Here is a 59,972-nt window from a genome sequence, read left to right as displayed (position 1 = left end):
GCTTCCAATCAGTCGTCCTGTCAACAGCGGGCTGGGCAGTCTTTCTGCTCTCTGGCAACAGAGCAGATTGCTCTGTCAATCTGCTTTTGGCTGGGTCTACACGTGCCCTTTACTTTCAAAAGGGGGCATGTTAATTAGCAGGTTCGAAAGATGCTAATGAGGTGCTGCAATGAATATGCAGCACCTCATTAGCATAATGGCAGCCGCGGAGATTCGAAAGTGTGACTTTTCAAATCACGCGCCGCCCCTGGAGACGTGCCCTTCCAAAAGGACCTCCCCCAGTTTTTGAAAGCCCTTCTTCCTATCTGGTGATTAACTGTAGCTGGTGAGATCTCACTTCTTCATGGCATATAATGTATTATATCTTAGCACCTGATCCAGAGCTTGGTGAAGTCAGTGACTAGACTCCCATATATTTCTATAGGTTTGGGATCAGGCCCTTATTCTTCTCTTAATTCAGTCCATCCCATTGTCCCTCCCTTCCCATTTATCATCCCTAAGCATTTTCATTGACTTTCCTTGAACCTGTTCTCGATCTGTGGTTTTTGAGATGAAGTGACAAAAATAAGAATGTACCATTAATTTTTATAACTGCATCATAATATCTGTATTATTCTCTATTAGCCCAATCCAGTTCCCTTTGAAACGAGGGAAATCCCCTTGGATGAGTCACAAACCCCATTTTACTTGATCATGTAACTACTGTTGTGCATTAAGCTGACTTTTATGGAGCTGCCCATATTGATGCTTAGACTTTTTTTATTATGTTATCGTTAATTCAGAACTCATCACTGCATGAACATGTTGCTCTAGCAACAATGACTTCTGTCCACCTTGGTTAGGCTGAAAAGGCAAGGTAAAGTTGCAACTTAATTTTTAAAAATCTGATTACCGCCATTCCTTTTTTGTCTAAATTCCAGGAGAGCAGTAGGTGGGATTTTGCCTAAGGCAAACAGTAAGCATTTTTAAATTCAGCTCTTGAGAGGCAGAGGGCAGGGAACTCTGTGACAGTACTACTACTATTCAGATTTTAAACCATTTGGTGAAGGGTAGTGTTGAAAGAATCAGCCTCACACTTTGACAGCATTGGCAAGCTCAGTTTTAATTTCTCAAAGGTAAATTTTATAAATTGACCAAAATATTTGGTTTAAACTTTGTTACGTATTGTTATTGGCTGCAAAAGGGGATCTCAATTCATTGGTTTTGGTAGGCAGTCAGGTGTGAGAAGGTCTGTGATTTAAAATATTTGAACTGATGTAAATCTCCCGAGCACTGGAGTAAGAAAACTACAAAATGGAGGACAGTAAGACTAATTTGCTGACTGTCATGATGAAAGATGGCTTTGGAAGAGGAGAATAAAAACCGCATACTAACATGTTTTAAGTTTATTTTGCCAAGGCAATCTGTGTGAACTGAATGTTATATAAGAGAATGACGACAGTAGACAAAAGGAGGACTTAGAAATGGTGCCATCTGTTTATCCCAAAAACCAAAAAGAGCAAATGCCCATGGAAAGCTTGAATATTCACAAGAGAATGAAAGCTTTCTGAACCCTGGCTCTCACTTACATCACCAGCTGTTTCCAAACTTCTCCTGCAGCTACTTGGGTGTCTCTCTTAGTTTACTACTTTACGATAAGTTTTAAACATATACTTTTCAGGCTCAGATGCAAACTAAATTAAGTTAGGCATCCAATAGAAAATATATCTTTTGAATCTGTGGCACTGCTCTGAGGCAATTTGTTTATACACTTCAGCTTTTTAAGATAGCCAGTCCATTTTCATGTCATCAGGGATAAAAGAAGTACAATTTCATAATCAAAACCACAACTACAGAGGCTTACAGCTTGACCTTCCTTCACCATCGTTTTCACTCTGCTTATAAAAACAGTGTATATTTGCTATTGTTAATCCCTCTGAGCCAGATTCATTCCCGATGGAACTCCATTGACTCCAGTGAAGTTCTAGGAAGGCAGAGATTTTTCCCACAGAATGGAAGTCTATATAGCGTAAGCAAAACAACTACATGATCAACTAAAGTTACATCCACATACTGGATGCTGTGAGCTGAATTTGAGTTTGTTCAGGCTAAAATCCACCCCTTTATATGAGACAAGTTTCTGTATTTCTTGTGTCCTATTTGATGGTGAAAGTGGTGCTGGCCATCTGTACAAGAGGGATTTTTTTTCATTTGAGAGATTTAACTAAAATCATTTAACTTAAAATCAAAAGCTGCAGTCAAAATCCTTTCCAATGAGTACAGAGGCTGGTGTGTTATGTACCAAGCTAGTCCAGGTAGCAATACCATTTTTCACATTTATTTGCCCAGTTATAATAGAAACTGGACTCTAAATAAGAAGAGCAAATTATGCAATGTAAAGCTACCTTCAAGTTGGAAAATAGCAACTACGTAAAGCAACACTAACGACACACTGTACCATGCAGCACCCATGTAGCACTGTGGGCACCTGCATGGCCCTACAATACGCTAATATATTTATGGTTGACCTGGAAAAAACGATTCCTCAGCTCTTGCCCCCTATGGCCCCTCCTCTACTTAAGCTACATTGATGACATCTTTATGATTTGGACCCATTGTACAGATGCTCTAGAAGAATTTCACAGAGACTTTAACAACCTGCATCCCACCATCAATTTATGCCTCGATTACTCCATGCGAGGGATACATTTCCTGGACACTAGAGTACAAATCAAGGATGGCCTGATGGGTACCATGCTCTACTGGAAACCCACTGATCGCTATACTTATCTACACCCTTCTAGCTTCCATCCTGCACACATAACTAGATCCATTGTTTACAGTCAAGCCCTTAGATACAATCACATTTGCTCTGATCCTACTGACAGAGACCTAAAATTACAAGATCTCTACCTAATATTCATAAACCTAAATTACCCACCAGGGCTAAGTCTACACGTGAACGCTACATCGAAATAGCTTATTTCGATGTAGTGACATCGAAATAGGCTATTTAGATGAATAAGGTCTACACGTCCTCCAGGGCTGGCTACGTCGACGTTCAACATCGACGTTGCACAGCACCACATCGAAATAGGCGCTGCGAGGGAACGTCTACACACCACAGTAGCACACATTGAAATAAGGGTGCCAGGCACAGCTGCAGACAGGGTCACAGGGTGGACTCAACAGCAAGCCGCTCCCTTAAAGGGCCCCTCCCAGACACAGTTGCACTAAACAACACAAGATCCACAGAGCCAACAACTGGTTGCAGACCCTGTGCATGCAGCATGGATCCCCAGCTGCAGCAGCAGCAGCCAGAAGCCCTGGGCTAAGGGCTGCTGCACACGGTGACCATAGAGCCCCGCAGGGGCTGGAAAGAGAGCGTCTCTCAACCCCTCAGCTGATGGCTGCCATGGAGGACCCCGCAATTTCGATGTTGCGGGACGCGCAACGACTACACAGTCCCTACTTCGACGTTGAACGTCAAAGTAGGGTGCTATTCCTATCCCCTCTTGGGGTTAGCGGCTTCAACATCTCACCGCTTAACGTCGATGTTAACATCAAAATAGTGCCCAACACGTGTAGCCGTGACGGGCGCTATTTCGAAGTTAGTGCCGCTACTTCGAAGTAGCGTGCATGTGTAGACACGGCTCAGGAGAAATAAAAAAACAAATCATCAGGGCCAGAAGAATACCCAGAGACCAGCTACTCCAAGATAGGCCCAAAAAAGCCAAGAACAGACCACCACTGGTCATTACCTACAGCCCCCAGCTCAAACCACTGCAACGCATTATTAAGGACCTACTATCTATCCTTTACCAGGATGTCACAGTCCAGAAGGCCCTAGATGACAAGCCTGTTCTCTCCTACAGACAACCTCCCAACCTTCTGAGGATTCTCACCCACAGCCACAGTCTATACCACAGGAACACCGGTCCTGGGACTTTTACTTGCAACAAAGTCCGTTGCCAGCTTTGTCCATGTATCTGTTCTTGAGAGACCATAACTGGACCTAACCAAGTTGTTCACAGAATCACAGGCACATTCTCATGTTCCTCAGCTAACATCATATACGCCAATATGTGCCAACAATGCCCAGATGCTTTGTATATTGGACAGACTTCAAACTCTCTCAGACAAAGAATTAATGGGCATAAAACAGATATAAGAACACTCCTGATTCACAAACCGGTCAGTCAACATTTTAATGGCGTGGGCCATTCTGTTAATGACTTAAAAGTTTGCATTTTAATGGAGAGGAATTTTCACAACAGTCTGTAAAGAGAGGCTGCTGAACTCTCTTTTATATTCAAGTTTGACACATTAACACGTGGTTTGAACCGGGGTGCAAATTTTCTGGGCAATTATAGGGGCTCTTTTGCATACTTGGCTTAATCTAATTCTTGACTCCCCCCCCTTCTGCCCCTCTGCTCTCTGATTTGCTCACCTTGATAATTTTTTTCTGATTAGTCAACCTTGATTACATTTTTGGTTCTCTGTGCCTTAAATATTGAGCCTGTTCTGGTATGGCTGTGGTCTGAAGAAGTGGGTCTGTCCCACAAAAGCTCACCATCTAATAAATTATTTGTTAAAGTGCTACTTGACTGCTTTTTTGTTTTCATAGTATATAGACTAGCATGGCTCCCTCTCTGTTACTTTAGCATGTAGCTCGTTGTTCAGGACCAAGCAGCAATCACAGTTAGAGAACCCTACATCAGGACAGAGCAACTAAGGTCTAGAATAGAGGTGGCCAACCACTGAGCGACTAAGAATCAAAATAGTTGTGGAGAGAGTGCAAAGAGCCACGTATTACATATTCGTTTTAATCTAGATAGATACATTAATATGTGGCTCTTTCCACTCTCTCCAAAACTATTTAGCTTCTTAGTCTTTAATTGGTTGACCACCAGTAGATACCAATCTAATCTGTGGTGATTGACAGATAGATAAAAATGAATATAGAATACATGATTCAGGGTCCTCCACCAAAGCCAGGAACCCCTAGCCTCCCTGCTATAACCCAATCCCCGACCTCTCCTCCAGAGCCAGGCAGCCCCCCGCCCCCCTCCGCCCCCAACCCAATGCCTGAGTCTCACTGGAGCCACCACCACGTTTCTCCCTCCAGGCACTGTGCGGGGGTGGGGTGTGTGCAGAGCGGTGATAAACACTCCCCGTGCTAAGGTCTGAGAAGAAGCTGCATTTCATTGCTCAAAGAACTACGTGTGTCTCAAGAACCGCTTATTCGCCACCCCTGGTCTAGGACTGTTTGACTTTGCACAGTCCCATGGTAGTTTTTCAGTCTTGTAATCCTAGCATTGCTGCTCTGAGTCCTGGATACACAACCCCATGTTTCAAGTTTTTAGATTGGTGTGTAGTGAAGACATTGGATAGCAGTAGCTTAGAACTGTCTGTGCACTGGACCGCTTTAGCAGGCAGTTTGAGTGGATTGAAAAATCCTGCAGATTGCAAAAGTGTGTTAGAATTCCATTCCTCAGTGTGTTGGTTCAGTGGTGGGGTTCTTAGGCCCATGGGAGGTCAGTCCATCTCACTACTGGCTGCATCTACACTTGCATTCCTCTTTCAAAAGAGGTATGCAAATAAGGAAAGTTGAAAATGCAAATGAGATGCATTTTTGCATATTTGACACCTCATTTGCGTATTCTTATTTCAGAAGAGCTTCTTTCGAAAGAAGAAAACCAGTGTAGCTGCTGCTCTTTCAAAAGTAAGCCCCATCTTCAAAAGACTCCTTCTTCCCTTTATTTAATGGGAAGAAGGATTCTTTCGAAGATGGGGTTTACTGTTGAAAGAGTGGCATCTACACTGGTTTTCTTCTTTTGAAAGAAGCTCTTTTGAAACAAGAACATGCAAATGAGGTGTCAAATATGCAAATATGCACCTCATTTGCATTTTCACCCAGGCTGAGTCTACACCACAGTTCTGTTTCGAAAAAAACGTCTTTTGAAAGAGAACATCGAAAGATGCTCTTTTGAAACAGAGTGTCCACACACAACAGTGGGGATCAAAGGTTCAGTCCCTTCTTTCGAAAGGCCCCAGTACAATTTCGAAAGAGAGCATCCACACATCCCAGCTCACTCTTTCGAAAGAGCAGGGGCAGGAAGTACTATGGGCAGGGTCGCATGGCGGACGAGCCCTTCTGGGGCCGCCATCCGCCGTTTCCTTAAAGGGTGACCCCCCTCACCCCCCCAGACCTCAGCCTGCACTTGCTGATGGCCAGCAACCCTGTCCCCAGGCAGAGTGAGAGGCATCATAGGTGGCATCCCGGTCCCCCATGGACCCCAAGCAGTGCCCCCCCCATTGCAGCTGTGGCCAGCACCCTGGTCACAGTCCTGGCCACTGTGCTGCAGCGGCTCTGGGTGGCCACCATGGTAGCCACCCTTATGGACACCGTCCTCAGGGTGCAATGCCCCCAGCCAGTCCCCCTGGGTCATCTGCCACCTGTGGAGCTTCCCCACAAGCAGTGACTGGTGGGACTGGCTCATGCTAGAGGACTGGGGTGACGACCGGTGGCTACAGAAATTCAGGATGACAAAGGGGACATTCCTAGAGCTGTGCCACTGCCTCGCCCCAGCCCTCCAGCACCAAGACACACACCTGAGGCCGGCGCTCTCTCTGCACAAAAGGGTGGCCATCACCCCATGGAAGCTGGCCATCCCGGACAGTTACCAGTCCATCGGCCACCAGTTTGGGGTGGGCAAAGCCACCGTCGGGGCCATCCTCATCAAGATAATCTGTGCCCTGCTCACACCTAGAATGCTTGTGGGGAGAGGGGGGCAGCCTGGCAACAGGCACCGTTGGGAGAAGGGTGGGCACCTGGGGCCAGGGGCAGGGATGGGCATGGGGACAGGCATGGGCGGGCATCCTGGAGCCAGGGGCAGGGATGGGGACAGGCACGGGCGGGCAAGCCGCACCCCACCCCATGCTCATGAGTGTACCCCCATATGCCCTGCAGGTCATCCGGGCAATCAACAAGGTGCTCCTGAGGCAGCTGGTGCACTTCAGGGACCTGGACAACGCCATCCAGGGATTCCAGGAACTGGGCTTCCCCAACTGCTTCAGGGCCCTGGATAGCACCCACATCGCCATCCAGGCCCTGGAGCACAGCCGCAGGGCATACGTTAATTGCAAGGGCTACCAATTGGTGGTCCTGCAGGCCCTGGTCAACGCCAACAGCCAGTTTCAGGCCATCTACGTGGGCTGGTCCAGCCATGCCCATGACGCAAGGGTCTTCCATAACTCAGGGCTGGGATGTCGTATAGCCAAGGAGACCTTCATCCCTCGGCGGGAGCTCCCCACTGGGGACAATACAATGCCACCCTGAAGGTCTGGCTGATGCAGCCATACACCAGGCACACCCAGCTGAGCCAGGACCTTTTCAATGAGCAGCTGAAACGTGCCCAGAACACCGTCAAGCGAGCGTTCAGCTGCCCCAAGGGGCATTTTAGATGCCTCTACACCAGGCTGGAGGTGGGCCTCCCCAACGTCCCAGCAGTGGTTGGGGCCTGCTGCACCCTCCATAACCTGGCGGAGGCAAAATGCGAGCCCTGTATGCAGAGGTAGGTTGCTGAGGTGGGGCGCAGGTACAAACAGTGCCCTGCCACCCCATGCCACCAAGTCCAGCAGGACAGGGTGCATGTAAGGGAGGCCCTGCACCAGGCCTTTGTGGGGGGGGGGGCACAGTAACCCCACCCACCCACACACACACACACACACACACACCCCACCCGCACTCTGCAAGGGGGACACAGGGTAAACCATAAAAATAAACACTTACTATAACAAAAAAACCATGCCCCTCATTATTCAGGGGGAACTATTTACACGTTTCGGCGAGGGTGAACGGGGAGAACTATATACAGATGTGGGGAGAACTATTTACATGGGAGCAGGGAGGGTGGATGGGGGGGGCCGGAGTGGGGGGGCTTCACCCCTCCAGGGGGGGTCAAGGGCCTGGAGCCCCATCACCCCTTCCTCCGCAGGTCCAGGGGTCCTGCCAGGGCTAGGCTGGGGCCAGTGGCACAGGGCGGTAGGGGCACGGCTTGGGCGTGATCCCCATGCCTGCTCCGGGCTCAGCACGGGGAGGCTGAGGGCTTGGCTGAGGGGGTGTTGTGGGGGGGCAGGGGGATGGGGGATGGGGGGGACCATTGGGGGGGGATGCACGGACGAGGGGGGCATGGGGGACGGTAGCGGGGCAATGGGGGGGTGTGGGTGTGGGAGTGACCCGCGATGGAGCAGTGGCAGGGTCCAGGTGGCGGACCATGGCCTGGGTGAGGGCGTCCAAGTTGGGCCCCACCTGCTCCCATGCCTGACACTCCATGGCAAGCCAGTCCCGCACGACGCCCGTCAGCTCCCTTAGGGTGGACGTGTGGGCTGTGTCCCCTGCCTCCTCTTCCCCAGCCTGGTGGCACCAATGGAGGGACCGGTGACTGCCCCGTGCTGACCTGTCTGAGGCGTGGTCTGCTCCCCCTCACCCTCAGTGGTAGGGCTCCCTGGGCCCATCACAGGGCTGGTCTGGCTGCTGGAGCTGTGGAGAGAGGAACGGGCCAGTAATCCTGTTGAGGGACCCCCTGAACCCACCCCCCCCATCCTGCCCACCCCATCTTGGCAGTCCCGCAGGGATTGCATCCGGGGTTCCCAGTCTGGTTGTGGGAGTTCTGGCTCCTTGAGTCACTCTGCAGCCCAGCAGCCCATGGTGCTGTCTGGCCTGCTTGGTGCTGGGTACCACACATCAGCCCTGAGCAGCCAGGGCAGCGGGGCCATCTGGCCTGCCTGTGCCCGGGGGGTGATGTCCCTGTGGGTGGGCTGCGCACACCCTGGGCAGGACTGCGTGCCCCAGACCCCAAACCCACATCCACCAGCTTGCATGGTACATACCTGTGGGTCCCTCCAGGGAATTGGGCAAGGCGCAGTCGGAGGGGGCTGGGATGGATGGGCCCAAGGGGATGTCGATGATGAGGGCACCCTCGCTCAAGCCCTCATCATCGCTGGTGTCCTGGATCCTTTGGGGGCACCTGCGGGCAGCTGGTGGTCTGGGCAAGTCCTCCCCCTCAATCCCCATCCCCATCTCTGTCAGGGAGTTGGAGGTGTCGACGTACACAGCCGGGGTTCCCACCTCCTTGGACCCAAGGAGGCGGTTTAGGTCTTGATAGCAGGGGCAGCTGTTGGGCGCTGCCCCTGACCGCCCGGCCGTGTCCCAAGCCTGACATTAGGCCTGCCGGAGTTCCTTGACCTTGGACCTCACCTGGTCCAGGGTCTGGGTGGGGTGACCCCGACTGGTGAGGCCCTTGGCCAGGCGCTTGAAAGCGGGCGCGCTTTGGTGCCGGACTCCTGTCTGCTGCAGGACCTCCTCATCTTCCCACAAGGCGAGGAGGTCCTGAAGCTCAGCTTCTGTCCAGGAGGGGGCCCGACATTTGGGGGGCTGGCTCCCCTCCTGGGGGGAACTCTCCCTGGTCCCTGGACAGCCCCTGGGATAGGCGGGGGTCCCAGCTGCTGGCCATGGTGCCGGAGGTGCTGTGGCTCCCCCACCCCGCCCCCCGTGTGTCGTGGTTGGGAGCTGTGTGGGTGGCAGCGTGCACTCCCTGCACACGCTCAGCTTCCTGCCTGACGGCTTCTGGGAGCCTACGTGCTAAGAGGCAGCCGGATGCTGGAGCCATAGAGTTCTGCTTGTGCTGGGAGTGGCGCCGCTGCCTGCCAGCTGATCGCGGCCATGGAGGACCCGCTCTTTCAAAAGAGTGGGCTGTGGAGCATCTACACTTGCTTTCTTTCAAATTTGTCTTTCGAAGGAGGGCGCTTTTCCCATCCCGGGACCCGGAGGACAAACTTCGAAAGAACGGGGAGTTCTTTCGAAGTTACTTTCGAAAGAGCGCCATGTCTGTGTAGATGCTCCGTGGCTTCTTTCGAAAGTACTCAGTCTGCCGATCCTCAGTCTTTCGAATGTACTTGCTAGTGTAGACGCACCCACACTGTGTCCCCGGGCCTTGCCTATCATGTGGAATTAGAGGAACAGTTAGGCTTTGGCCACACTTGGCCAAATTGAAGAATACTAGTGAGGTGCTGAACTGAATATTCAGCACCTCATTAGCATTCGCATGCTGGCAGCTGTGGGGCTTTGAAAGTGCCACTTTCAAATGCGCGTGGCTCGGCACGGCTACAGGGGGGTCCTTTTCAAAAGGACCTCGCACGTTTCAAAATTCCCTTATTCCTCTCAGCTGAGAGGAATAATTGGCCCATCTGCTGAGGGGAATAAGGGGATTTCGAAATGTGCGGGGGTCCTTTTGAAAAGGACCCCTGTGTAGCTGCACCGAGCTGTGTACGTTTGAAAGTAGTGCTTTTGAAGTGCCACAGCTGGCAGCATGTGAATGCTAATGAGGCGCTGAATATTCAATTCAGCGCCTCATTAGTATGCTACGATTTGGCCATTAGCATGACCACTTCAAAGTTTTGGCTAAGTGTGGCCACAGCCTAAGAAGCTATAGGATTGGCTTCTATTCAGGGCCAAGCAGCAAAAGCAATAGGATAGCAGAACAGGGCACTGAGTTTATAGCTGATTGTTCAGGACCACCAGCAATCACAGTTAGAGAACCCTCCATCAGGGCAGGGCAACTAAGGTTTAGGACTCAGGGCCGTGTTCAGGGTAGGCAGCAAGGGGTTTGGTTACCCTGGCTCCAGTAGATGGTTGACGAGTGGCTTGACTTATTGGTCTCAAGATGGGAAGACAGCCAGCCCAGGGTTCTGGTGGCAAGGGATATGCAAGCCCACCTACTTCATTGTGCCCCAGCCCAGGGGTCTACCACTGGTAGCACTGTCTACCACAGAGTCAGTGGCGATCCTGCCTGCAAAATGCATACCTAGACTCAGGTGGTTTTGCAGCCAAACTAGGGTTGGCTACCCTGGGCTACTTCTAATTCATTTTGGGACTAAGGGAATTTTGGAGTCTGGAGCTTATTTCAAAGCGCCTGCATCTACATGGCCAGTTTGCATTTTGAAAGCTGCACTTTCGAAGAGCAACTGGACACCATTATGCTAATGCGATGCTGAATAGTCATATCAGCACCTCATTAAACAGTTCCGCTCCATGTCATTTACATGCCCCTTCTGAAAGGGAGGGGGCATGTGTAGACACAGCCATGGTGGACAAGCGTCTTCTATCAACATAGTACGGTGTAGAGACCACTGTAAGTCAATGCAAATTGTCTCTTCAAGGGTATTTTTTGCACGCCCCAAATGACATAAATTACATAGATTTAAGCCATAATGTAGACAAGCCCTGATATGTACAAGTGCCACAGAGAATGTATGTGCCTTTAATCCAGAGCTGAGATCTTGTTTGGTCTTACTAGCTCTATTAAAATGTTTCCACGCTTCTTTGCTGCATATTGGTTTCCTGGCCTTGCAGATTGTTAGAAAAAAGTTCCACTTCTCCATAATTCATATTGGCATCAGAATACTTACTCTACATTGATGGTCTTTCTACAGAAATTGTTTGAGTTCTGCCTCTAAAAACACAGAAAAGAAATGATACTGTGCTCCTCAGCAGCTTCTTATGTACTTTCTTAATGGGATAAATTCATCCTGGGAGTAATTCCATTAACTTCAATAGAATTACTTAAGTCTATTGACGTCAGTGGAGTTACTCTAGAGATGAATCTGGCCTGGTACTTGTAAGTAATTTTTATTTGGAAGGTAAAGCATTATCTGTCAAACTTTTGACAACATAGGGCTTCCCGAGGGCTTAAACAAAGAAATGTTCCACTTCCTCATTCTGAGGTTGAGAAGTACAGGTTTGAAGTATTTGCTGCTGTGGACAATTCTGGCATGCACAGATGAGCATTCTGGAATAATTTATTGACAGGAATAAAAATAAAAAGAGGGTGCCAAAATACTATGCTTGATGATTAATGGTGCTGAGAGGCTGTTGAGTAAAGATAACTTGAACGCTGCTTTGAGGCCATGTTTGGGCTTCCATGGATATGTGTGGAGAAACTCCTGTTGACATCATTGGTGCAAGATCATTCATTAAGTGCTCAGATCCAAAGATTATCACTTCCCTCACTCCTCTGCTCAAATTCAGAAGGAAAAGTGCCACTGTTGAGTAAGTAGAGAAGTAAGGGGAAATCCTGGCTTCTAATATTGGTTGCTGTTTCTGCTTGCTTCAAGGAGCAAAGTTGGTGGTGTTGCTGTAGTTCCCTTTTACTGGGATGAAAACTGCATGAATTACGGTGGGGAAAAATATGTCTGGCTCCTTTAATCAAAAATATGAAATTAACTGAGTCTAGTCCAAATGTTCGATGTTCTGTCAGTGGAAGTGAAGATACAACCTTGTAGCAATCTCTGATAGTTCCTAAAATCTCTTACAAATCCGGGCTAGATCAAGTTGCGTGTTACCATTTCCAGAAAGAAGAGGAGAGATGTTTCCACGGGTAGGCCTGCTTATATAGTTCACTCCACATACAATGAACTTTGGGTGGGTGGGGGAAGAAGTAGTATATGCATTTCACTGTAGCAATGTTACACTCTATTAGATATATGCAGTAACAATGATGTTTGTACTGAGCTTTTTATCTCCTTAAAGCAATCCATAAAATCCATAAATTCACTGAAGAATCCTCACAAGCCCCCTTGTCAAGTATAATCCATTTTATACATTGAAAACAGAGTCCTGGGCAGAGTTAAGGCCAAAATTTTCAGAAGCATCCACTGAATATGCAACAGAATCCATCATTCCAATCAAAGTAACTGTCTTGGATGTGGAGCATCTCTGAATATCTGCCTATCAATGTCCCAAATTAAGCATCCAAAACTAATGAACAGTTGGAAATTTTGTCCTATATAACTTGTCCAAACCACACAATGAGTCATTCATCCCAACCTCCTAGTACCATGCTCAGTCAAAGGCCATGTGGTCTCATATGCAATGTGGTAGAGTTAATTTTGCTGATTATGAACTTTGCATTTCTTGATCTTTTGTGTTAAAATTTCAACAGTAAAATATTGATATAACTTTTCTGTATTTAATTTCCTTGTTTAATAGAAAGGTAAGAAGAAAAACTTAAATTAGCTATGACTACTATGTAGAACTAGAAGTGACTATACCTGTATGCAGTGTATTTTACAAAAAAAGAGGTGCCAGTACTCAGCTGGTTCCCCAGCCAATCCCATGGCTGGGGCTGCTTGAAGTGCCAATATTCAGTACTAGCACAAAAACAGTGCTGACTATATGCCACAGGTTTCAAATTGTGCATATCAGTAGACATACAAATAGTTGGCCTGCAGACTATGAAACCTTATAGGCTTTTTTTCTTTTTTATTGCTACCCATACACTAAAATTTCATTTTTATGTCTGAAAAGAATTATTTTGGAAATAATTAGCTTTAGCATCATAGGCCTCTGTTCCTCACTGAGGACTGACCACATGTGATGTATGAAATGTTAAAATTAAGATTTTTTTGAAGTATTTTTTGTCATGGAGTTGATACACTCTATGCGGGTTTGGCAACCAAAAGGTGAACACAAAATCTACCTGAGAGTTTAACCTGCTGCAAGGGAGGAGGCAGGGTGGCTGCCAGCCAGTCATAGGGACTATGACCAGAAGCTCCTCTCAAAACTTGAGAAAGAGAGAGGCTGGAAGCCCATAGGAATAGACGGGAACTCAAAGAGGGTTAACGCTGGCTGTTTTGAGCAAAGGACGTGAGCTGGATGCCAGTGGACTGGATGGACCTGGGTTTCCCTTACTTCTTCCCCAGACTAATGAGAAGAGAAAATGGTGACGGACTAAGTGCATTAGTGCCTGAAGGTGAGAATCTGAGATTGGACTTTAAGGTCAACATTTTTAGTTTTTTTCAGTTAACTAAAAAAGGGGATAGACTGAGCAGGGACTTAGACAAGCAGCATGAGACCAAGTAAGACAATAAATAGACTGCCACGAGGCTAGAAGGAGTGGAGGGAGAGTTAAACTGAATGAACCTGTGCTGTACCATGCCTGGACACAGGGAGGTGCTTTAGAGACAAGGGCATGCTCCTATGTACCTGCAAAAATAAGCTGGAGTCATTTCAAAAGTATGTGCTATTATCAGATGCCTAATTTGAAAATGCTCAAAAGATTTTGTTCAAACAAAATTCATCTTTGTGGGCAGACTAAGCATGGAAACCTCCTCAAGACCTTGTGGCTTGTAATGCAAATTGGATTGTAAGTTGAATTGCAATGTTAGATGCATATTTTTGCTACTGCTAAAACTATCATATGGCAAGCAGCTTCTCTGTTGCAGATAATAAACATCAATTTAAATAATAATGTCCTTACAAAACCAGCCTTTGCAACTGTACCTTGCACAAATGTAGATTAAAACAAAAAAGGGGGAAATAAAGAATTTAAAGGAAAGTGACACTACGAAAACAGATGCAGTCCTCCCTTTTTTCTCTAAAGGTGCATGAAATGAAACTAACTGCCTCAGTGTCCATTAAACTGAAAATGGAAAGGACGTATAGAAGTATTCAGGTTTTAAAGAAAGGTAATAATTTCTTCTGCTTGAGTGTGGGAAATGCACTGTGATAATGTGGTCTGTTGGTGCCATCTATTGTGTATTTTTGAAAGCAGGAATATGTCAACTCTAAATTTTGTAGGGACTGACCATATTGCATCTTTAAAAAGTAGAAAGGCCCTTTGCACATTCCAGCACTACTTTCAAATTTGGGCTGAACTTTACAGAGACCTCTGCATCTTCCATTCCTTAGCAAATTTTCATCATGGTTACTTTAATAACACACAGCAACGAGGGCCTTATCTTGCTCAGTGCAGCACACATACTTGTGAAAGACCCTCCCTTGCAGAGTTTAAAAGTCTACGGAAACAGAGAAACATGGGAAATAATATAGGCAGAAGAAAGCCACATAGCACAGCTAGAGTAGGCTGAGTTCAAGTACCTGTTGTATTGAACAAAACGTTTCTTTTCATTATTTGTTCACATCACTTTTATTACAATTTATTCTTCAGCTACTGTTGCTGCCTGTAATGTTTTTCTCCCCTCATATTACCTATTTTGTAATTTAATCTTTTTTTACAGAATAATATTACTAAACACTCATCCTTATCATCATCAACAACCACGGTGTCCACGCCCGTTGATGTCTGATGCCTCCCACTATTTCCTTCCATCTCTACCTGTCCAGTGTGGAGTGGCTTAAGTTGCTGTAGACTAGCTCCACACCAATCTACTATAACATCTACCCATTCTCGGTGGGGTCTGCCTCTCCTGTTTGAACTGTCCATTATGCCAAATACCAGGGTCTTGATTTTTCATTCATCGTTCATTCTGCAAATATGCCCGAATAGCTGTAACTTCCACTGTATAACCTTCTGCAGTAGATTCTCTCTCAGCTGTATCTTCCTATATAAGTCCACTTTGGTTGGTCCTTCTCCATCCATCCTATTCTCAGGATCTTTCTATAACAACTTCTCTCAAATGCCAATATTCTCCTTGTCAAAACTTTCATTATCACACGTCTCACATCTGTACAACATGCTGCTGAATACATACATTTTCAAGATGCTCAGCTTCATTCCGAAGCTAATAGCTTTGTTTTTCCAGATCTTATCCATTGCCTTCAAACTTGCTCTTGCTACTCTAGTCACTATTTCCTTCTTACAGTCTAGATTGTATATTTTTTGCTCCCCAGATACATGAACTCCTCTACGTTTTCTAGTTCAATCCCATCTACACTGATCTTCCATCTTATTTCCTTATCTCCAAAACCATTATTTTTATTTTATTGATGTTCATAATCAGTCCATACTGCTTCCCTTCTTCATTTAACACCTGCACCATTTTCACTAGCTTCTTATCTTCCTCAACGATATCATCTGCAAACCTCAAGTTGTTAATTCTTATCCCATGCACAGATATTCCTTCTACCTCTTCCTTGATCTTGTCCATCGCTCTCTCTAGATGTGCGATGAAGATACTCAGCAATATCGGATGTCCTTGTCTCATACCTCTACTTGTTCTAAACCAACTTCCCAACTCTTCGCACGTTCTCACTGCTGCCTCTGCGTTGTCATTGATATCCTTCAACAACCAGATCAGTCTGCTATCCACTCCGTACGACTCCAACATCACCCAAGTCACTTTCTGATCTATACTGTCAAATGCCTTCTGAAAATTGATGAAGCAAGTATAGATGTTCTTGTTCTTTCACTGAGCTTTCTCCACTGCCAGTATCAGTGCCAATATCTGCTGTAGGGTAGTTCTATCTTTCCTGAACCCCGCCTGTTCATCCATTAGATGTTCTTCTATCTGCGATCTCAGTCTCTCTGTCTGTATCATCATCAGCACCTTGCCTAGATGATGTGTTAGTGCAATTGTTCCATAGTTCTTGCACTCCAATGTGCTTCCTTTCTTGTGTATTGTCACTAGCACGGATCTTGTCCGTTCCTTAAGTGCCTTCCCTTCTTTCCATGCTATGTTACATAGTCAGTGTATTTCCTGAATCATACTTTCTCAATCATATTTTATCATCTATCCCATGATTTTATTTCCAGAGCTCTTGTTGTTGTTTTAGTTGTTTCACTGCTCTTTCTACTCCCTCCTTCAAAATATCAGTCTCACTCTCAATGCTCAGCAGAGATACCTCCTTCAGTTCTTCAATCAGTCTCTCTGAGACACTCAGATCCAACTGTGCTTTGTATAGATCGGTTCAGTATCTCATCCATCGCTGCACAATCTTCTTGTTCATGAGCACCTGTTTGTTCTCATCTTTGATCACCATCTGCTTTGGCTGCCACTTCCTATTAATATTTCTAATAATCTTGTACACCTACCTGGTCTTTGACTCACTGTAATACCTCTGTATATCTTCACGCTGCTCCTCTAACCATTTTGCCTTATCTTGTCTGGCCGCTTTCCTTACTTGAAGAAGATACTGAAGAGACATGTGTTGATCATTGAAGGAGATTGGAACACGAAGGTTGGAACAGATAACAAAGGTTGAAAGAGAGTTATGGGAAGGTTTGGATATGGAAAAAGAGATGAACGCAGCGAGAAAATACCAGAGTTTGCTATGGAGCATGAGATGGTGATCTGCAACATGAGATTCCAAAAAAAGGCCTCTAGAAAGTGGACACAGAATAGCAGGGAGTCCAAGAACATGATAGAAATGATTTGGATAAGAAGATGGGTGACAGCAGTACAGCAGTGCCAAACTTTCCAAGGAGCTGATATAGACTTGGACCACAGTCTAGTGATTGCAAACATCGAGATGAAACTCAAGAGAAAGTGTAAGACAGTTTAAGAAAAGAAGAGACGTGGAAAAGCTAAGCAAGGAAGAAATAGGGAATGCGTACAGAGCAGCGCTCAAAGAGAAGGCTGAGTATATGGCCACAGAAAAAGACCTAGATAAGAGAGTCAAAGGGATAGACATGGTGATAGAAGAGGCCATTGAGCAGACTATTCCAGAAGAAGAGAAGATGAATAAGAAGTGGATTATACAGGAGACACTAAAGTTGGTCCAAGAGAAGAGAACGTTAAAGATCAGAAGGCATGTTTCCAAGAGGGTGGAACAGCAATATAGGGTGAAATGCAATGAGGTCAGGAAAGCAGTCAGACAGGATATGGCAAAATGGTTAGGGGAGAAGTGTGAAGATATAGAGAGGTATTATGACAAATGTAAATACTTGTGCTATGGGTTTTTTTCCATCTTGGCCATGCTTTGTCACCTAAGTGATTCATGGACTCCCAAGCTTTCCTGGCCACTGTTTCAGTTCATCAATCCCAGAACTCTGCTGTACTAAATGTCCTGGTGCCTCCCATTCAGAACGTTAAAGTGCATATATAACTGAATGTAGGGAAGGTGTTAGAGATATATTTAGCACAGCCTCTGGTCCTCTCCCCTTTCAGATCTCTTCTTAAAATGTATTTCTTCCATGAAGCCTAATAATGTTAATTTGGTGAACAAGTTTCAAAAGTAAAATTAATTAATAAATAAAGGCCACATCCTTTGCAGTCAGTAAGATATTGGAAGCACAGATCAGATAACTATAGCTGTGGCCACACTAGCAGCTCATTTCCAAATAATTTTCGAAATGAGGGGCAATTTCAAAATGAGCGGGAGAGTGACTACACAGAAATTATTCATTTTGAAATTAATTTCTAAATTCAAAGTCGTTCATTTCGAAATGGTTATTCCACTCCGGTGTTGGGAATAACACCTCCTTTCGATTTTAACTTGAAAATTAAATGTGTGTATCCGCTCCCTGGCTGCCATTTCGAAATGAAAAGTCAACCACAGAGCCAGCCCCTACCACCAGCAGCCAGAGCTCTATGGCTGTCAGCTGTGGGTGCCTTAAAGCTGCAGGGACACAGAAACCCCATGCAGGAAGCTGAGAGTGTGCTGGCAGCCACAGGAGCACGAGGTGGCCAGACAACACTCCCTGGCACCCCCAGAAAGTGACACCCCACTGTGGCTGGACCAATGGTCAGCAGCCAAGACCCCCAGGATCCTCGTGGAGCCAAGGGGTCCAGGAGGCGGGGCTCCCAGGGCTCTGGGCAGCCCCCAAAGAGTAGGGGGGGCCTCTGGCTGGAAGCTGAAGTCTGGGACCTGCTGGCTGTCTGTGGGGAGGAGGACAACCTGCTCAAGATGGAGGGGCGGAAGAGAAATGTGGATGCCTTCGCCTGCCTCGCCAGCAACCTCACCGCAATGGGCCACCCCCTCCGGACCCCAACCAGATCCTCTCCAAAGTGAAGGAGCTGTGGCAGGGTTATGCCTGAGCAAGGAACTCAGCCAGACAGTCAGGGGTAGCGCCAGCCACGTGCCCCTACTTCAGGGAGCTGGGACCCAGGGAGGCTGCACCACTCGAAGAGACCCTGGACATGGCAGAGTTGGAGGGCCAGGGCGAGGAGCCCCAGCCAGGACCCTTGATGCCCCCCCACCCCACTGCAGACCCTGAAGTACCTGCTGGCACCAGGGACAGCGACAGTGGGAGTGAGGGACCACTGTGCATGGCCGAGCCCTCCAAGGGCCCTAGCCAGGCTACCTCAACCCGGGCCTCCCCTGAACCACCCAAGGAACCCTCAGGTAGGACCAGGCGTGGGGTGCACTGGTCATGCAGAGGAGGGGGAGGTCCCTGACGCAGCCAGTACTGGCCTGGGCACATGGCCACGGGCCAGGGACCCAGGGATGGCCATAATCACTGCTGGGTGGGGCCCCCACGGGGCCATGGGCTGCCATGAGGGTCAGAAGCCTGGGAGGGCTGGGGCAGTCACTCTAATGGCCCCACGCTGGCAGACCCCACAGAAGACAGGCGACCCCAGAGCCCCTCACCACAAGCAGGGTGGGATGGTGGTGGGGACAAGGCCGCTGGCCCACGGTACCCAGGCTCATGACTGATGGGGCACCACCCTCTCACCTTATGTCTTCACAGCCTCAGCATCTGCCAGCCACCCCAACCCCCTGGATGTGCCTGGGAGCCCCACAGCAGCAGAGGAGGGTGAAGGGGCAACACCTCCGCAGACTGGGCGCTGTGGTGGGAGGAGCCACCACCACAGCTGGGCAGATGATCTGGCAGCAGCCCACATGGCTGCATGGTGGAAGCAGAACCACTTGCTGTGGGAATGGTTCTCCACGGAGTGGGAAGCCTGGGACCGGGTGGCCGGGTATCTCGACACCCTGACCCAGGCCATTGCCAACTGCCTGGCCCAGCCACCCGCTCCGTGGATGGCCTTTCCCACAGCACCCTGCTGAGCCCCAGCCCCGACTTCCTCCCCGGTGCCCTCCTCCTTCCCGCCACCTCCCTCTGCCCCCGCCTTCCCCTCTTCCCTGCCCCCCCCACCCCAGCCTCTCCGTCTTCCCCACCACCCCCGTCTTCCTCAGCTCCTCCCTGTTCCCCAGCCCCCGCACACTCCTTCTGCCCCTGCAGCCCTTGCAACTCTGCTGCCACCCAACATGACCCTGGCCAAGCGGCAAGAGCTGGCGCGCTGGCTGTGGCCAGGCGAGCCCTGCCTGTCTGTGGCTCCCCGCGTGCCTCCTCACGAGTCCGAGCCCTTAGCTACCCCAGTCCAGCCCAACCTCCCTGTTCCACCTGCCCCATCCCAGTCCCACCGTGGTCCCTGGACTCAGGGCAGTCGCAGCTCCAGGGGTCGTTGTGGCTCCCGACCAGCCACTCCGATGGAGGATTGAGGCCCCCCACCTCCCCATGTATATAGTTCACCCCCATCCCCCATGTAAATAGCTCCCCTGCCCCGTAAATAGTCACAATTCTTTCTGTTCCAAACATAGCACTTGAATTTATTTAACAGTGTATTTGTCCTGCCTCGAGTGGCGATGGCAAGGGCGGTGCTGGTGAGGCAGGTGTGAGAAACGGGGGGAGGGGGCGTTGCATAGAGTGAGCTGGGCCAGGTCATAGGGACCCCTGGGCAAAGGCCTCCCGGAGGGCCTCCCACACACTCACCCTGTCCCAGTTCACCAGGCGACACAGGACCGCATCTGGCTGCTCATAGTGCAGCACGGCCCCAGCTGCCCAGTGTGCCACAAAGAGCTCCTGCCTGCTCTCCATGAGGTTGTGCAGTGCACAGCAGGTGCCCACGACCGCGGGCACGCTGGGCAGGCCTACCTTCAGGCGCATCAGGAGGCACCTGAAACGTTCCTTCAGTCGGCCGAATGCTCACTCCACGGTGTTCTTGGCATGGTTGAGGTGGGCATTGAAGAGGTCCTGGCTCTCATTGGTGTGTCCCATGTAGGGGCACATTAGCCAGGGCTGGACTGGGTAGGCAGAATCGGCGATGATGCACAGGGGCATGGTCATGTCCCCCACCAGCAGCTCCCGGGGGGCGGGTATGTAGGAGCCCTCTGCCATCCTGCGGCTGAGCCACGAGTTCTGCAGGATGCGGGCATCATGGGTCCTGCCCAGCCAGCCCACACAGACATCGGTGAAACATTCTCGGGCATCCACAAGGGCCTGGAGGATGATAGAGTGGTAGCCCTTGCAGTTGATGTACCATCCCTGGCTGTGTGGTGGGGCCCGGATGGCGATGTGGGTCCAATGCACCGATGCAGTTGGGGAATCCCAGCTGTTAGAAGCCGGCCATGGCAGTGTCCACATCCCCATGGTGGATCAGGCGGTGCAGGAAGATCCTGTTGATGGCGGTGACAACCTGTAGGGTAGAGGACACAGGCGCCTGTGAGTGTGTGGTAGCATATGGGGGCCCCGCTCCCTGGGAACCCCCTCCGTGGGACCCCCCCCAGGGACCCCACTCCCCGGGGCCTCACACCTTGGGACCCCCCCTCCCCAGGAACCCACCGTGGGTGTGTGGCCCCAGGTGCCTTACCACAAGGAGGACGACCCCGATGGTGGCCTTCCCCACCCCGAATTGGTGGCCAACTGAGAGGTTGCTGTACAGGGTGGCCAGCTTCCACAGAGTGATGGCCACTCATTTCTCTAGGGGGAGCACGGGCCACATGCAGGTGCCCTGGTGGCAAAGTGCTGGTGCCAGCTAATGGCACAGCTCCACGAAGGTGGCCCGAGTCATCCAGAAGTTGTGGACCCACTGGTCATCATCCCACTCTCCTAGGACGATGTCGTCCCACCATTCCCCACTGGTGGGGTACCGCCAGAGGCGACGGCGGGGCTGGAACAGGGGGTGCTCCAGACACACCGTGGGGGGAGCCTGCAGGAAGTTGGCCACGTGTCGGGCAGCACGTAGCCTCATAGGGCATGCTGTCAGGGTGGCCATCAGGCTGGCCATGATGTCCAAGGTGTCCCCGTCAGTGAAGTGCTGCGGGCCCATGGCAGGCAGTGGTGTGGTGGCTGATCAAGGCTCTGCCGAGTGCTGTGCTGGAGGTTGTGTGCTGTAAGCAGCCAGGGTCCTCAGCATGTGCACGGGGGATGTGTTTGGGAGGGGCCCTTAAGGGGCTGGCTCGCCCATGATCCAGGAAGGGCTTGTCGGCAATTTGACCCTGCCCTCACCATTTCCTGCCCTGTTATTTCAAAATGAAGCTGTGGCTGTGTAGCTGCTCCATTTCGAAATGACAGGGAGTCATTTCAATGTTGCAGATTGCAATGTCGATCCGCATTTTGTGTGTAGTCGCTTCCATGGCACTTATTTCAAAATGGCTTATTTCGAAATAACGGATAGGGATAAGCCATTTCAAAATCACTGTCTAGTGCAGCCACAGCCTATGAGTTTTAACAAGGAATACACAAAGGCACCATGCCTGCAGTTCCATAGGTGGCTACTTTAGAGAACTAAATGTGACAGGAGTGAAATTTACACAGGTTGCTACTTTACATTGTGGATGAGAATTGCAAAAGTGCTCAGCACTGTCCTAAATCTTCTTCCACTGAGGTCAGTGTTAAGTCTGCCATTCAGCGTTAAACCCATGTTATGAGATTTTGCAAATCATCTTCTACATTTATTCTTTTTTGCATTGCAGTGGTGCCTAGGGAGCTAAACTCTGGAGCAGAAATCCGTTGTGCTAGGTGCTGTACAAACACCAACCATAAAGAGGGCTCCTGCTTTGAAGAGGTTATAAATTCAGTAGATCACAGATCTATGTGAGTTTTTCTATACATTAAAACCCTTGTCTCTGGTCTCCTCATCAAATAGTGTTTTGTTGCTCTTGCATGCCTTAGCACTGAGCCAGCAAAGTAAGTTTTTATGTTCTACTGTGTCAAGTCATTGTGAGGGCCAGCTAAACTATGTCCACTGTAGCTTCATACCTATTAATCCTCATTCACTGTTCTTCATACAGTTCAGTTAGGCTATGTCTAGATTACAGGGATTCATTGATAGAAGTTTTTGTCTGAAGATATCTTCCGACAAAACTTCTGTCGACAGATTGTGGCCAAACTGCTAGTGGCCAGTACCAGCTGCTTTGGGGCAAGGGTGGGAGAGGGAGGGAAAGGGATAATCTTTCTCTTTTGAAAGCCATACTCTAACCCCTAGAATTAGACATTTGCTTGATACGTGAAGCAGGCATGTCTCTCAACCACTTTGCATCAGCTTTTGTATAGTTCTTTATATATTCCTAAACCTTCTTTAAAGTTCTTGTCCTCAAACACTGCATGAAAAAGTTCTTCCTTTGTGTAACTACTTGGGAAGTTTTAATAAGGTTACAAATCATTTGACTATAAATATTAAAAACATAATCATTACAACAGTGAGGGGTTTTATTTACAGAAACATGATGCAGTAGTATAATCATATCTCTCTGTTTCACTGAGGCTAGGTCTACACTTGCCCCCAACTTAGAAAGGGGTATGTCAATCAGAGTGACAGGAGATTACTAATGAAGTGCTGTGGTGACTATGCAGCACTTCATTAGGCTAATTCTCCCTCCCGCCCCAGCAACTTCGAAGCTTCAGACTTCGAAGTACCGGCAAGCTGTGTAGCCATGGGCACTTTGAAGTGCCCACACTATTTTGAAGTCCCATTAAGCCTCAAAAGTGCCTGCGCTACTTCAAAGTGCACAGGGCTACATGTGTGCCAGAACTTCAGAGTTTGAAGCTTTGAAGTGGCCGTGCGGGAGAATTAGCCTAACGAAGTGCTGTGTATTCACCATAGCACTTTATTAGTAATCTCCCGTTGCCCTGATTAACATGCCCCCTTTGAAGCTGGGCAAGTGTAGGCAAGCTGTGAGTGTTATGTTTCATAGGGATACTCTTTCCTATATCAAGGATATGCTGTTTGTAGTTAATTTTGTTAAGTGGAGTGAAACTACTGACTCCACTCATTGTCATCACACTTTCACAATTATCGAACAGTATTCAGAAATACTGAGCAGGTGATGTTCTTTTTTAAGATGCATATACTCTGATTATTGAAAAAATTGTAACCAAATATCATCTGAGTATTTTCTGTATGTTTAACTGATGAATTGATCTTTTTCTGTAAAACAAAATCCCATATTTCCAAGATCTATGCCTTTAGTTTTGGACTAATATTCTTTTGCCAGTGGGCAAAAGTGTCTATCAGCTCCTAGCAAATGGGAGATTCATTTTGCGTTTCTTGGAGTGTGAGCATTTTCATTTGGGAGCTGAGGGGGACTGCCCGTGCATCGTTTGGTAATACACATCCAACAGTGCACAATACTTGCTTACAAATCACATTCCAAGTGTTCCTAATAACTGGATATGTCCATCCTTAGCTGTAAAATCTCTTTCAAAACAATTCCGGTTAATCTTCGAGTTAACCCTCTGATATCTGACCCTTGTAGCCTGTGGCATTTGAATATAAGGTCTAGAGGATCTCTAGCTTCTTTCAATATTAAATCAGTCTTCTGATAATCAGATTTCTTGAGCCTGTTATGAGGCCCAGTTAGAGGTAATTTGCTCTGGCCACTTTCACCTTCAGCAAATTGCTGAACTGCTAAAGCTGAATTATGAGAGCTTCTAAGTACGAGACTGGATTTCCTTCTTCAGCCTCTTCAGACAATCACTTAATTCTGATGCTGTTTCTCCTTGTTCTGGTTTCTGTCTCATCTAATGTGGGACACATTGCTCTTTCACTGCTCCTGTGGTGCGCTGCTGCCATGCGGCTCTGTGTCTGTCTCTGTCATGTTTCTCCTAGACCAGTTTGTAACACAGTGATTTACTCTTTTAAGTCAGTAACTGTCTTCTTTACTGCTATAATCATGGACATCATGGCTTAATTTCAATCTGCTGTGAAGAACCTTTCTTTGGTCAGGGTTGCACATCAGTGAGAAAAATCAGTCCAGGGTCACACACCAATTAGAAGCAAAAACTAAAACAAAAAAGCACCACACCTCACTGATCTGGATCCCAAGAAACAAAAAATAAAATAAAGTTAAAAAAATTAAACCTCAGTCGCCTGCCTCTGGAACTGCCAGTACTTGCACTGCAGCCAGTGGCAGGGGCTGGGGAGAGAGACATTCTCGCTGCAGGCCAGATTCACATAAGCCATGGGCGAGACCTGGCTTGCGAGCTGCAGATTCCCCTCCCTGAGTTCAGCAGTCAAGTCCCTGAAGTGCACTTTGGTGGCCAGTTCATTTTCTTTAGCCTCGTCACGCTTGCTTGTTTGGGCTGCCCATGTTTTCACAATGAGGTAGATTTTTAGAACTTTAGTATTTTTGAGATCCATTCCCTGAGCTTTGCTTTCTTGGCGCGTTTAGTAGGTTTTAAGGAGGCAATGGAGGCAGATTGTTTCACTGTTCCTGAACAGCTTAGGCTTCAGGCAGCCTTCTTTATTCAGCTCTCTGCTAGTTCCCAATATTTCCTTTTATCAAATTTGAGTTGGTCTTCTTTCAATTTAATCAAATTTCTCCTTAATATTGGTGGACATCAGAAAGCACGCCACTTTATTAAAGGGTGTATGAAAGTGTCTGTTTTACTTACTGTCGGGTTAGTGGTGTAGCTTGTAGCTGTGTTGGTTGCAGGATACGAGACACAATGTGGGTGCGATAATAGCTTTTATGAGACCAAGTTCTGTTGGTGAAAGAGATCAGCTTCTGACCTTTCACGGGCTATTACCTCATCCACTTTGTCTTCATGAATGACCTTGGTAACCTGGGTGACAGGATGCACATTCCATCTGACTCTCCTGGACAGGCTCCCCACATCATGGGTCAAGACACAGAGGTGCTATTTTGCTACTTCCCCTCCACTCCAGGCAGGTGGCTGCACAGCTGAACCAGCACAGAAGGAATGTGACCTGCTATTGGTATAAATCATTGGTGTAGACCTGCAGAAGATTACTTTCCCTGGAGCCAAGGAGAAAAGAGGAAAGGAATTGTGACTCAGTCCTAATTTCCCTTTGTGGCTTGCTCTTGTGTTGTCATAGCTGCTATTTGTCTTTCAAGTCAGGCATAAACGTACTATTAAGTCCTGTGTGCTTGATTAGGAATACTGTCCACAGAGACCCTTTGACATGATAATGCTTTGTTGATCACAGAGAGCCAGTGAAAATTATTTTGTAGTAGAAGGTAAAACTTTGTGATGTTTATTTGATAAAGAAGTGATGAAACCACTAGGGTGTGACATCAAGCATGTGAAAGGGGACTACGTACCAATATGGGCTGCCTGGGACCATGCAGAGTATTGAATATGGAACACTCTTCTTCTGGGACTGTCTCTTTTACTAGTTGCTGTTTAACTTTCTTATTTAACTTCCCACATTTTTGGTTCAATTTATGATTTGTGAGGGATTTCTATTATTTGGGCAGAATAAACTTGTATGCATTGCCATTTAATCATGCAAGTGGTGCGTCCTTCTTTACAGTTTTGTATCTTGGCCAAACTGGATAGTCTCTACATAAAAGAATAAATAGACCCAAATCAGATATCAGGAATGGCAGCATACAAAAACCTGTAGGAGAATACTTCAATCTCCCTGCACACTCAGTGACACATTTAAAAGTAGCCATCCTGCAATGAAAATACTTCAAAAACAGACAAAGTAGAAACAGCAGAGCTAAAATTCACGTGACACCATCAATCTAGGCTTGAACAAAGACTGGGAGTGGCTGGCTAACTACACAAGCTGTTTCTCCGCTCTTGGTGTTCAGACCTCCACTTCAGCTCCTCAAGTGGGCCACATCTTCCCCAACTGAATTGAGCTCATTAATTCTGGCCTTCCTCGTGATTGATAACTCCCTTCTTTTCATGTGCCTGTATATTTATACCTGCCATGGGAACTTTCACTCTATGCTTCTGACAAAGTGGGTCTTTGCCCATGAAAGACAACAGATCTGCTAGTCTATAAAGTGCTACAGGACTTCTTGTTGTTTTTGCGGCTACAGACTAACAGGGCTACCCCTCTGATACTTGAAACTAAAGAGTAAGCATCCCACACATGGTGAACATACCTTCTTTGACACTAATGAAATTCTCTTCATTAGAGTCATACTGAGTCTATGAATTCAGATTTTCTAACTTTTCCTACCAAACTATTTCTAAATCCTGTTTTTCTTTACTTTTTTTTAAAGTTCCCCTTTACTGAAGTTATTGTGAGGCCTACCTCCTTGTGAGCTATTAACATAAATGGTCTGTAACATTGTGTCCCCACAGGACACACATACATTCTCTTGCATTTACTGTCTGGACTAGATTTTAGGTTTTTAACAAGAGGGGTGATGGGTACCCTTTTAAATTCAAGGCAAACATATCCCTACAGACAGCAAAGCCACCTGAGCTGTCAAGCAGGAAAAAAAAAAGACATACTGCTTTGATCATGGGGAATCTTGAAAGGAAACTGCAGGGTTTTTTTCCTTCTTCAAATTATTAATAAAATGGAGACTCAGTTGAATTTGGCTTTAAGTTTAATATATTTATATATACACATATACATACCAAAGGATGCATTAGCAGCTGGCAAATCTTTGACATTACTCTTCACTGATAGTGTACATGACAGTTAATATAAAATAAACCCCTAATGACAAGCATCACAATTTTTGCAAATGACTGTGTTATACCATGGAAAGTAAAAATTTTGCTGACTTAGCCTTACAGCTCCGTGTTTAGTACCCTGTATGGTATCAATGACAGTTTTTCTTTTCTCTATAGTCTGTGAAGAATAATTTTGCCTCCAGATATTAGGAAATGTTAGGTTGTAATATGGCACATTTTTCAATTTCTACAACAAACTTCCATCCCAGATTCTTCAAATATAGTAATAGTTCCTTTAAAAAACAAATTACAAAAATATTTATAGTAAAAAATTTAGCAGCATAGCCCACAGCTTATCCCAATCTCAGAGGATTTCCAGTAATGATGTTCAGTTCTTTTATATAACTATGAGCAGATCTCCATCCCATGCCAGTTTGTGGTTTTTTTTTTTGATGACTCTAAAGTAGTCTCTCCTGTTGCTGTCACTGGTTAAAAGATATGTTGAAACACCTTATCCCCATGTTAGTCAAGCAGCACTGAGATGTCACACCATCCAATTTCCCTCTGACTATTTCTGAAAACCAATATTTTATTCTCTCTTCCTTTCCATTTTTCAGCTTTAAGCTACCCAGTAGCCAACATTAAAAGGCGTTTTTAGCCTTCTATAGGAAGAAATGGGCACGTTCCCATAAAACCCCCAAAACTGATGAGCAGAAAACTTTTTTCAAGCAATATTAACAGTCTGAACTTACATCTAGGATATTGTAATGTATCTATTACCTTAACAGTATAACTGCTGAACTCTAGTAACCATAAAACTGTATGTCTTGGAACAAAGATACCCATATCTGCTTACAACATTGTCTTCCTCCAATGCTGTGTCTTGAAACATGAAAGGGCACAGAGCTTGACCAAAAATTATTCAAAATGTAGGAGAAAAGCACAATTTAACATGTTAATTAAAATTAACCTGATTTAATTTTGTTATTTCCTTGACATTTTGCAAATAATATGCAAACTGTGCTTTCCTTTTCCTTTTAAGACTCGTGCCATTAGTCAGATTGCTTGTAATGGCAAAACCAACATGTGTTCAAAAGAAAAAATTTGTGGAGCCTCTGCTTTACGCTTTGACAGACTTTGAAGGTCTCCTCTTGGTCCCTTTTTCTAATATCAAATAGTATTAAAATTGCAAAATAGTGCAAGAATGTAGACTAAAGAGAGCCCATTCAAAGAAAAAACAAATTTAAAAATATTGGTAATATTAAAAAGGTGTCTATGGAGAGGATTATGCAGATTGCAGAGTTGATGCAGTGACTTCGTGGCATAGCAGCATTGAAATCCCATTTCACTGCAGCATTTTTAATAAAAAAATTCCTACAATGTTCTTGATTAAAAATATAATTTTGCTATTATCGAAAATCTTCGTGTATTTCTGTTGATATCCTTAAAGTTACCCCCTATAGGAAAGATAAAATAACATAATTAATTAATTACACTGTGGTATGCTAATCCAATACAAGGAAACAGAGCAACAGAATGGGGATTTTTTTAGCAAAAGGTAGGAAGCAATGACAATATTTGAATTTTGAAAGGGAAAAGAGCTTTGTTTAGAATTTGGTGTTTAAATTGTAATATACAGGTTGGTTTTCTGTCTCTGGTGGTTAAAAAGTGTCAGAGGGTGGAGTCTGAAATGGCAGTGTGTAAAGTATATGCAATTATGTAAGACATACCCATTCTCTGAGTGCCTAAATCTGGTATTTTTCACACTATGTTCATATAATGTTGTAGGATGTAAATTAGGATGAGATTTGCATTTTCTGTTTAATTATTTTAACAAAGTCATGTGTGTCCTTTGATTTTTGTAAAATATGTTTGGTTGAATATATAATACCACAACACTTTGTCTAGGGCTACACTGGGCTGTAGTGCCAGCAGCTTGATGCAAATAAGTGGTCTTGAAAATGCAAATAGATGCTCATCTGCATATTCACATGTCTAATTTGCACATTTGTGCAAGTTCGCCCTGCTGGCAGAGGTTGCTGCCAGCAGAAAACTAGCAGTGTAAATGTGGTTCAGGTGGCCAAATATCCCTTCGTTGGCAGCCCCTTATGCCTGGAAAAAAATCAGAGATAAGGAGCTGCCGACAAAAGGGGTTTTTGCTGGCAGAATCATGTCTACAATGCTTGTTTGCTGCTGGGAGCAGCCTCTGTCAGCAGGACATCTTGTGTGAATATGCAAATTAGTGGAACAATTATGCAAATGAGTATTTATTTGCATTTTCAAGACTGCTCATTTGCATCAAGCTGCCAGCACTACAGCCCAGTGCAGCCCTAGCCTCTGAGTTCCAGTAATCCCTTTGTGTATTTGGCTATTGCATTGTGTGAGAGTCTGGTCAAAACATGGGACCTGCTGATGGCAGAAAGGAGCAAGTATAGTGCTGTGTCTAAGAATGCATTATGCACATATGCTGTTCTCAGAGAACAGATCTACAGTTGATGGAATAGCAATAAATATCCAAGAGGCTCAGTGCTAAACAGTTAGCTCAGTTCTATCAAATGCAATCTATCCACATGAGGTTTTCACTTCAATACTTTTAAAATTGTTATGTTAAAAAGGAAAAATTAATGACAACTACATCCACAAATTACTGGACAGTACAAATCAAGTGTACAACTTAAAAAAAAAGGGAGGTGGGGGTGATGAACATGAAGTGAATTTTTACATAAAATCTCTCTTAAAAACATTAGGGGTGCATCTAAACTAGGAACTAACTACGAAGTTAGGCACTACATTAAGTAGCCAGCAGAGAGTCTACACACATTTTTCCCTTACTTTGAAGCTAACTTCGAAGTAAGGAGCCCAACTTTGAAGTCCTTACTCTGTTCCTGGGAATGGAGTAGTGCCCTACTTCAAAGTTAAACTTCGAAGTAGTGCGTTTGTAGACGTTCTACTTCAAAGTAGCTTACTTTAAAGTTGTACTTCAAAGTAAGCAAATTCAAAGTTATTTTCGTAGTGTAGACACAGCCAAAGAATATTAAAAGAAAACAAACCCCCAGTCAAAGAAAGTTACTTCATGTACAGAGTCCGATCCTGCAAAATACATAGCCACCTAAGTAAAGTTACCTATTTACCTAAGTAGCTCAGATTCAGGCATTTAATACTACATTTGATTTTGAATTATTCAAAAATTAAAGTTAATATGTTCCTGGTGGAAGACCAGAAATAAGCTGTGTATGTTGTTATAAAATCTATATCTGGACACCTTTGACCTTTCTGTCGTAAGTTAAAATTATTTTCCATAGTGTCTATCACTATGTTAAGTAATAATCCTTTTTAACTATTGTTTAGACTCATAAATACCAACCTGAAAATCTCTAATGAAGGTTAAGAAGAAGAAGATAAAACCAAAGGCCACTGTCCATTCGCAGATTGCACTCACAAAATGATAAATATAATCCTGATAGAAATGAGAAACAGAACACACTTCCATATGAAACACTGGAACAAAATTAACATGGAATGGTAGACAGAACTGGCAAACCAAACAAAATTAGAAATGTTCATTAATGTACATGTAGGGAATATAAAATATGTAAATGTTTGGGCTTGCTTAAATTTTTGGAATTGCCTTAATGTTTAGGAAGAGAAAAATATTTAATGTGATGTGCACCTTGGAAAGGTGTGGACTGTGTGAAAAAATAAATAACAGTTCCTTGGCTTAAATATCCCTTCTATCTTAGTAGTCTATTTGTGGCATGCAACCAGTTCTGTTTGAAACTCTGAGGATGTCATCTGCAGTAAAAACAAACTCCTGTATTCAATGCTTGAGTGTTTTTATTCCAAGATATATATATTAGTAGGACTAAGGTGCTGAGTGCTTTCTGTAAGGTGCTGAGAGCCCAAAACACCAGTAGACTTCAACGTGAGTTGAAGGCTCTCAGAAACATGCAAGACAACTCCTTAAAAAGCACTATAAGAGTGGAGGAAGGAAAACATATTTATGTATTCCCTGTACATGTAATTTGTACTGTTATGAAATGGTGAAAAGCATGACAAAACTCATGACTTCATAAGTGATGCATATGCAGTAAAAATAAGTGCCTTTTCTTGATGGTGTTATGCTTATAAATTCTACAATAAGTTGAAGGTTTCCAGAACTCTGTTATTGCATTCATATAGTCATTCAATTTCCAGTTAGATCAGTATCTCCCTATTAATTAAAAAAAACATTTAAAAATCAGCAAAGACAAAATTTTTCTCCTTTCCTTCCCTTTTCCCTGAAACATATTTCAAAGGTCTGATCCAGACTGACTATCAGAAGATGTGCCTTGTGCTTTGGCTTCTTAAAGCTAATACAGTACTAAAGTACTAAATACACTATAGGCTCTGCATAGTCTACCATTAAATAATGTGCACTGTGTAATAAAGTGAGAAAATTATGGGGAAAAATCTCAGCAGAAGGATATAAAATATGTTTACTTTGGCCATAATCATTTCAACCAAATGTTAAATATGAGGTAGACAGTGGCTCAAATTCAAGACACTCATTCAAAGCCAAGAAAATCAATAGAGTTGGGCCTCAAGCAAGTACATGTCATTTTAGCAATGGCCATCCTTACATGCCCATCCCCAGAATGTTTTATAGGAAAGCACTGATAGAATTTCTCATGCAATGGGACATAAATAAAATGAAAGGGGATTTTCTTCAAACTAAATATGCCATCTGCTTCAATAAAAGGACTCCATCCCCTAACACAATAAACACAGGAGCTTGACATTATTAAAAGTATCTAACTTGTATAGATTCATATTCTTGGATGCTTTTTCACTATTTTATCTAAGTGTGTTGCCCAGTTTACCCTTATTAAATTTCACTAATAAGATGCAGACACTATGTTATTTTGCTTCATTTGTGGAGAAAGCACTCCCTCCTGTGGTATAGCTTGTCCACAAATCCAGCTTTGAGATCTTTCCAAACATGCTCTAAGATCCTGATCCACAAACCACTGAAATTAATAGCAAGACTGCTATTGACTCCAATAGGCTTTGGATCGGATCCTAAATGCCTAATCACGGGCAAGGATTTTAATTAGGGAGGCTGAAAGCATCCAGTAAAATAAAGACAAGAGTTAAGCAGTCATCTATAATTCAGACCATAATCTCAGGCTGAAGATCAGATTGATATTTTTTAATTTAATTTTTTAGGACATGGTTGCATAAGGAAGTAAAAGTACTAAAACAATTGATTTCTAGAGAGGATTAATTATATGATTTCTCACTCAGTTTTGCATAATCAGATTGTCTGCAACTTCGGGCACCTATTTGAAATGGAAGTCTAATTTTTTTTGAGGGTTTCTCTTCACTAAGGCTGTGTCTACACTAACCAAAAACTTCGAAATGGCCATGCAAATGGCCATTTCGAAGTTTACTGATGAAGCGCTGAAATACATATTCAGCGCCTCATTAGCATGCAGGCGGCCGCAGCACTTCGAAATTGATGCGGCTCGTCCCGACGGGGCTCCTTTTCAAAAGGACCCCGGCCTACTTCGAAGTCTCCTTATTCCTATGAGCAGATGGGAATAAGAGGACTTCGAAGAAGGTGGGGTCCTTTTGAAAAGGAGCCCTGTCGGGACAAACCACGCGGCGGTGAGCTGCATCAATTTTGAAGTGCTGCGGCCGCCCGCATGCTAATGAAGCGCTGAATATGTATTTCTGCGCTTCATTAGTAAACTTCGAAATGGCCATTTGCATGGTCATTTTGAAGTTTTTGGCTAGTGTAGACATGGCCTAATTTTAAGAAACCCAGCTGTTAGGCAGAAGGACACACATTTGACAGCTTGTTTAAGGTCATGAACTATTTAAATTATTTGTGATCTTGTCCTTATATGTGTCTAAAAATAATGCAGCATCACATACCCAAGCTATAGGATGCAGAATTAAATTAGTTAGCTAAGAGGTTTTACCTTTTCACCTGGAATCCAGTCAATTTTTGTTATTGAAATTAATGATGCACATGCAATCACTGGGAAAAGTAATGTAAAGGAAACCATAAAAATTGCTTAACGAATAATAATGAAAGACATTTCTATTTTTAATGCATTTCCTGTCCCCATTCTCCACGCCTGAAGACATCAAACAACCAGCTACACTGCAGTATAAAAACGGAATATTAAAAAGCTAAGCAAACATAGTATGTTCTGACAAAGGCCACATAGTGATCAACATAAAAGACTCTCTGAATAAATAGGATTGCAAAGGAGGAAGGATAAGATGAGGAATTCTTATGGACTGGAGAAGAAAGCAAGAGTGGACCCTGGTGGTGTGGCCAAGACGTCTAATCATTTATGTGAACACTGCTTGTTATATACACTCCAACACAAAGCCCACTAACAGAGACGTTAGTCTTTATTCTAACAAAACAGCAGTCATGTAGCACTTTAAAGACTATTAAAATAATTTATTAGGTGATGAGCTTTCATGGGACAGACCCACTTCTTCAACAGAATGATTTTCATTGACTTCAGTGGACGTTAAGGCAGGCCCCTAATCTGTAGAGTGAAAATAGCTATATCTACACTACAAAGTTTTGTCTACAGAAGAGGCCTTCTCTCAACCAACCTAGGGACCATCCATGCTACAAATGCATTCTGTATAGACTCTGTTGAGAGAACACAACCTTTTTCCCAGCAGAGTTAGTTCTTGAAATTTTGAGGCACGGCACCTCTGTAGACAGATTCTGTAGACAGAAAAAATAGTGTAGATACTCGGGGAGACCCCTCTATTGACAGATGTTTCAGTTAACTGGGCGGCCCTGTTTGCAGAGCTTCTGGTTGGCTGTTCTGTCGACAGATGGCTGGGCAGTCTGGCCACTCTCTGTCGACAGAGGGTATCGACAGGGGAGCCCCTGTTAGGTGTGGACACGTTCTACAGACAGAGATTCTGTTGGCAAAACTCTGTCAACAGTGACTTCTGTAGACTGAACTTTGTAGTGTAGACCCAGCTAACATGTTTAGCCTTTAATAAGGTAGTTCATCAAGTCTCCCAGTAGAGAATGACCACCAAGGCCTTCTAGTTCACTATAAAGCGGAAATGGTTGATGACAGAAGAAGATCCTCATGATCAAGATTTGATCAACTTTTGGTTTCTTAGGTTATATGTGACAAGAGGGAACCTAGTCTCATGATGAGGGTGTGGATAGCACCGTCATGAAAAGAAAACCCATCCGTACATTTTCTAGTCTAAATTTTAACAGTTTCACTCTAGTTCCAGCAACTTGGTTTCTGTGAGTCCTGGCAGCTCATAATTATGAGTTTATATAAGAAGACTGTCCTACCAATCAGGCAGAATGCACCAATAGATCAGTTGGTACACAAGTGAGTGTAACTTTTCTTTCTGTAAAATTTAACTTGCTTTATTGGTTTAAAATATCCATTTGATGTATAAGACAAATGTTCTGTTTCTTCTTCCTTACAGGAGCTTCACAGCAGAGTTCCTTTTCTTCCTAACACTGTAGCTGTCACAAGCCTAGCAGAATCACAAGACAGTCAGTAATTTTGCATATTATGAAATAAGTGAATATGATTTGTCATCTTGGCTTTCTTTTTAGTTTCTATATTACATGGCCAGGCAGCATTATGTAATAAACCTCAAGTTTTCTCAAAGCAGATTTTTTAAACAGTATTTCTGCCCTCTTCATATAGGTAAAACTATTCCAAATACTTAGTATAAAACAGTTGCAAGAAACAGGTTGAAGCAAGATGACAAGTACATAAAATGTACTTGGTATTATCCAGCATAGTGACTTGAGTCCCATGTGAGCTGCACTATGAACATTCACCATGATTGTGAGAAGCTGTGAATTTAAGAAGAAAACTTGGCACCAGTTAGCATAATCCTGTGTTGAGCTAACCATTTTAACCACTCTGAGCTGGGCAAGCTGTGAATATGAGCAGCATAGGTCAAAGCCTGCCTTCTGAAACACTAGTATAACTTCAGTTGCTGGGTGTGCTCTTGCACGTATTCTGAAGCAGCAGGGTAGCCTGCCTGTTTAAGAGCCAAGCCTGAGGCTGGCCAACCCTGTTCAGGCACACCCTTGTCTGTCAATTTACGATATCCTAGCCAGAGACGGCAGCACTGACTGGGGGCAGATAACAGCCTGAGACAGGTGGGCCTCATAAAAGGCAAAGAACTCCATTTGGAGAAAAGGCACCAGAAGGAGTAAGTTTGGTTTCAGTGGCAGGCCCCAAAGAAAAGTCTAGGAGAAGCTGAGGAATCCAAGCAAGCAGCCTGGGGGTAAGATCCTAAGAAAGCAAAGACAATTGCAAAGGGAAGTTGCCTGCTGACTTCTTGGAGTCCGAGTTGGACAAGGGAGCCAAAGGTCTGTGGAAGGACACTGACTAAAAATAACTAGGAGTCTCTTATGTTGGGACTTCGGGTTGAGGATTATTTTCATAAAAAAAGCAGATTCCATGCAGAGGAGTTAGTGGACAGAAAGACTGTTAATTATTTTTGGGAGCTCAAAAAGAGGAAACTGAGGTAGAAAGTCGCCAGCAGGATATGCTACTGAGCAGCTACTCCCACTGAGACAGGGGCTGCAGACAGACATGTCTGATACACACACAACCATCTTCTCAAAGAACAGAATTTGACCCTTTGTCTTTCATGGCTTTGGTGTTATGATGATCTAAAAATGGGTCAGCAACATTTCCAAGGAGGAGTGACAAAATTTGACCTTTTATAAATGAAGATGCAGAGCTTTACCATTTAGGTGGTGGTTGGTAGCATTAGCTGGTCTTTTGTTAATCTGCAGACAGCATGGCTTTGAGCAAGCTCCTGGCTGCATAGGGTGAGGAAGGGCGAGGCTGAGCTCCCACCTCATATGCTGATGACAAGTGTCTCACATGCCATTCTTGGCATGAGTGGCAGGGGTTGCTGACCTCTGATCTAAAAGAAAAGCCTTTGACAGATATATAATGGGAATTTATGCATTTCCATACTTAGTTCATCTAGCTAACACTCCAAACATGGTTAGGTAATTTATCCAGGAGACAGTACAGGCTAGAAAGATGACTACTTGCCTTTTCAGTCTGAGGGCAAATGTGGGAAGGATCTTATCTGCCCTCTTTGCTTCTTACAGGATAGGGCTTGACCTGTTTGTAGTGTGTTGGTGGCTGGCTACTACAGGATTAACTTGTGGACATGAGTGCTGGGCTATCTATTGTATTTACACTCTCAAGCTGTCTCTAAGAATAGAATCCCCTTTGCTTTCTTCTTCCTCCCATCTCCCAGCCAAAAATAAAAAAAAAAAAAGTAGGAAACAATGGCATGAAACTTAAATACACCACTGACAACTAACATATAGCTTCCAGAGAGATCTGGTATCTGTCATAATGCCAGCTTGCTAAACATGGTGATCCATGTATGATATTAAGCAGCAGGCTAGTCTTTATCTGACTTTAGAAGTGGTTTAACATGAGAGGAGGGACAACTGTATGTAAAGATACAATACTCATACACAAAAAGGATACTGGGAATGACAGCTATACATGACACTGCAGCGACAGACATCCTTACATAACATGTACAGGGACTGTTCCATTGTGGACATGACTTGAAAGAGATGATAGACTGAAGTGTAATGTAAACAACACCAGACACAAAAGCCAGAAGAGCTCCTCCATCATGGACGCTGGGAACAGCTAACTCCTGGAAAGAGAATCAGCAGAGTGATTATTTGTTATTATTTGTGTTGTAGTAGTGCCAAGAAACTGGCTGTAAAAATCGAGCCTATAGATCTGACCTAACTGTGAGCTGAGCTGTGGGAGGGGAGGAAAGGAACATCATGATAGCCTGTAACAACAGTTGTTGATGGGGAAAAGGAGCAAAAACGAGACACGCTGATAACATGTGAATAAAAAGATTGACTGATATAACTCAAGGACTGTGTTAAAATGTTAGCTGGCAAACGAGGAGTGGAAGACCAGAAATCAATTAACCAAAATTGGCTTGGTGGAAAGTAGGCCTAAGTGGTGGAGGAAAAAAAAATGAGGAGATGGGCTATTCCATCCATCACACTCCTTTTTGGGGTTCTTTAAGAGACAACTGAGAGGGAAATTGGATTCTGAGGTAAATTTCACCATCGTGACTGCCCCACAACTACCTGGGACTCTGGGCCTTCATCGTCCTGAGAGATATCCTGACCTGAATCAGGCCAGAGAGAAGGATTCAGAGAACACCATCATCTCCACCAGTTCCAGCTCTACCCTACGTACCATCTGTACAATAAAGCGATCGTGAAAGATGCCAGATTGAAAGCGCTAGCAAACTGAGTGCTTAACCCACCGAAAACCCTAACCCTGAGCTATCTGCCAACGTGCCTTCATTTTATATTTGAGGGGCTTGTTTTAGGAATAAGTTCATATTCTCTATACCCAGACACTCCTTGGCTTTTCTGCTGTAATGGCCAATGAAATGTTTTGGTGGTGTTTTCTCTTGCTACTTGTAAGATATCAGAATTGCTAATGGTACAGTATGATATATTGACTAGGAAATTGCACTGGGTAGTCAAGAAGAATGGATTCTAATTCCAGCTTTGCAGCTGATCTTCTGACTTTAAGCTAATCAGATAATTGCTGTGTGCCCATCCATAAAGTGGAAATGATGCATATGCTCATAAAGCTTTATGAGAACTATAGATGAGAAATGCTATGCTAGTATTGTTGCTGTTCAGTTCACATTCAACTGTAGGACCCAAGGATTGGAAAACTCAAGAGTTCCCACCACAGTCTGTGCCAGTGGAGGGTACTCAAAGACTTGCAGAGTTGGGTACTTATTTTGTCACATCTTGCATGTAGGCTGTACCCAAACACAACATCCAAGAAAAGACAAATTAAAAAGTAAGACTGGCAATTAATTGCAGATAATGGATGCAATTAATGCCAAACAAATTAACTTGATTTAAAAAATGCACAATTAATTGCAATTTTAATCAAATTGTTAAACAATAATATAATACCAATTTAAATGTATTACAAATATTTTGGATGCTTTTCTACATATTAAAAATATTTATCAATTTAAACACAGAATACAATGTGTACAGCGCTCACTTCATAGTTTATTACAAATATTTGCACTGTAGAAAATTAAATCTTATTTTTCATTTCACCTATGTCTACTCAGTTCTATTTCTGATTCAGCCAATCACTAAGACAAAGAAGTTTGTTTACATTTATAAGAGATAATGCTTCCCACTTCTTTCTTACCATTTCACCTGAATGTGAAAATGGGCATTTGCATAGTACTGTTATAGCCAACGTTGCACACACAGTTACATGCCAAATATGCTAAATGTTCATATGCCCCTTCATGCTTTGACTAATTGTTTTGTTGTTGAGTGTACTTATGTAAAAATATCCTATATTTGTAAGTTGACCTTTCATGATAAAGAAATTGTACCATAGCACTTGTATGAGGTGAACTGAAAAATAATCTTTCTTTTATTTAAAATATTTACAGTGCAAATGTTTGTAATAAAAATAAAATGAGAACTGCACTTTTATTCTGTATTGTAAATGATACTGCTATATTTGAAAATGTACAAAAATTTAAATTATTATTCTATTATTGTTTAATAATGCACTTTAAAGCTGCAATTAATTGTGACTTTTTTAAAATCCTGTGATAAATTTTGACTTTTTGATCATTTGACAGCCCCCCTTAAGAGATGAGAAGATAAAACATGCCAGATCAAATGAGAGTCAAAATTAGTGATGTGACTGGGCTCCCTCTCTAAGTTTTATACCAAAAATTGTTTTCTTGACTCTGCTAAAATATTTTTCATTCTTGCTTCATATTTTCCTGGTGGGAGTTGGTTTTGGTTTCTCTGGGGAATGTTTTTTTTAATTATGCATCACCACCAGATGATTCAATCAATGCAACAGAGAACTGTTTGCTAATGTTAAAACAAATCTATAATTAAAGGGGTTAGTTTTAAGATTCACAACATGATTTATAGGATTTAATTTCTATATAGTGTTTAAACCCTTTTTACAAAATATTGCCTGGAGGTAATACTAATAGAACTGGACACACACTGCAGCCCTTTTGGCCTGAAACACCCAATGTTTATTACTTGCAAAACTCTATTCCTTGGTTTTTGAAGCCTCCCATGGATCTGCTAACACACAGGCCTTCTCTCTCTTCAGCTCTCTCTGGTTGCCTATTCCCATTCAGCTCTGTTCCTTCCCTATACACAATTGTACATTGTTAGGTTTCTATAGAAGCCCAATACTGTGTACAGAGCAAAACGGGCCTATATTATGACGTAACAACATACGATACAGTTTGTTACTGTAAAGTTACACAACAAAGGTGGCACGAAAAAAAGATGGGACTACACTCCAGCAACAAAATAAGTTTTTGTCTTTGTGCCTCATGAAAATAATGTCTCCACTCCAAATGAGACATCATCTACTCTCAGTTTACGAAAACCTGCAGAATATGTGATCAAGTTAGGTAACATGAGGAAACTGTCGAACAATTAATTATTAATGCATTCTTTACACACTAGATGTCTTGAAATAGATTACTTCTGCTAAGGATAAACATTACTATACAGGGATAATTATAGTAGTAAACGAAAGTTCAAAAATTATGACTTCAGAGACAAAAACAATTCTGGTAACAAGCTGTACCAAATGCATTACATTATTTAAATATACATACCGCTTAGTTCTGGCTTTTGACAAATTACTGATAAGTACTGCAGGTGACATGACATCCCCGGGAATATTAAAGAAAGATTTCATAACATCCCACAGTTCTCTTCCCCTCAACGGCCATAATCAATTGATTTTATACTAGGTTTTAAGAAGAACTAACACAGGAACTTAGCAATGATTGCAGAATAGTTGACTTGGATGGCCTTTTGCACCTCTTGCTGGAGTTTGTAAAATGGTGTAGAGTGCTGTTCTCAGGCTAGAAAAGATTTGGGGGAAATTTAGATTTTAAAAAAAAATTTTTTTACACTAACTCTGAAAAGTTCCCATGCAATGCTGTGCATTCCATTCCTCGTACAGCACAGAGAAGGAATGTAAGATGATAATGAGACTTTGCTTGTTGTCTCATTTTCATCTAGTTAAGAAGTAACTTTCAGAAAGAAAAGGTGGACTTTAAGGTATTGGTATGGCTCCCAGAAGATCGAGGTCCAATTCCCTGCATTCCAGCAGATTTGCTGTGTGACCTTGGATAAAACCACTTAATATCTCCTGTCTGTAAAATGAAAATGATATATCCTTTGCCTGTCTTGTCTCTTCAGAGTGTAAGTTTTTTGAGGCATGGACCAGATTTTTTTATGTTTGTACAGCACAAAGCACTATAGGTCCTGTCTTTAGTTGGTTTGTATTGCAGTACAAATAGTAAAATGAGAAGTGTCAGAATTAGTGAGAACTTTGCTTATGCTTTCTGACAAGATCCCAAAACCTTATTAAGAAGTTTTTAAAGAATGAACAAAAGATTTGAACAGAGAAGGTTAAAATAAAAAGATGATAAATGAAATAATGGGCACAGATCAAAATTTTCCTTTTTGATCTCTGATTAAGAACCAGTGCTACAAGAAGTTTATTATTGTATTAAAACATTTCTTGTACTGCAAGATTTCCAACTCACATTCATGTCTTTCTGCTTACTATTCTCCTTTTTTCCCTTGAAGGCAATATTGGGAATTCTTGGACTGTGGCCACATTGCATTCTGCTTTTGGAAGCAGAATGCAAATGAGCGAGTGGGAAATTAAGATAAGGCACAAATTTACATATTTTGTGCCTCATTTGCATACTCTCACACAATCTCACTTCCAGAAGAGCCTTTTCTGGAAGCAAACACAGCTGTGCAGATGAGGTTTGTTTGAAAACAAATCCCATTTTCAAAAGAATGCTTCTTCCTATTTTTGTTTCAGGAAGAAGGGTTCTTTTGAAAATGGGGTTTGTAGTCACAGCTGATGTTGCACTATCCTGCAATGCTTCGTATGTCTGGTCTGGTAGTTCTCTTTCTGATCTGTCTCCACATCATGTACTGGGAGAGAGGAGGAGGGGACCATTAGGAACAGACGTGGCATCTTAGAGCACGAAGTCAGAGTACTATCAACTGGTGCTTTTTCTGTGCTGGTACTTGCTGGTACTGAGTACCAGCACCTCGGCAGCTCCAGCCATGAGATTGGTGGGAGGAGGGGATGGGGAACTAGCTGAGTACAGCAAGGTTGTGACATTCATAAATTTAACATTCGCAAATTCTATTATTCACGGACACCAGACTCCCTGTGTGGTACCAGTAGAGGAAGGTGTCTCACCCCCGCCCCATCATGGGCCTGCCGAAGCCCCCTGCTGGCCGTCACTTCCTCTTGAAGCAGCTTGCATGAAGCAGCTTCCTAAGGAAAGGCCACCCCCACACAAGGCTCCTCCCGAGGACGCAGCCCCGATGTAGTGGCCGAAGCGCAGGGCCCACATCGATTTCATTCCCCCTCCCCCAACACAAACACTTCTGGATCCAGGGACTCAGCTCGGCAGACATGTGCCATTGCACTGCGCGTGCCCAGGAAATACGACTGTTGGGAACACCACCCTTGCGAGTGAGCGGCGGGGGCGGCACGGGATGCACTCATGTCCCAGGCCTGCGCCTCTGTCATGAACAGCGTGGGGGGAGGTGGGGCTGCCTTTGGCTTCCATCTCTGGGCTGTGGGCAGGGAGTACAATGATATTCATGAAACTCAACATTTGCGAGTGTTCTCAAAACCAAACCCTCGTGAATGTTGCGACCCTGCTGTTCCAGCACCTCTGGGGGGGTTTTGCTGTTTGATTTTTCAAAAAGGCACTGCCAGCAACAAGGGGGCAGCAGCAAAATGAGGGGCTGCTTCTGGTGCAAGACACCTCAAAAGTATTTACAGTTAAAATGTTTGATGAGTAAAGGTATTGAGAGAAGGGAACCAGGAAGATACAGAAAGAAAGCATATTGGGAGGTAAAGGGTGTGAGGACTTTAGAATGGCCATCCTGCCCAGGAGTTCTTTTAATAGAACAGTCTCCCTCACTGCTAGTTAGCCCCCCTAAAACAGGTACAGGTTTTACCCTCACCTCTGTAACGACCCCAGTTTCTACTAGCCAGGAGAGCACAATAAACTGTGACTTTGCAGCCCAAACTGAAGTCTGCTGCACCCTGCATAGCATCAGTTGACAGGTTAAGAGCTGACTAGCTATACATCATAATCAAATATATTTTTTACTAGGTCTCCATATGGATGGTGTCTGTTCTGTTGCTCTAAGGAGGATACTAATTACCCAATGTGGCCAAGTATCTTTAAGCTCAGGAAGTGGGCTGTTTTCTTTTTCAAAGAAAGAGAAGTAGACAAAGACATGGGATTAGTAAATTATCCTTGTCATTTGCCTGCAATTTTAATTATTTAAATTAATTTAATTATTTAAATTAAATAAATTTAAATTATTATGGCTTGGAGAAGAAAAATAAAGTATTTCCATTCAAGCACTCACAGAACAAGTCTTACTTTTTCAGGCAACAGGAAGATGTAAGTTGCACATACACACACTGCAGTCTTGCTTACCAACCCCCTACTTCTTACAATTGCAAAATTCCTGTTCTCTGGGGCACATCTGTTTTCACATATCCTAAATGACCTTCTATGTTCTTATGTGCCCTGACTCAGCAAAGCTTGTATGCATGTGCTTAAGTCCATATTCATTAAAAAAAGAGGTACTTACACTTGTGCCTAACTTTAAGCATATAAGCAGTCCCAGCTTTTGCTGGTATACGCTGCATCTACAATAAGAGAATTTGTCAATAAGGCTAGGGTAGACAAAACCTAATTTGTTTTGCCCTCTATTCTAAACCTGAACGGCTTAAATGATCACTTGTTGAACTACAATGATAACTTGCAGACTGGTGCCATTAACAGTCTCTCTTTATCTGTCAGTAATGCATAGTCTATCTATACTAGAGAAGGCTTTGCCAGTGTACCTAAACCAGCATTTGGTGTAACTTAAATCGGCAAAAGAGTGCTGCTAGTAAGAACAGTGCAGTAAAACCCAGCACTGGAGTAACTGGCACACTCTGGATACATCTATATTATGGCTGTGTCTACACTACCACCTTCCTTTGAAGGAAGGATGGCAATTAGGGTGTTGGGAGTTTACTAAAGAAGTGCTGCCATGCATAGGCAGCACTTCATTAAGCAAATTCCCCCCCGTGGCAACCTGGAAGTTTTAAACTTGAAGTACTGGCACGTGTCTAGCCATGGTGCACCCACGGGTACTTCAAAGTGCTGGGCATATTCGAAGTCCCCTTACTCCAGGGAGAAGGTGCTGCGCGGGTGGGAGGGGGGTGGAATTTGCTTAATAACACTGAGTGTCCTGCCTCCCGTGATTGCATCTGATCCCTGAAAATAATACAGAGACAATGGAAAGCATGAAGAAAAAGCAGATAGTACTAAGATGTGGAAAAAACAGAGTTGCTGAGGGAAGGGTTTTTGGGTTCTCAGTGTATTATTATACAGCTTCTGTGCACAGTCTGTGTTCTCAACTGGCCATCCACTGACTGTCCCGCCCCCCTTGATTGCATCTGATCCCTGAAAATAACACAGGGACAATGAAAAGTATGAAGAAAGAGCTGATACTAAAGTTTATGAAAAAAGAGAGTTGCTGAGGGGCAGGTATTTGGCTTCCCAGTTCATTATACTGCTTCTGTTCACAGTCTGTATTCTCAACTGGCCTTCCACCCGTTCTTCCCTGCACGAAGGGATACAAAGTTAGAAGAAAGAGGATAGAAAAGGCTAGGAAATTTTTTTCTCTTCCCTCTTCACTACACAGAAACCGCCAACACCAGGGATGGCAGCAAACCCTTGAAAATCTTAGCCACTGGGGAGACGTCCCCCTAATGGCAGCAATCCCCCAAATATATATTGATGGTGGGTGGTTCTGGGGTCTGTGGCTGTACAGCCAGTTGAAAGGGTCCCCACAGCATCTGCAGGGGTCCCCACAGCATCTGAAAGGACCCACAAGTCTCAGTTGCCAGAGGAGACTTCCCCCGGCAACAGCAAGTCCCAAAAAATCTTTCCTGCCCTTGGAGCCCTCATTGCGTGCAAGGAAGGACATGGTGCTGCGTGGCCATATGGTCCGCACCGAGCAGCAGGCACTACCTTTTATGGAGTCGGAGGCTAACCACATGATGTGGTTGTACACAGGAAAGACCCTGACTGCGTGGCGCCTGTGGGGGAGGGAGCTGGGGGCCCTGCACAAATGTAAACAGCAGAAAAGAAGTTTCTTGTCCTCTCATACAAGCACGACCCCCCACCCCACCCCCCCCAACAGCCTAGCTGCCACATGGTGTGGCAGAACAGGGGCTGGCACCAGCGCAGAAAAACAAAAGCAAGCGCTCAGCTTGCAGAGGTAGAGATAGAACCAGAGCTGAACTAATAGCAAAGAAAGAAAGAAGTTTCTCAGCCTCTCACACAAGCATGACTCCGCAGCCACGGGCTTCCTGGTGCTGACTTCAAATTCACGTGTTCCTGTTACTTAATTCCTGCACACCGGAGCCGTGTCTACACGTGCACACTACTTCGAAGTAGCGGCACTAACTTCGAAATAGCGCCCGTCACGGCTACACGTGTTGGGCACTATTTCGATGTTAACATCGACGTTAGGCGGCGAGACATCGAAGCCGCTAACCCCATGAGGGGATGGGAATAGTGCCCTACTTCGACGTTCAACGTCGAAGTAAGGACCGTGTAGTCGTTGCGCGTCCCACAACTTCGAAATAGTGGGGTCCGCCATGGTGGCCATCAGCCGAGGGGTTGAGAGACACTCTCTCTCCAGCCCCTGCGGGGCTCTGTGGTCACTGTGTGCAGCAGCCCTTAGCCCAGGGCTTCTGGCTGCTGCTGCTGCTGCTGCAGCTGGGGATCCATGCTGCATGCACAGGGTCTGCAACCAGTTGTCAGCTCTGTGGATCTTGTGTTGTTTAGTGCAACTGTGTCTGGGAGGGGCCCTTTAAGGGAGCGGCTTCCTGTTGAGTCCGCCCTGTAACCCTGTCTGCAGCTGTGCCTGGCACCCTTATTTCAATGTGTGCTACTTTGGCATGCAGACGTTCCCTCGCAGCGCCTATTTCGATGTGGTGCTGCGCAACGTCGATGTTGAACATCAACGTTGCCAGCCCTGGAGGACGTGTAGATGTTATTCATCGAAATAGCCTATTTCGATGTCGCCACATCGAAATAGGCTACTTCGATGTAGGCTTCACGTGTAGACGTAGCCCTGGAGAGCAGCAGCCAGAGCGGAGCACTGTGAAGCATTGTGGGATACATACGGGACACCCCGGAGGCTAATAAATTTGATTATAAGACATGATACTTCCACACTGGCCTTTATTTGAACATTTAAATTCCAACTTGACGTTACACCCAGCCTGTTCTAATGATATTATTATATCGATATCAGCGCTCCCTAAATTGAGCTAATGGTATTTATAGTGAAGACAGTGGCATTTTAATATTGTACTAACTGTCTTAAATTCAAATTTACCTTGTAATGTCGATGTAGCCTCTGTTAACTGACACTTGAGGCCAGCTGCTATAGGCTGGCTTCCAGGTGGGACCAACTGCCACGGGGCTGGCTGTACTGGGTTGCCTCCCTTCCCCCCAGCTGGGGCTGGGAGAGCCCCGCTGGGGATGGCAGCAGTGTGGTGACCCCCAAAGCCCTTGTGGAAGGGGCCAGCCCCCCAGCCAGGGTCAGTCAACTCTCTGGAAAATATGATTAGCCAGCAACCCCCTATTCCCCAGGGATGTTGGATAATCAAGCTTCTATTGTAGAATAAGCTAAAGAGGGAAAAGCACTTTTATGTCTATATTGGCATTTTTGCTGGAATATGTGTCACCAAAAATCACACCTTTAACTGGTAGTGCAACACAGGCAAAACTTTCTAATATGGCCTTGTCTTTAAGAGAGTTGGGAGCCAAATGTTTCCTTCAGAAAATTAGTGAAACAGATGGAAGGGGGGAAAAAAAGACATTTTTCTCATGTTAATTTACCAAATCATGAACACAGCATTAACCATTTAGATCTATAATTGTTTATGGCAAAAACTTTTAAAATTAGATTTGTGATTAAAACAACCATACCTGAAAATTTGCAACAAGGCCCATTCCAATACAGCCCAGTAATCCAATGCATAATGCAATCATGTTACATGAAGGACTCATAAACTTTGATGATTCATTTTGCTTCTCTACTATCAAATATCTGATGTACATTGTAGCGGCACCTAAAAGCCGAAAAAAATCCCAGAACATTTATTTCCATTTATAATGCAATTATATTATGTTTTTTCATTTCCATTGGTGAAATAACATATACATTTATGAAATTAACTTAAAACCACTGTTCATTGTGTTATATCTTCTCTAATTCTACTGTGGTGGGAGTGGGACTAAGAAGTAGTAAGTTCTGCACGCATTTTCAGATGCCATTTTGAAGTGGTCTGCTCAATACTGACTTCCCCAGTTGCCCCCGTAAATTACTTTGGGATAATTCAGAAAACGGTGTCATTTCAGTCCTCTTACAATTTGGATTTTAGAGAGCAGACAGTGTCGACGACGATGCAGGCCACATCAGGACAGGGAGTTGAGCACTAGGTTGGAAGATGGACAGTTTGTGAGAATTTAGTATACCCTGATAGATAGCTGTATTTGGGAACTACATCTGTTAATGACCAGGGTATAGCTTCATTCTTGGATGTAAGTAATAGGGGGAAAAAAGTGCATCCAGTTACATCGTCAGAAATTGTTCTCAACTCCTGGAGCCCAATTCTGACTAGTCCTTGCCATAAGAGCCCTCTAAACCACCATACACTGATATTTTTTGCCAAAACCAACTATAGGCCCTGACAGTCAATTAATTCCTTTCAAATACCTATTTACATATGAAAATTGCATCAGAGAACTAAAAACAGCATTATCATACAGTTCATAACTCAGGTTCTGTCTACATAGAGAAGAACAAATCATGTAGCCTTATTTACAATTCCCACAACACATTAAACTTGCCTATGCAGACAGGGCCTGAAGGGAGATATAACTGGAGTAGGAATTTATGCATAGAGACCCTTTCTGGTTTGTGGAGCCTATATATGTAAGTATATAGGCCTAGATTCTCCTACTCTATCAAATGAAAATGGCAGGCATGGTCTGTTGTAGTTCCTTGATTCAAGGATGCCTAGCTTCACTACAAGATTCCTGATGGCGAGGGCATCAAAGTAATTTAAATCACTGATTCTGAGTGTGATTTAAATAAGCAAACAGAAAACCTGGAGTCAAATAATCAATTTTAATTGTTTTGTATTTATACTTTTTAGTTATTTTCCTAAGATAGAATGATTCAAATTGGTGGTAATCACTGAAACATGTCAATTTACAACTAAATGTAGCCTTTTACTAAACTGATTCTTCTTTTTGCTGATCAGCAGGATACATTATATCTGTGCACATTTATTTAAGTAATGACATATCTTAATTTACATTTAGTCAGATTTTTTTTTTCATTTTTATGATGGTTATAAAATAGTGAATAGTGAGTGCATTTCTTATTTGCTAGATGATGACTGATTTTTACTTGTTTACGTCAATCTATTTGAATATATATTCAAATTCAATTCAAAGAGCACAAAACCAGCATTTTTAAATGAGCCGGATACATAAACAAATTTATCAAAAAGTTTACGAAAATATATTTTACATTTAAAACTTATTTGTTAAAAGGAAGTGTTGCCTGTAGTTAGTGAATTGTATGTTTCTGTTCACCACGTCCTTCAAGATTTTTGAACTAGTAGATCTCATTCTCTTGCACCTGTTTTTATTTACAGATTGGAAGAAGATAAAGGCCATGTCTACACTTATGAAAAACTTCACAATGGCCATGCTAATGGCCATATCAAAGAATACTAATACGGTGCCAAAATGAATTTCAGAGCCTCATTAGCATGCCTCCAGCTGCAGCATTTCAAAAGTGCTGCTTTTTGCTTGCCCGTGGCTCATCTACATGGGGGTCCTTTTTGAAAGGACCCTGCAAATATCAAAATCCCCTCGTCCCCCTAGGTGCCCCTATTCTAGTCCCCACAAAACGTTGCAGAAAGCTCATTCCACAACCCCACATGGGGAACTGCAGAGTGTGTCTTAAGGTTCAAAGACTGCAGATTATGGGTTGACTCTGTGATCCACTAAGGCCACGTAGTCAGTGCAAAATGGCCTTAAAGTAGCTAGAAATGACCAGTGGAATAAAACTGTCTGCTGATAGTGATAAGGGGATTTGGATGCAGCCCCATGTAGATGAGCTGCAGGCGAGCAAAACGCGGCACTTTTGAAGTGCTGTGGCCGGTGACATGCTAATGAGATGCTGAATATTCATTTTGGCACCTCATTAGTATTCTTCCATTTTGCCATTCGCATGGCCGTTTCAAAGTTTTTTGTAAGTGGAGATGTAGCCAAAAAGTTTTTCTGCTTTTTCAACTTCCATTTGAAGGAACTAATCACAAAACTGAGCTAGCTGAATAAATGGAAGTTACGAAAATATTTTCACTGCACCTGCAAAATAAGCTACTTGCTTTCAAAAGCTGGTATAGCATGTAAACAAATTCTGGTTCTGTGTGCTTAACCAGTGACTTAACCATTTCATTATTTCTCTTTCTTTAAAAGAGAAAATATGTACTGAATAATTTTACTTAATTTAAATTATTTTAATAGATTATGGAAAGTTCAGGCCTCAACACAAGTTGCCAATTCTAAATGTTGTTTAGAATAGGATTACTTTTAAAAGATAAACCTTTTTAAATTTAAAATATTAGATTTAATTTTAAATTTTAAAATATTAGATATTAAACAAAAATACCACTGATTTTTATCCACACTCTAAGGAACCTTATATGATTGGTGGACCAGCTATAGCTGAGTCCATGCTATCATTCTACCACACCTTTCCCTGTCCCATACCCACCCCAGCTCTTCCTTTCCCTTATACTATAGGTTGTGGTGGGGAGCCAGATTTATGCCAGCAGACAGTTTTCTCCCATTGGTGATATCTAGCTACTTTAAGGCCATTCTGCACTGATTAAGTGAGCTTAGTGGATCACAGAATCAACCCATTATCTACAGTCGTTGAACCCTATGACACACTCTGCAGTTCCCCCTATGGGGTCTTGGAATGGGTTTTCTGCAATATTTTGTGAGGACTAGAATAGGGGCACCTAGTTTCTGCTCCTAGCTTCAGATTCTCTGCTGTTCAGACAGAATCTGGCCCTTTATTTGCTCAGAGCAAATACCCCATACATACCTAAAAATGCTGAAATATTGATCATAAATCCAAAGATGCCACTTTCTGGAGGTTTTGTCCCTGTGTCACTAAAACAAGAACAAAAAAGTTCATGAAGTTTATAAGACTGAAGTTCTAAATTATAATACAATTCCCCAAAAAGAAATGTCATTTGTATGAGATTTTATTTTAAGAAGACAGACATTTCCACAAGAAAATATAATGCCCTCTGTTGCACGTCTCAGGCTTTACTGGTCAATCTGAGCATTTATTTTTGGGTGAGAGAAGTGTTAGCTTGCCATTGAACACAGTCTCTGAACTATAAACTTCCCCCAAATTCATCATTCATACACAGCTGTGATGACCTGGATTTACACCTCAGTTATCTGTGAACAGCTGCGAGTTAGAAGGACATTGGTGAACTTTGCCAAGGATAAAACCAAAAAAAAAGCAGTCGTGTAGCACTTTAAAGACCAACAAAATAATTTATTAGGTGATGAGCTTTCGTGGGGCAGACCCACTTCTTCAATGGCCAGCTAAAGTAGTACTGCAGTTGAGACAATGTTAATTGAGAGTATGTAGGTTTGTGGGAACATATGAGTCTCTGCTGGACTGCTGGAGCCTATGGATAATTCTGCTATCAAAGGGTAGAGTTGAACTCTGATTCACACCTCACCCCTCAACTCCAGGATTCTCCTCTCCCTACTTGTATGGAGCTGCCTTTGATAAAAGAATGAGCAGATTCATTAAAATGAAAGAGCTACAAGGCCCCACGTCTCCTCTCACTTATATAGTATAAATGGGAACTAACTCTGCCGAAATCAATGATATTCTATCAATGTAAAACGGCTGTAAAGTAAAAGAAGAATCAAGACTACAGCACATTGTTACCTTATAGACTAACAGAAATTTATGAGCATAAGCTTTCGTGGGCAAAGACCCACTTCGTCAGTGCATCTGAAGAAGTGGGTCTTTGCCCACGAAAGCTTATGCTCATCTATTTCTGTTAGTCTATAAGGTGCCACAGGACCCCTCGCTGCTTTTGCAGATCCAGACTAACACAGCTACCCCTCTGATACTTAACACATTGTTAATGATCAAACCCGCAACTAGTTCAAAACATAAGCTCTGCAATTTTCCCTCCTTAGCTTATTATTGTGTTTAGTTAAACAATTTAGTAAGGTAGTATCTGCTATAGCCATACAAGTCTTTTCTCCAGGCAGACGTATGTGATGGAATTAGGGGTGTTAGGAGCTCTGCCATACTCCATAGCTTGAAGTCATAATTGCTTTAATTATCAGGACCTTTTTAATCTTGAATTTTTTAATATTTCCTCATGAGCTTTGAGCAGTTTTATAAAAATGACAGAAGACTTGCTTCCAAAGAGAGCCACTTGAGACAATTCTGAAGTATTTCTGCAAACTGCAAATTACTCTATGCAACCCAAGTACTGAACCATGATTACTTCAAAGCCCTTGAAGGGCTTCAGGTGAAAGGGAAATGGAATCTGCAGATGTGAAATATGCAGTAATTCGAAGTTCTGGGAACACTTCACATTTTAAGAGCAGTCTAAATAATTTTAAATTGTACTATGTGCCACTCATTACTGAATTCAATCTATCTTAAAACTAAATTTTATAGATGAGTTTTACAGTTTCAAAGGAACTCAGGACTGTATATATTCAACCATGTACAGTATTTTACAATAATCATTTTATACCACAAATATCATAGGCACATCTACAATGACACCATCAGGCATAGTACTGGATTTGAAGGGACAAAATCATGTTATTTCTATGTGTTTCACTATAAAGAATAAAACTAACATGATATGAAAACACAAAAAGCATAACTGATGTTTTCAGGACCACTACCGTACATATTTTACACAAATTATTTGCTTTAGCCTGTCGGTGAGATATATTTAAAATGAAATTACATTCAGCATATAGAGCTTTTTAATGGAAAAAAGTATATAGTGCATATGAAACAAAATCTGCTATTAATTTAATTTACAATAATGCACAAGGTTAACCTGCTATGGATGAAGGAACTCGCTAGTTCCTTCAGGCACAGTGGATTAACCTTCACATAATCCATTTTACAGAAAATATCTTTAGGAGCCTGACACTGAGTATTCAATCCACCGGATAAAAATGAGCCAGAAAATTTAACCTTGCACGTTCTAAAGAGTTACTTCAACATTTTTTAACAGATCAATTTAGATCACATAGTGCAGCTCCACTGAGTAATTCCTGGGGTAGGGTAGGGTGGCCTGGCTGGCAGGCGGAGGGTGGGAAGGGGAAGAGGCTGTGGCAATCTGGTAAATTACTTTTGGACACCACTGGTTTAGATTCTGAGCAGCATAACAAAAGACCTTGCTATTCTTCCCCATTTTAGGTTCTGTGTATCATAGACATTGAAGTCCTGTGAGCAATTTCCTACCAGGAGCTGAATTTAAGCAGCTGTAGAAGGAAGGTGGCCTGGCCAGTGCAGACAAAGTCTATGTCTTGACAAGATATATGTTACATCAGAATGAAATACAACTGAAATAGCTGTAAGTGGACATATATTGGGTATTTATAACATAAAATGAATATAACTGAAAACTTGAATTAAAGCCAGTTAATAGCCTGTTTTAACTGGGACTCCACTTTCTAGAGAACTAGGGTTTCGGTTTTTTTTCCAATATCCAGTAAATGAGCCAAGACTGACATATTGCATAATTGAAATATCTTGCAACATTCTTCCCCTTTCTCTTTAATCATGCTTGCTTACGGCTACATCCCACAATACAGCTAGCCATTAAACTCTAAGGAATGAACCAAGTACTAAACAATATAAAAATGTGTTACAGCTATATAGCATGAATTACTATATCATACTGACAAACTTCATCAGCCTTTTATTAAAATCAGTTGAGTTTAGAACTATTAAAAATTGTATGCCAAATTTTGCTGCATATCCTTTTCCACCAATGCAATTCATGCTGCTCTGAACAGATAGAGCACATTTTCTTCTCTTCATCCACTCATTCAGGAATGATGGCTGAACAATTACTAGCAGACATGAGGCCAAATTTGTCTTACAAATTGTGTGAGGTCTTAGAGGTGACCTGTAAAGGATTTCAAATAAATTAAGCTTGTCCTTCTCCCGCACCCCACTTCTTACTGATGAATAAAGAGGGCCTAAAATGTATTTTATTATTTATTTAAAATCTTACCTATATCAAGATTATAAAGTCTAGTCTTGCCTAGTTTCATTGGAGGAAAGGTAAAGGTGTTGAACCCATGTGTAAGCATAGTTAACCTGTGGAACTCCTTGCTGGAGGATCTTGTGAAGCCCAAGACTATAGCAGAGTTTAAAAAAGAACTAGATAAATTCATGGAGGATAGATAGGTCCATCAATGGCTATTAGCCAGGATGGGCATGGAGGGTGTTCCCAGCCTTTGTTTGCCAGAGGCTGGAAATGGGCAACAGGGAATTGATCGCTCGATGATTACCTATTCTGTTCATTCCCTCTGGGGCACCTGGCATTGGTCACTGTCAGAAGACAGGATACTGGGCTTGATGGACCTCTGGTCTGACTCAGTACGGCTGTTCTTATGCTTCATCTACGGACGCTTACCAATATGTCAGTTAGGGGTGTGATTTAAAAAAAAAATAGCAAAAGCTATACCAGCAGAATGGCTGTTGTGGATACAGTTATACCAGCATAAAGGCGCTTTAATTTTAAACAGGTATACCTTACTTCCCTTCCTATGTGGGGAGGGAAAAGCTACACTGGAATAAATACCTTTACACAAGTAATATTGTGTCCACATTAGGGGGATTGTTCCGTTTTAGCTATACTGGTATAGAGTTACTCCTGGGGGAATTCTGTGCCAATGGGCAATGCAGAATTTTGCAGGAATTAGCACTGTGCACACAGAATTTCCTTTCCCCCATAGAAATGAATTGCAGAGCTTGGTGGCACAGAGAAGACACTGTCAGCAGGAGAGAGGGGTAGCTTAGAGAGTGCCTGGCAGCTGCATTTCCCAGCATGCCCTGCCAGAAGGAGAGGGCAGCACCAGGGAAACTGTGAGCAAGCATCAGCATGGGGTGGAAGGGAAGAAGTGGATATCTGGAATGAGGGGACCCTGCGGCTGGGCTCTGGGGTGGAGAGGTTATAATTATCTAGGCTGGCAGGGCCCCACAGTTGGGCTCTAGGAAAGAGGATGTCAGGTGGGATTTGAAGAAGAGATGTTGTGGTTGTGTGAATCCCTGACTGGGCTCAGGGGTAGGGAAGAGAGAGAAGGAAATAGAGAAACAGAAACAGGGATGTCATGAGGGTTTCTTTAACTCCCTAGTTCTGGGACGAATTTTTATGTGCATCTGTTTTGTTAGGAACACCCTTGCTGACAGCCGGTTTTAAATAAATTAGCAAAATAATTGAAACTGGTGTGATTATGTAGTGTTGTTTTGACAAATAAAATTTGCAGAACTTTTAATTTATTGGTGCAGAATGCTCCCAGGTGTATATAATCACAGCAGTACAATTTTTGTGTACTGACAAAGCCAAAGGCTTCCTGTACTCAGAATGTCAGTCACTGAAGATAAATAGGTCTAAATAAATACACAATGATGCTTTAAAGAGAATAAATCTCCCCTCCCCACTGAATTAGCATTATGTATTATTTTAATTGCAGGAACTTCTGGAGCAGGGATGGCCAGACTGTGGCTCATGAGCCACATGCAGCTTTTTCACCATGATAGTGTAGCTCATGGAGTCCCCGCACTCTCCTTCTACCCGGCTGCGTTGGAACACTCAGGAGCCTTGCAGCAGGGCGCTGGAGTAGGGCTTCTGACCAGCAGAGAGAGGGTCTCAGGGCTTCATGTCAATGTGCACACCTCTTGGGGCTTGGGGCTTCAGCTGAAGCAAGGTTGAGGCTTCAAGCCCCAGCTCTCAGATTTCTGAAGTGTCATACGCAGCTTGGAGGTTCTAGTGACTTCAATCCAGGCCCCAATTGTGATATGTAAGGTACAGACACACATGGGATTTAAAAAGCCAAGTTTCTGTCCCAAAGATCTTACACTCTACCTAATCCTACAAACATTTAAGATCAGAAACAATTCAAAAGAAGCAGGTAAATATTTACAGGATCCAGATCCATATGTTGAGACAATAAATGGAGAAAATTAGGGACAGAAACATGTTTTTCTTAAATTACATGTATGTACCTTGCATAGCATAACTAAGACCCCAGGAAAAGTGGGGTAAACAACTACATGACTGTGTTTGGTGTAAGAAGCAACAGTCACTTAGGACTAGTATATGCTTGAAAGTTGTATTGGTATAACTATTTTACTTAGTGGTGTAGGGTTTCTTTTACACAAACAGCTACATCTGTAAAAACCTGGTATGGACATATTTATAGGTGTATAAAGGTAATGTTGACCAGGATTATTATTCCCCTTCTCATATGAGAACACCTATCCCATTATAAAGCAATTTTTATGCCAGCATAAGTGTCTCCACACCTTAGTGTTGTTCTACTTTAACAACACTGGTGTAGGTAAGGTGAAACCACTTTTTAATAAGCTAATAGGACCTGATCCAAAGATCACCACAAAACCAAGTCCATGAAAGGCTTTCTATTGATTTCAGTGGAATCTGAATGAGGAGCAAGATTTTTTAAAGGTATACAGGCATCTAAAGAGGCAGGTGTGCACTAACATTTTCAAAAAATACCTAGGCACCTAACTCCCTTGAAGTTAGGCACTTTAGAAAACCCGACTAGGCCCTTATTTGCATCTTTTGGTGCCAAAATACGTTTATTGTAGCCTAAGGTACTAAATACTTCAGCTTTCTTGTGTCTTTTAATGTCATCATTTCTACAAATTCTCTAGATTTCACTGTGGCTCCAAACTGGCAAACACTCACAGGAATAACTTCATATGTGTAGTCTTATGAAGCTACTCATGTTCATAAAGATATGTAAGTACAATATTTGTAGCATTGGGGCAATAGTCTTTCAGCCTAAACAGGACTTAAAGTATTAATGTAAAAGAGCAAGAAGAGAAAACACTTCACAATCTCTCCTGCCCCACTCTGCTTTTCATGTCCTCTTTGCATATTATAAAGAAGGAAAAAGGGGAAAAATCATTTATCTCTTTTGCCGGTCACTTTTAACCTCCCAGGAGCAAAATCAAGATAATTATTCAATTGCATATTCATATATTGAACAACAAATGAAAAATCAAGACCTAGTATTCGGCATAATGGACGGTTTGAATAGGAGAGGCAGACCCCACAGAGAATGGGTAGGTGATTGGAGCTAGTCTACAGAAACTAAGCCACTCCACACTGGGCAGGGAAAGATGGAAGGAAATAGTGAGGGAGGCATCACACACCAATGGGCACTGAGCCCATGGCTGTTGATGATGAGGATACTATTCAGATATGAAGAGTCAAAACTAGGATTAATTTGTATTTTACTTAACTGTATGTGAATAACAAAGAGGAAAAAAGATAACATTTTAAGGCATTTCACACATGTGCTCTCCCTTCCCTTTCTGACATAAACTTTGTATCCACCATCTAGCTTACTTGTGAGACCTCTCAATTATCAGGGGAAGAGAGAAACAAACTACCACACAAATTGCTTCAGTCTTGGGTCAGCAGCCTGCCCAGTACATAAATGCCATTTAATGGCATCCACTATGTGGGAGCACGAGTGCCTGGTGGCCGGGCCTCACTTGCAAGGCAGAATGACCATACACTCCATCTTGGAACGCTATCATACAATGGCGGGAAGGTCTGAAGTCAGGCCAGGAGAAAGAAATCAGAAAGTTGACAAGTAGTTGGAAAGTCCCCAAAGAGAACATCCTGACAAGCAGATAGTAAGTCCCCAAAGAGAACAGCTGGGGCAAGTAGCTGGAAGCCCCCCCAAAGAGAACATCTTGGTTGTGCAACATCAGAGGGTCCTGGGGGAGGTTCAGAAAATGACCAAGGACAGAGGAAATCTTGTAACATGTTCTGACAGGCCGGGAGGATAGAAAGCCCAAATTAGGTAACAAACGCTTTAATTGGCCAGGTATTGAACCCCCAAGTAAGAAACAGTATAAAAGGTGATTTAGCAGGAATAAGGGGGTGGGCTCCTGGACACGAGGCGGAGGCTAGCAACTTCCAGTGCAGACAGCAGACCCCGGCCTGATCACCCGGACATCACCACCACGAAAGGTCCCAACCAAGCCGTATCTCTGACTTGAACGGTTGCTGTTACGTAGTTGTTGGTGACATGTGGGAGCATTGGATGTTATTGGTAAGTCACATGTAATTATATACAGCTATATGTAACCTAGTGTTTAGCCTATGCCAAACAAATATATATATATATATATATATATGACAAGTGTTAAGTAATTGTAGTTATGAATAAATGAATCAATCACTATTGGTAAATACCACTAGCTGGACTAGCTGGGGCTGTATAGAGAATTATTGGGACTTAGAACAGCCACAGGGCATTGTGGTGTTCACAATCAGAGTGTTATTGTTCCTGGTACTCGTAATACTGTGGAAACCTAGGTTTTAAAGTAGATACACTGAATCACATATTGCTGTTACACTGTATAAGGCTGCTAAAAAAGTTGGGGTGGTCGATCCCAGGCCACCCGACTCCCCCCGCTGTATCAAACCCCATGCGCACCCACGGGACCCAGAGTAGGTCAGCACATTGTCACACTAAAAGACACGGCAAGGAAGAACTCAGATTCTGGGCTTTCTAAACAGAATATATACACTGCAGGACACCAGCTCCTGAGTGAAGTCAGACTCCCTCTCGGTCCTGGAACCACCTTGCACTCTTTGGGCCCAAATCCTGCTTTCACTGCCCAGGCAAAACTCCCACTACCCCAGCGCATTTTCAGGGCACTGCTCGACTTGTCCCTGGGGGGTGCTTGTTAACCCCTGGCCCCTGCAGGAAGCAGGAGTCGCAGGCAGCGGGAGGAGAGCGGTCCTGTTCCCCTGCATTCAGCTGACTGCTATAGAGAACAGCCAGATGGGGCCCACCCTGTAACACTTGTTTCCTTCCTCCCGCGAGGGGCAAGCAGCCATCCCGGGGATGCGGGCCCCAGCATCTGTCCTAGGACAACCCCAATTTCCCTGCCCTGCTCTCCTGAGCAGGAGCCTTCTCTTTTCCATTCCAATGCCAGTGCAGGGTACGCCCTCTCCACCCCACAACCTCCATCCTCCCCCAATCACCTGGCTGCAGCCTCCATGGCTCCCCACTGCAGCCCTAAGCCCCCCCCCACACATCCCCCATACCCTTCCCCAGCCACCCCCTGGACTGCACCCAGCAGGGTTTCCCCTCCTCCAGCCCCTCCCCTGTTCCCCACACACCTTGCCCCAGCAACGGGGGCTGCAGCCTGCAGGTTCCCCCCCAACTCCGGCCCTCAGCCCCCCTTACTGCACCCCCCCTCCACTTTCTGCCTCCCCTCGGGCCCGGCCAGCCTTCGCCCGTCCCGCGAGCGGGGCCGGGGACTCCCACCTGATGTAGGGCACGAGCGGCTCCACGTGCCCCCCGAGCACGGCGATCACATAGGAGATGATGAAGGCGGCCGAGGACCAGCAGACGAGCAGCGCGGGGACGAAGGCCGCCCCCGGCATGAAGCAGAGCATCCTGCCCGGCCGGGCGCCGCGGGCTCTGTTACAGAGCCGCTGAAGTCACAAAGCGGACGGGACGGGACAGGACTGGACGAGGCTCGGCGGGGTCGCGCTGCGAAGTCACCGATGTTACACTGGCAGAGCTGCGGGGTCCGGTCCGTCTCCCCCGCACACTCCCCGGGCTCTTCCCTTCTCCCACCCGGGACTGCTGCGCTCGCCTCCTCCCCACGCGGGCTGGCCCGTCCCCCATCCGGCCTGTCTCCTCCCCCGCATGATACCCCCTGGCCTGTCTCCTCCCCCCACGGCCCCCCCTTTCTCCTTCCCCTCACCCCCCATCCGGCCTGTCTCCTCCTCCCCATTGACCCCCTCCCGTCACTCCTCCCCCACCCAGGGCTGCTCCCCACCCCCTTCCCTTCTCGCGCAAGCCCCGGGCTGCGCTCCCCTCCCCCGCCAGACCCCTCGGTCCCCTCCCACGGCCGGCGGGGTCCTCCCTCCCGCCCTTGGCGCTCTCACCTCGGGGCTCGCCCGAGCTCTCCCATCCAAGGCGCACCCGCCCAGCCCGTCGAAGGGGTTTCCCCCTCCGCCCCCTGCTAACTCGCGCCCCCCGCCTCCTCTTTCCCGGGCTTTGGGCGTAACAAGGGGCAGCGGCGGCTACTTCCGCTCGCCCGGAGCCCTCGCCCGGGGAGTTGTGCGCCGCAGCGCACGCGGTAGGTCCCCTTTCGCTTTCGCTTCTGCACTTGAACGCGGCCGCGGCTGCCCCTCCGCTTCCCCTTTGGTGTCGGAGCCTGCAGGCAGGACCCCGGCACGCCTGGGCTGAGGCTCAGGCCGGGACTGCTGCAAAGCTGCTCTCCGCCTCTGGGGGCAGGCTTGCGAAACGCCCTCCTCTCTCCACCGTTTTCGTCCCTCTCCCGAGCACGGCGCTGGGGCGGTTGAGGACAGCAGCCACAGGACTCTTGGGTACACGCCCACATGGTACCACTGGTCTTACAGAAGAAGAAGGGGGAAGGGAAGCGCCTCTGCTGTCCTCCGCCTCTCAGCTTTGCTGTACACGCTTGTCAGCGCATTAGAAGGCCTGCTAAACCCAGGGTTGTGAGCTCAGTCCGTGAGGGGGCCATTGAGAGCTCTAGGGGTAAATAGGAGAAAAAAAGCGGGGGTGGGGATGGTGCTTGGTCCTGCCAAGAGGGCAGGGGAGAGGACTTTATAGCGGGCCCCCCAGTATAAAAAGGATGTGGATGTGCTGGAGCTGGTTCAGCAGAGAGCAGTGAAAATTATTAAGGAGCTGGAGCACAAGACCTATGAGGAGAGGCTGAGTGATTTGGGCTTGTTTAGTTTACAGAAGAGAAGACTGAGGGGTGATTTAATAGCAGCCTTCAACTTCCTGAAGGGGAGCTCTAAAGAGGATGGAGAGGAATTGGTCTCAGTGGTGACAAATGGCAGAACAAGGAGCAATGGTCTGAAGTTACAGAAGGAGAGGCATAGGTTGGATATTAGGGAAAACTGCTTCACCAGGAGGATGGTGAAGCACTGGGATGTGTTGTCTAGAGAGATGGTGGATTCTCCATCCCTAAAGGTTTTTAAGTCCCAGCTTGACAAGGTTCTGGCTGGGATGACTTCGTTGGGGTTGATCCTGCTTGAA

General features: G+C 44.4%; 1 protein-coding gene across 2 annotated transcripts; it reads right to left on the bottom strand.

Annotated features, from left to right (window-relative positions):
* Positions 1-27,250: 27,250 nt before the first annotated feature.
* DRAM1 (DNA damage regulated autophagy modulator 1) lies at positions 27,251-58,914 on the bottom strand. 2 transcript variants are annotated; one of them, XM_074983823.1, is made up of 8 exons: positions 58,850-58,914; positions 58,221-58,448; positions 49,708-49,775; positions 46,506-46,648; positions 36,860-37,037; positions 33,296-33,354; positions 30,697-30,789; positions 27,251-28,789 (listed from the first exon to the last, which is right to left on the bottom strand). In XM_074983823.1, the coding sequence occupies exons 2-8, from the start codon at positions 58,349-58,351 to the stop codon at positions 28,742-28,744; spliced, it is 720 nt and encodes a 239-aa protein (XP_074839924.1). In that variant the 5' UTR covers positions 58,352-58,448; positions 58,850-58,914; the 3' UTR covers positions 27,251-28,741. The 2 variants fall into 2 exon arrangements, with proteins under 2 accessions (XP_074839924.1, XP_074839925.1); XM_074983824.1 differs by lacking the exons at positions 30,697-30,789; positions 58,850-58,914 and having other exon boundaries at positions 58,221-58,568.
* Positions 58,915-59,972: the final 1,058 nt, after the last annotated feature.

Source organism: Carettochelys insculpta, chromosome 1 (assembly GCF_033958435.1).
Source record: "Carettochelys insculpta isolate YL-2023 chromosome 1, ASM3395843v1, whole genome shotgun sequence".
In the NCBI taxonomy this organism is placed as follows: domain Eukaryota; kingdom Metazoa; phylum Chordata; order Testudines; family Carettochelyidae; genus Carettochelys; species Carettochelys insculpta.
This window is presented reverse-complemented; position numbering and strand designations above follow the sequence as displayed.

What these genes read in the sequence shown, in the direction of transcription:
- DRAM1 (XM_074983823.1), bottom strand. Translation starts at nt 58,351, where the DNA reads ATGCTCTGCTTCATGCCGGGGGCGGCCTTCGTCCCCGCGCTGCTCGTC. An exon ending in CCGCTCGTGCCCTACATCAG is followed by an intron (nt 49,776 to 58,220) that starts GTGGGAGTCCCC and finishes TTCTTGTTTTAG; the next exon opens with TGACACAGGGACAAAACCTC. An exon ending in GCCTTGTTGCAAATTTTCAG is followed by an intron (nt 37,038 to 46,505) that starts GTATGGTTGTTT and finishes TTCTCTTTCCAG; the next exon opens with GAGTTAGCTGTTCCCAGCGT.